General features: G+C 37.4%; 4 protein-coding genes and 1 long non-coding RNA gene across 5 annotated transcripts in view; 3 read left to right on the top strand and 2 right to left on the bottom strand.

Annotated features, from left to right (window-relative positions):
- The window catches only part of LOC145787226 (uncharacterized), a 10,248-nt gene extending 2,787 nt beyond the window's left edge, over positions 1-7,461 (top strand). The window contains exons 3-9 of the mRNA XM_082598947.1: positions 484-822; positions 4,722-5,009; positions 5,236-5,532; positions 5,627-5,688; positions 5,906-6,178; positions 6,740-6,878; positions 7,154-7,461. Coding sequence (XP_082455073.1) covers positions 484-822; positions 4,722-5,009; positions 5,236-5,532; positions 5,627-5,688; positions 5,906-6,178; positions 6,740-6,878; positions 7,154-7,461 — 1,706 coding nt within the window. The remainder of the gene's footprint in view (positions 1-483; positions 823-4,721; positions 5,010-5,235; positions 5,533-5,626; positions 5,689-5,905; positions 6,179-6,739; positions 6,879-7,153) is intronic.
- Positions 7,462-10,382: 2,921 nt separating this feature from the next.
- LOC145787629 (uncharacterized) lies at positions 10,383-18,987 on the bottom strand. The gene is made up of 9 exons (XM_082599407.1): positions 18,878-18,987; positions 17,960-18,084; positions 15,684-15,741; positions 14,991-15,139; positions 14,624-14,708; positions 13,553-13,653; positions 12,544-12,727; positions 11,543-12,032; positions 10,383-11,176 (listed from the first exon to the last, which is right to left on the bottom strand). Exons 1-9 carry the CDS (start codon positions 18,912-18,914, stop codon positions 10,885-10,887), a joined length of 1,521 nt encoding a protein of 506 aa, XP_082455533.1. The 5' UTR covers positions 18,915-18,987; the 3' UTR covers positions 10,383-10,884.
- A 16,427-nt stretch (positions 18,988-35,414) lies between these two features.
- Positions 35,415-57,121, top strand: LOC145787116 (alkaline phosphatase-like). The gene is made up of 11 exons (XM_082598841.1): positions 35,415-35,517; positions 36,545-36,658; positions 36,832-36,953; positions 40,262-40,436; positions 46,578-46,753; positions 47,200-47,407; positions 47,866-48,021; positions 53,093-53,272; positions 54,429-54,578; positions 55,701-55,845; positions 56,107-57,121. Exons 1-11 carry the CDS (start codon positions 35,448-35,450, stop codon positions 56,420-56,422), a joined length of 1,812 nt encoding a protein of 603 aa, XP_082454967.1. The 5' UTR covers positions 35,415-35,447; the 3' UTR covers positions 56,423-57,121.
- Positions 57,122-61,298: 4,177 nt separating this feature from the next.
- On the bottom strand, positions 61,299-62,093 carry LOC145787224 (uncharacterized). The gene has a single exon (XM_082598946.1). It carries the CDS (start codon positions 62,091-62,093, stop codon positions 61,299-61,301), a length of 795 nt encoding a protein of 264 aa, XP_082455072.1.
- Positions 62,094-69,598: 7,505 nt separating this feature from the next.
- LOC145787099 (uncharacterized) lies at positions 69,599-70,650 on the top strand. The gene is made up of 3 exons (XR_014291370.1): positions 69,599-69,911; positions 70,144-70,264; positions 70,544-70,650. It is a non-coding gene; the product is annotated as an uncharacterized LOC145787099 (long non-coding RNA).
- The last annotated feature ends 1,439 nt before the right edge of the window (positions 70,651-72,089 follow it).

The raw sequence follows: 72,089 nt of genomic DNA, 5'->3' as shown, positions 1-72,089 counted from the left end.
AGTACATGAGAGACCAAGGAATACTTTGATATGGTATCCAATTCACTGTGTGAAGGCTACGTTGGAAAAACCGCCCCGTTAGCTCAGTGGTTACGCGGTCGACTCAAGATCAAGCGGCGCTGGTTCGGCTCTCGGAGTGTGCGCTTGAGCTACGCATTTCAAGGACGGCTCCCCGTTCAGTTGCACCTATAGATGATGGAATAATTCCCCAGCAACAACACTTCAACAACTATCGTAAACTTCACTCTGCCAATCTTGGTAACCGGCCTTGCATCAAAAGCTTGCGCAAGTATGCGAAACTGCCAAGAATAACCCATCACAGGCTTTGTCAGTCCGAGGGTAATGATTGCAAAACCAACCAAACCAACTTAAAACCATTCTTTTGTTTTAAATTATAATTCTTGCATGTTTTTTTTTTTCTTTAAAAAAGGATATTTTTTTGATAGAAAAATTACATTGAGCATTTTCAAATATTTATTGCAGCCAGTGTATCAAGTCTTGGGTGCTGGATCACGACTTCAAACATCACAAAATTCTCTGAAATCAAACTGGAAACTCTGAGAGTCCCAAAACAATCTGAAAACATCACCGACGTCATAATCCAAAGATGCGCACTAGCCACTGCCTCTCGAGGCATTAAGGTCTTCACCATTCAAGAAAATAAATGTTTTACATCCAGCAACATCACTGAATTGTATCAACAAGACAGAGGAAACCTCACACAGCGCTACCAAGTGGACGGACAAGCCTACAACTGCTCTTCTGAAGGGGCGGGCGGGAATCAGACCCAACAAGTTTTCATTGTCACTTCTCTCCATCCAAGTAAGTTGGTTAACTCGCTTGTGGTGAAACTAGCAAGAACAACAACAAAATACTAGTAACAAATTAAGTTTTGCTTTTAGCAGCATGATCGTTTCTTAATTGTAGATATTAACCATTTGTTTTAGCCTGGTGCTGCGAGTTTGCTGTGGTAATAGCGAATTGCCCTGGCTTTCGGAACACAGTTTCGTAGTCATGTGCTAAGACAAATGGTGTTGAAGTCTGTGGGTCGTTGTTTTATGCGTTCTTTTGTTTGTCGGCTGCTGTCTGTTGAGTTTCTGTGTTCTTAGGCGTTATTGCTGTGAAATTTCGGTTCGTAAACCCTCCGAAACGCTCTTCAAAAACAACAAAAATCCCAACCTTGCCGGCTACAAGATTGCCCACTACTAAACGACGACACGTGTACCGCCAAGAACTGTGTCTGGAAGATCATATGCAAGAAATGCAGGAAAAACTAGGCTACATAGTCAGCACGATCCGCCCACTCCACTCTCGCCTGAAAAAGCGCCTTAGCGCAGATAAAAGTTCGATGTTTATCATCAACTACAGTGCTTCGCCGACTTTAAATTTACAATCATTGCCAGAGAAAACGACGCCGTACGATTGCGCTTCAAAAATGCCATTTTCATGAGTAGATAGAGTCCAAAGATCAACAACCATGTCGAAAGGGAAGAACTACGTCACCTAATCCATTAGTCAACTGATTTAACAAAATTTCAAAGAAAAAAACGCCTAGCAACACAGAAACTCAACAGACAGGAGACAGCATTCAAGGCAGCAGCTTCAAGCCAAATAAAAAAAAACGCATAAAACAACGACCCACTGACTTCAACACTATTCGTCATAGCACGTGACTAGGGAAGTGTGTTCCAAAAGCTAGTGCAATTCGCTATCATCACAGCAAACTCGCAGCATCAGGCTAAAACAGGTCGTTAATATCTACATTGTAAAGTCAAATACTTGTAGGGTAAAGCCAAAAGAAAACTAATCAACATTGTATGAATTTAAAAACGCGAAATATTAACGAACGGTCAGTTTGGAATAGGGTTGGGACCCGATCCCGGAATCCCAGGATTTTAACCCGTTTTTCTGATCCCGATCCCGGGATTAATTTTATTAAAATCCCGGGATTTCTAGAAAACAACTACAAAAGCTGATGTAGCGCCATATCGCTTGACGCTCATATTATTTTGGTTTCAAAGCAGCTTTACAATATCAGCTGGTTGTCTTCGACATTCCACATTAGTGTGATAATAATAACAACAATGGCATAACAGTGAACTACGCAATCGCTTTAGTCGTAGCATAAGTGCAACTGGAGATTTTAGCGTTAAAAAGACGGTTGTACCATGGTGCTGTTTGGACAGTTTCTGGTAATTCTGCACTAGCTTTTTGCGAAGGAGAAGTTAAAATGTAGTTCAGAATGGCGAATTTTGAAGATGTAAGTTCAAAGAGAAAAGCCGAGGTGTTGCAAAACTTTTTGTATTGAAACTGTACAGAGAAAGCAAAATGTAACTTCTGTCAAGTCGTTTTGAAAGAAATTTCAGCGTCCAGCGCGAAGGGATTAATAACTAAATTTGGAAATTAGAAAGGATTTGAAGAAAAGCTTTAGGTTTCGAATCGACCAGCGTCGGAATGCCGAACTAGTTCACGTTTTTGGGGTAGGCCTACCTCAAAAAACCTTTCTACATTGATCAACCGCAGGATTAGCTTGGTCATAAAATAAAGCGTCAGAAACTCGCTGCCCTGGCCACGAACCTTCTTCAAAGATTGTTCTCAAGCCCAAGTGTTGAATTCGATCGAGGCTCTACTGAACAGCATGGAAATGACATTACAGAAAATAGTAGCCATGACACTGAAATCACTTTAGCCCAAGAGTCGCGTGCTTTCGTAGCAGAAGATGAAAGTGAAGAAGCACAAAACTGTGATGTCGGCGCTCGAGTAATGTAAAAAGAAATGCTGCTATATGAAGCAAGAAAAAAAGGTACCCGGTCAGTTGGTCGACAGGACAATTGGTCGACAGACAATTGGTCGACAAGACAGTTGGTCGACAGGACGTTACGTCGACAGAACGATTCAGTTTAGGGTTAGGGTCAGTTAACTAACCTTAACCCTAACCTAACTCTAACTCTAACCCTAACCCTAACCCTAAAATGAATCGTCGTCGACCTAACGTCCTGTCGACCAACTGTCTTGTCGACCAATTGTCCTGTCGACCAAATGTCTGTCGACCAATCGACCGTGCACCGAAAAAAAGGCCAGAAAACCTGAACAATATATATGAGGCATCTGGCATTGAAAAGTATTAAGCCAACATCTTTTGAGGCTAAACGTGCATTTTCAGCTCTTGGATATTTTGCTAGCAAAATCAGAAGTCGTCTTAACGATGATACACTCGATGCTCTCATGTTTTTGCGTCAATATTGCAATAAATAAATGCGGTTTGTGTAGCTTGCATGTGTATTTTCCTACTTTGCTAATCCCGAGAAATCCCGGGATTAAGGAGTAAAAATCCCGGGAAATCCCGATCCCGGGGTTTCAAATTTGATCCCGAATCCCAACCCTAGTTTGGAATATGATATGTCCGCCCTTCAGTGGTTACGCGCCTGGCTCAAAATCACGTGGCGCTGGTTCGACTCTCGGGGTGTGCGCTTGAGCAACGCATTTCAGGACTGCTCTACATTTAGCGGCACCTAATGTATCGAATAATTCCCCGACAACAACACTTCAACAATCGGAAAACTTCATTCTGCCAATCTCGGTAACCAGCCCTGCGTCAAGAGCCTCTACAAGTATGCGAAACTACCAGGAATAACCAATCAAGGCTTTGTCAGTCTGAGGATAAAGATTCAAAACCAACCACCTAACCATGATATTTTGTAAAATATTTATAGTAGATTGCTTCAAGTGAACCTTAAGATCAATTGCAACAAACCGGAGTGGCCTATGATGCTCAGTATCACCTTTTTTTTTTTAAATAAAATGATTAGGGTATGGATTCGAATATGGATTTCATTTCATTTGAGTTATTTGTTTTACAATATGTAGTGTACTAAAGTCATCAAAAATGAGCGCTTGCCTCTAGGCTAGCCTTCTGCCAATAAATATAGGTCTAAAGCAGAGGTGGACAAACTACCGCCCGAGAGCCGCATGTGGCCCGAGACAGTTTTCTGTGCGACTCGCGAAAACCCGAAGCAATTATATAAATAAATAATAACAATAAAATTGCTTGTAAATTATAATTACTACAACGACTTAACCTTTCTTCGTATATTTCATATTGATAAAGATAAATTATAGCCTTTCTATCGCATTGTAGTGTTTGTTTTTCCAGCAACATTGTGTTCTTTAGTGATGTGCTGTTTTAACAATAACCTTCTTGCATGGCTATTAGTATCAAAGCAGCTGACTGCTAAACAGCCGATGACATCACAATAGAAATTTCTGACTTCAGTCTGTCGTTTTACGAGACTTTTTTTCGGTTTATTCTTAGACTAAGTCCAAGACTCTTGGTAGAGAGAGGAGCGACGATCGCGACAGTTTTTCTGATCGTGTTAATTCGCTCAAAGTGCGTCTGGCAACGTGTGATCTTAATGTGGGTTGTATTTAAATAAATAAGTGAGACAAACGTTTTCTATATCTTTATGTAATTATAAAATCTTCATTTCTTTGGCTACTTTAAAATTAAATAAAAGCTTGTGTTTTGACTATTTTAGATTTTATGTTTTGGCTTATAATCTCAATTATACTATAGTGCGGCCTTCGAACAAATTCCGATTCTGAATACGGCCTTCAAGATAAAAAGTGAGCCCACCCCTGGTCTAATGTAATACCAGTTTGTTTGACCTTTAACCTTGCAGTGCAATGAAATTATATATTCATTTTTTTCATTAAATTTTTAGTCAACTTGACATCTCGTGGATGCTGGCAGGTGCTGAGTGATGAAATACCTTCTCCTAGTCCAGTTAATATATCCCTTTCCGAACCGGCTCCATTACTGAGGTGCGTTGAAATTGCCAGACAAACTGGCAACACTGGGTTCATCGGTGTGGAAGAAGAAGAAAGATGTGTGAAGCTCAAAGAACTTGATGAATTCGCATTCCAAGTTCCTTCGGATCACTGCATTTCAAGTGGACTAGGAGGAGATGGTGCCATGGATGTTTATGAAATTGACTTTCGATTTGAAGGACGTACGTAACTAAGTAACCTATTGGGTAAAATGTAACAGCACTTTGTATTCTGCAATGTTATCAACTTCTTTGTATGATACTTTGCATATCAATTTGTTTATAAACATAATTTAGTTTTTACCAAAACTATGTTTCCAAAGTTAGTTCGGCAACACGTTATGATAGTTGTGATATCTTTAATCGATAGATTGCATGTTATTAACTCTTCAATTTTCTATTTCCACAGTCCCAATCTCAGGTCTTGGATGCTGGGAAGAAGCTGACAATGTCACCTCCCTGGAAGGCACCTCTCCTCTTCTATCCGACAACTATCGCCTCAGAGAAGATGCTCTCAAAAAATGCGCACGAGTTGCTTACATGGCCGGATATGACGTTATTGCATTGGTGGATGGCGGGAAGTGCGTATCTGGGTACACGATGCGCGACTTCTACAGAGAGAACGGCCCATCAAGCATCTGCCCACAATCCGGTAGAGGAGCACTGCAAGCGATGGAGGTCTACGAGTTGAACATCATCGATATTGGTAAGTCGGACTGATCATAAACCGCATGTGATATGTCCTATGGAGGTCACCTCTTTTAACACAAAATACTCTTGAAATGCTTTTATTATCTCAGAAGTGAAAAATATCACTGTCAAGCGATGTGATATTACAAGAGTCCAATTTAGTCTATGTGCAGTAGATTAGCCTACTATGTAACACAGATGTAGAAACTTCTGATTTAAATAACGTATTGGACAATATAATCTAAGTAGGTCAGCAATCTCTTAGCTTCTGTTTATCTAAACTTAATGTATGGACGTAGAAAACATGTTTTTCTGTGTTGTAATGAATGTGAGTTTGCAATCGAGTATCAACTTACACACGTCAAGTAATAAATTTGTTTTCAGAGTAGAAATACAGTAATGGAAAGAGAGAATTCTCTTCTACCATGAGCACTGGGCTTAGTAGTGACTGTACAAACGAAAAAACGCAACTGAATAATGTAAATTTGTTTGCAGTTGAACTCAACAATCTTAGTTGTTGGAAAGATTCCAACGAGCCTGTCATCCCTTCCATTGAAGGCACGACCGGAATCCTTGATGGATGCTTCACCGAAAGAAAATTCCCTGTTGAGAAGTGCCAACGTGCAGCAGCTGATCTTGGGTTCCAAGTCTTTGCTTTACAAGTAAACTAATAGCCAAGAGTGGAATTTAGATTTGATAGAATGAGTTACGTACAATGTCAAAGATCCAGCATGTTAGCAACATAGCCACTGTGTCATAACACGAAGTTTAGGCTACATATAAATTAACCCGACGAATGAACAGAAAAAAGGGGTGTTCAAAAAACTGGAAGCTTGAAACAACTTTTATTTGAATACAAATTCGTCACAAAGAAATTTTATTCGAAACGAAAACCACAATGAAACAACGAGGCGAAGTGGTTTGTGGCGTTTAATTGTTGAAACACTTATCATTCAGAATTATAGACCGGAAAAAAAAAAGTTTTGCCAAACTTTTTCGCAAACAAGTCTAATGGTATTTCCATTAAAAAGTCGCAATTTAACATGTTGCCAGACGTCTTGCTGTCAAAGAACAAACACCTAGTCTCCTTTGAGATTCCAATGCGTATCAAGTCGTAAAATTCCTTGGTTGTCAATCCCAAGCAAGTGTTTTCATCTGGAAAGTACCTAACCAACTATTCACTCTTTATGTTTGATAATAAAATTCCTACGTTTGTTTGACAGGACGGAGGAATGTGTTTGACATCGTCCAATGCAAGACGAACCTACCGCAAGTACGGACCGTCTGACGCCTGCGACCCCATCCGAGGGGCAGGAAACATTCAGGCTAGCGAGGTCTATGAGACCAAGTCAATCAAAAAAGGCAAGCTACTGAGGCTTAAAATGCTGAAATATTTTATTTTTATCATGACTATCAATTACTTGCACTTTTAGTGTAAAGGTGAAATGTGTTTTATTTTCACCTCGTTTCAGTAACACTGGCATCCTTAATGTAAAAAAGAAGCTTGCATTTCTCCTATCCAAAGATGCTAAAAAACTAGGTCTTACTCGCAGGTGAAACCCCATTTTTTGTGGACTTCTAAACTCGTAATTCTTTGGTCATTTACCCCGTTGATGCTCATGCTATTGCATCAACAGTTTCCTTGGAGCGACGAGGATGTTGGAGAGACGTAGCTCAACACGTCATTCCAACTTTGGAAGGCCTGGATCCCATCTTGCTGAGGGAGGTGACAGCAACAAACAGCAAAGTCCAGAACTGCGCCAAAGCCGCCGCATCTCGTGGATATACTCACTTCGCCGTGCAGGAGGGCAAGTGCTACTCATCCCGAGATGCCAAGGACACCTACAAACTCTATGGTAAGAGCACTGCTTGCCCACCATCCGGACTGGGAGCGCAGCTTGCCAGCGAAGTCTACGAAATCGTCGTTGTCAGCGATATGCAGTAAGTGGGAAGCATATTATATAGTTAATCTTTACAAAAAATAACATCTTGCAGATTTGTTTTCTACCGCCGTATACTGCAGTCTATTTGAAAACAAATATATTTTACATGTTATGCCTTATTAAAGCAAATAACTGAAAACGCACAACTAATACTGGAAGTTCTTACAATGAACAATCAAAACGTTTCTTTACATTGCACTGTAGCAATCAAAGGTATGAGTTGCTCCCACCGTTTCACAAAGCCGGGTACATAATTATTAGACTTACTGCAAACAAGCGTAACATTGCTAATTTATTACATTGTATCGCTTCTAGTAGAACACTTAATAAATCATCCTATATTTTGAAAGGACAAAAGTGGAATTTATTGTATTACTTGAAATTTTTGTTGGATTTTGCAACTCTTTGATCTATCATTTAAGACATCACTCATCATTTAAGTACAAAACACATTGAGAGATTGGTCTTGTTGACAACAATTCTTCTTTCATCGGTAGATATTACCTACGTTGAGTTGAGCCGATATGAAATTACTTTGACACTGAAATCTACTTTTGTTCTTTCATCAGGTTCTAATGTGATGAGAAGAATCTGGTATTCATGATCACCTCTATTGATTAGCTTACTTCTTGATATGAAAGCATCATAAAGCACACCATCTTCAACATTTTTTTCAACAAGTCATGTCTGTCATTTCACAAAGAAAGATAAAAAAATACGGTATTGGACAGCTTGAAGCACCCAACTTACAAGAGTGTTCTTTTAAAGCATGAATAAAGAGACAAAGTGTTTTGGATACGTACGCCTACGCTATCATGCCTTTGCTATCCACCTTATGATGAGGCCAAGTTTGTGTAATCCCTTATTGTATCACCCACATCAAAAGTACACTGCACTTAAAAAATCGTTATTTTCTCATGTCTGGCGTTTTGTTTCTATACTATACAGATAAATATACCTCAAGTAAGATTCGCTGTCACAAAGAGAATGTAAAAATATTTAATAAAAAATTGAATACAAAATTTTTAAACGTGAAAATTACCTCATTTTGTTTTGCAAATTGGAACTTTGCTTTAGAAAGATGGAAATGATTGGAAGTCTACTTTTTGCTGTACAGTGACAGATTGTGTTGTTGATTTTTGTAAAATTAATTGTAACTCCTTTTCATGACAAATATGTTTGCTTTGCCGGTAAAACACTTCAACAGTTTTTATTTCTTGAATATTTCAAAAATGCCTCCAAGTAGCATACACTCGTTTCGTAAGCTTCACCATCTGGTCTTTACTGTGTGAAGCTTTGGAAAACATCATACGCCTGTGTTAGTTAGTTCATCATTAGTTATAGGGTTTGCATAACAAATCTATACGTCATCTCTTACGTCATCATGAGAAGCAATATTCCAGAACTTTTTACAGCATTTGGCATAAACTGAGGTGACAATTTAAAAATTTCAAAGTCATGTTCCGTTTTATGCCAAAAATCATTTAAATATATAGGCAATAAAGAACTTACTTAAATACGCGTTATTTGTCATTTTAAACAATAAGCGGAATATTATGCAATCTTACTGATCTTGCTGCTAAAGCTTACACCAGCGTTTTTCCAGTTAAATTGAACTGCTTGTTATTCAATAGCTGCATGCCAAGAATATTTTTCATATTTTCATAAATGATAAATAAAACATCATATCAATGCAGTGGCTATGCTTTTTAAAAGATAAACCCTTTCGACAAATATGAAGTGAAGTTGATTAATTGAGGGAATGTTTATCCTCGGACTGACAAAGCTTCTTAAATAGCTTAATCCTTGCAGTTTCGCATACTTGCATAGTTTGAACCGCTGACGCAGGCCCGATTACCAAGTTTGACAGAGTGAAGTTTGCGATTGTTGAAGTTTTTTTGTTTGGGAGTTATCTCATCCGCTCGGTGCCGCTAAATGAAGATATGCGACACGCGTGCTCAAGCGCACACCCCGAGTCGAACCAGCGTTGCTTGATCCTGAAGTTCCTTTGTTCGTAAAGTCAGGCGCTTAACCAACTGGGCTACCGAGATGTAATGGGAGAAAATAACCATTTGTCCCTGTGAAACCACAAATAAACTGAAGAGATCCGAACCACAGCAGTGATTACCACAGTGGCGTAGCCAGGGGGGGGAGGAGGTTGAGGGTTTCAACTCCCCTTTGGCACGCGTGTGACGTCACGATATCGAAAATGATGCTTTCAGTCTCTTTATGTCTCAACAATGTTTTCTTAATTTTAAACGAAACTGCATTAAAAGAGCGAGTTTTGCCAATACAAAACATTCAAATATCTCAGCCAGGAATTAGCAACAAGAAGACATAAACTTAGCTTTATTTCCAAAAAATGCCGAAAAAAACATAGTCTTATCCTTTTGCTATGCCACAAGACAGCACCATTTTACAGGAATATTCAAACCCACATTGTTGTTGAAAATTCTCTCAGAATGAACCAAATTTAAAGTAATTCTTCAAAATTTTTTTGGGGAGGCCCCCCAGATCCACCGCCGCTGGGTGTCGTCTTAGGCGAACACGCCGTCGGGCTTCACCAACCCGCCGTCAAAACCCTCCCTTTCAAAATTCCTGGCTACGCCACTAGATGACCAAGCACGGTATCGAACGCTAAACGCTTGTTTTCGGAACCTTTTTGCGCCGGGCATGTCATCAACTGGAAAGTACAAACTGTCTCCTACTGCCTAATTAGATCTTCTTCAAGCGAACTTAGCTTCTTGTTGAAAGATATGTGCTGCAACATTGCTGCCATCTTCACTGGTGGCATTGTTGCCATCTTGATTGACACGTCACACAGCCTTGTGAGCCAACTTTCTTCATCTGACCGAGTTTTTAACCTTTTTCGGTCATATAATATTCGTTCATCGTGTACATTTCACAATATTGTTTGTTTAAATTCATAATTTATTATAAACAATACAAAACCGTATGATCAACAGTATCAAAAACACCAGTGGTAGTGCTGAGAGGTGTTTTGGGGTGCCAGAATAACAAGGCACAATAACACTTTCAGAAACATCAGGGGTAGTGCTGAGAAGTGCTTTGGGGTGCCAATGTAACAAAGCACAACAGAGACGTCAACTCACGGCAATTCAGCTTTCACGATGACAAAACATGAATAGTTGTAAACTGTTTGCAAAATTTTTGTATTTTTTCTAATACAAATAACTAGTTCTCATAAGCGTAATCAGATAAGCGTTTTCTATGGGGTTTTCCATGTTACGTAGTTTACCGCGCACTGATTCTCTTCCAGTGTGTATATTTATTTTAATTAGCTATGAATATAAGAAAGCTACAGCAGTGCTAAGTGGCTGAAATACTACAACGACTTCCTCGTGGGCTGTGGAAAACCAACGAACCATTCTCAGGAGAGTAGCCTAAACACCAACTTGCTGAATCTAATAGCTGTTCACGTACATGTGAGCAAGAGAATAATCAGAGAGCTTTGACTTTGACCTTTCAATTTCACTTTTCGAACGGTTCAACTTCTTGCGTACGTGTTCTTTCAAAGTCTTCAGATCAACATTGTAACCATCCGTTGATAGCTCCGCGGGAGATTCGTAATCAGAAGGAAAGCACTTGCACTCCGACCTCTCGAAAGTAAACGACTTTTCGGGACTCATAGAAAGTGTGGACTTAAACGCTGGAGACAATTTGTGACTTGTCAGGTCACAGACGCTTTGGCTAATTCTGCAACAAAAAGTTTTATTGAATAAGTGTTGCTAATCTAACTTTCCATTCAAACTAATGGCATGTAGAAGCACAAAAACAAAATATTGAATGGCCAGCCAATGCTTACGTGTTTTAAATTTTTCACTGAAGATATAGGCTCCAGTAGACTGACCAGTCCCAGCTTTAACAAAATCGATAGACTTAATTCTCAAATAAGAACAAGTCTATTGTGAAATTTACATGGAAGACAGGAACAAGAAAGGGCAGTGGTGATGTCATTTTTTTGATACTAGTCGTTCTTTTTAGAAACCAAACTAACTCCAATGCTGTCCGGCTGTCTAACTCTAATTTAAGGCCTACAAAAATTGAAACTAGTCAAATTACCTTGAAGTTGAAGAGTGTGAGTCTTGAAAAGACAAATTCGCAAGTCTTTCATCAACGTGACATATTGATGTCGTCTTTCTGTATGGCGATGTGGAAAAGTGTGACGAATCTCCTTCATTGTCTATTTTCGTGTCGTCATAAAGACTTCGATTTTCCGGCAAGTCGGTTTTGGTATGAAGCGCCTTTACCGGTTTCTTTTCTCGTCGAGGACTTCTTAATTTTTTCTTTATTTGCTTCTTTGCTTTTGCTATTCTGTTTTTTCGCCCGCATGTTGTTTCGTACTCGTTAAAAGTTCCCAGGTCGTACGTGGACATTGAGCCACCCAGCCCCACAGCTGTAAGATTAGGCGTCGACATTGCTAAAGCTTGTGATCTAGTGCCACGTCGTGGTGATGATGTGAGGTGACAATTGTGGGTTGTGGGGGCAGTGGATACCAAAGTCGATGAAGAGTAGTTGGTATATTGCTGCGAGCGGTTGAAATTGGGTGTATCTAAAATACAAACTATTTTTAGTCTTTGACACCACTTTTGTATTTATTACACCAAAAGTACCAACACATTAAAGATTATCATCATGCTATTGGCATGTTATTTACTCGTGTTAGCATCTCACACGGCAGTCCGGTCTTCGACAACCAAAACAGACTTTTTAGTTTTTTAGTTTTTTCCACAGCAGCATAACTATTGACATTGTAGTATAATAATTATAATAGTGAAGTCAAAATACGTAAAACGTTGTCTCGCCACTAACATACTCGTTTATCTACAAACTTCTCTCTATAATTTATTCAGCCTGTTTTATTATCTACAACTTTTTGAAAACAGTTTGCGGCGCATCAGTGGTTTTCCCAAAATATTTTTAAAATTAAGTTTTCTGGAGACCTCAACTGCGACGAGCATCAACTGCGAAACTTGCTGCGGAGGCCAAACATTTTTGTTGCTATTAAACCCCATAAATTACATCAATTAAAAAACTTTCAATTGTAGAAAGTTTAAACTTACCATAGTTATTGTTGGTCAACTTCTTGGCTGGAATCGGACTGTTGAATTCTAGTTCCCCCATGAGATGTTTTGAAGAAGGAGAAACGCCATGACCTTTGAAGAACTCATCTGTATCTTTGTCCACAGTCAGCAAGTTGACACGGTCTGATGACTTGATTGTGGCGATGACGTAGGCGTGGGTCTCCTTTGATAATCAAAATATTCTTAAGCGAGCTTGTTTTTATTTTCCGTAAGTTACATAAATACTGCACCATACTTGTTATCTTGGCTTCAGTGCAAGCAACTGAAAGATAGAATGTTCTGTTTTTTTTGACTGGAGACAGTTTTCTCACAAAACATTCTAGAAAAATTCCTTTGCGCCGCTCTACATCATGGACGTAGCCAGGGGAGTTTGGTAAGAGGGCAATCCTCTCCCAAAGTTTTTTTGTCCCGCAAAAAATACGTTTTAATACTTACAACGTTTCAATAGCATTCTAATTCATGTTCAATGAGTATTGTCTCCCCTACCCCCCAAACAGTTGATTTTGCCCCCCTAATATTTTCTTTCTAGCTCTGTCACCGCTGTACATTTGAAGTTCCCTAATCATGTGCTATGACGAATGGTGATTGAGACTCTCAAACCAAATAAAAGAACCTCATAAAACAACGACCCACTGACTCCAACACTATTCGTCATAGCACGTGACTAGGAAAGTGCGTTCCCAAAGCTAGTGCAATTCGCTATTATCACAGCAAACTCGCAGCATCAGGCTAAAACAGGTCGTTATATCTACATTGTGAAGTAAGGAACGATCATGATGCTAAAAGTGAAACTCAATCTATTGCACAATGTGAAGCACTTCAGGTGAATCTCATGCTGTCAACCATGTCATGTATTGATTAGGGACAATCTCTGGACTTCTTCTTTTCAGCAAATCAGTCTTGTAGTACATTGTTTGAACTTCTGTATATTTGATTGAATCAATGTTGAACGACACTGATTTGATGTCTGATAACAAGACTTTCTTACCTGTTGAATGTCAACACCGTTGATTTCTATAATCCTGTTGCCTTCTCTCAGTCCCGCTTTATAGGCCATGCCATCAGTACGAACATTAGAGGCATAGTGACCTGCAAATAGAAAAGTCACAAAGTTTTGCATTGATCACAAATGTCATGTTGTACTGCATATTGATGGCGAGCTTGGCAAGCACGAGAGAAGCAAATGTTTTAACTGCTTCGCGACAGCGCAACAATGACCGCATGGTGGCGGTAGAGGTATGTGGTGTGGACCATTTCTATTTTCAACTGATCACTTCCATCAGCTGAAAGTGAAAATGGAAATAAAGGTCGGAAATAAAAGCTGGGTATTATTCTTAACATCTGGTGGTAACTTAGTCTAGTCACCAAATGAACGCGAGTCATTTTATTTATCAAACCTCTGGTGAACAGTTTCCTTCTCTGTATGAACTATGATCGCTTCGTTTACAATTAAACATTTCTCGATCCATGGAATATTTTGAATCTTTTTACTTCCTGACAGGCGAAGTTACTGCTTGCTTAAGTAACCAAAATCATGACGAAAAAATAAAAAGCTGTCTACAGGAGAAAAGTTGTAACAGTTTTTACTGTATTAGAAAAACTGATCCCAGATAAACATACAAGTCATTCGAATGTCAGGCTCGTCAAAATGTCGTTAAAATTTCTTTGGATTTGATGAGCGTCTGATCTCTAACCTGTTTGTGCTACAATGATACAAGTTTCATGTATTACGTATTATTACAGTATTACGTATTACGTATTACGTATTACGTATTACGTAATACGTATTACGTATTATGTACACAGCAGTACACAGCAGTATTACGTACACAGCGAGTACAATTGCAATATGGCCTTCGAAGAATCATTACTTTATCATAATTCACGGGAATTCGAAATAGAATTATCTCATTTCGATAAATTACAGCCGTTTCTATCGCACTTGCAACAAAAGCAATACTTTCTGCTTATTAACCACAGTAAAGATGATGAAGTCATTGACATGAAGCGAATTACTTCAGGGGAGAAAAGATAAACTTTGTCTGAGACGAGATCTTACCTGAAATTCCTTTCAACTGGGGTCTATGTTTTTCTATTCCACTTTTTTGTGCTTTTCCAACTGTTTGGAGAGAAAAGTCAAAGCCCTGCAAATTGTAGAATGCATTCATAAATTTCAACAAATCTTCAATTGGAAAATTGCAATTTCTTGTAAAGAAAAAAAACTAACACTTTTTTCGTTAGTTTCGTGTCAAAGTAAAATTTTACAAATTGTTGAAGAATTAAGAATTATTAGTCAAGTAATCAGCTAATATTATAAAGTATTTTTTTTATTTTTTACTTGATTAATCTTTATTATGTAAAATAGTACAGTAAAGTAGCCCACGGCTTTGCATTAAAAATAGGCCTTGCAAAGAATAGCGTCGTACTTTTTTATTTTTTACGACTGATATCATTTTGGGTCTGAGCGTAATCGAAGCTGCTTCTAACGGCTTCACTGTCATCCCATTGGTTGGCCTCTTGAAATACTCTTCGATTGTTGCGTTATGTACGACAATCAACTTTATGCTTTGTAGACCTGCAAGGCAAGAAATCAGCATCAATACCCTTTGAAAGAAACTTATTGATTTCCAATTTCCAATTTTTTCCTATAGTTTATAGTATACCAACCTATGATGTGGCACAGTATAGGTTACAGTAGGTCAATCATTCCGAGATGATCTTAAAGACGTTAAATCAACGTGAAAAGGACTTATTTTGGTAGGTGGAAGCGCAAAAGGCAAGGCACTTTGTCATTGTAAGCAGTAACTGGTTTCCAGATCAGTTCATACTTTTATTTTACACAACATTTTTCACATTTATACTTCACGATTTGAAAACATAATTTAATTTTTATAAATATTGAACTAATGTAGGCTATGAATTATTATTTTTTTTTGTTGATTCTGTTTTTATCCTCATCTCAATGAGGACACAGTGCTGGGCTGAAAACGTTCAATTTATTTTTGCTATGACTGATTTCCGTTTCTCTAAACAAAACAATTTTAATTGCATTTGTTTTCATGTTTTCATATGTTTGCATGCCCTATAACTTCACAAAAGTCAAAGGTCAATAGACTTACCCCTGAATCGCTCAACGACGCATTTGTGCTCTTCTTTCTCCACATTGATGCCATTTACCTATAAATGCCAACAAATTACTACTTGAATTTACTTTGGTTTTGATTGGATGAGCTAACCAGCCATAAAAGTACAATCAGTTTTACTTTGATATGAAGGAGGTCCGGACAACCTACACGCGCGGGCCACATGTGCCTGTGGCCAGCAAATTCTTTTCATGCGGCCTATACGAGATGATTCAAATATATTTTACATTAACATTATATAATTCCATTTTTTGGCTCATTAATTCGGTCTTAAATAAGTATGTTATCTTGTGATACAACAATGAGACAGTGTGGCGCGCTCCTTCGCCGGTTATCTTTGAGACAATAATTTCATTTTGACTTTTTGATTTTGACATTTTGACTTCATTAAAAGTACAGTATTATTTTATCACTGACATTTTGTATAGCGCCCAGGAGCATAGTGTGCACTGTGGATGTGGAACTACATTAATGGTTTTATTTGTTTTCCTAAATGATATCCGTTGTCCGCTAGTCACTTCATAAAAACGTCACAACAATGTTTGCATGAGACAGACGAAACGTTGTTTTGCGCCCTTATGACATTTTGAGTTGTGCAAGCCTGAATTAAAGTACGTTGAAAATAAATATGACGAAGTTGCACAGCACCATAGCTGAATCAATGTAAATTGGTCAAATCTAGTTAGTTGGGAAGACAATATTGGCTGAAAGTAGTTTGTTTACAAACAGTGCACCAAGCGTTATAGCATTTGTCTAGCTCGCAATGACCATTTGCCTCAAAACAGTTTTTCAGTAGGTAAAAAATCGTGCACTCTACGACCAACGCAAAAAGCCAATTGGTCAATAGGCAGCGAACTACCGAGAGCAAAACGTGCTTTGCCTGCAATGCCACAAGATAGAAAGCAGTCGGCTTGAAGCGGTCAGCTATAAAAACAGCAACAAAAACGTGTATTTTTTCCATGACCATAAATAACCACAAGCTTGACTGTAAAACGAAAAAGCTATAAATACTATGAGGCTATTGGCAACTGTGAACAAAACCTTATCTGTTTGGTTCGTCACTCAATGCGAGATTAATCAGGAAATTGTATTTTTAAACTTGCTGTTTCCACTAAGTAGATTTAGAAATATTTACCACATATTCTCTTGCTCACTGCTCCTATTATAGCTTTTATTTGGCTAAAAAAATTAACATATGACTACTATGCCAGTACAATCTACTGTATAGTGTATAGGCTACATTACCAAGTAGCATGATTACATAAGTCAATCAAATAACTTTTTATTGGGATGACCTCAGTTGAAATATATATTTTTTATGGTGTTCAAGTTGTTCATTTGTCTTTCAAAGTTTGCAATTGAATAAAAACATACTTATATTCAAAGTATTGAGTATGCTGCTTTCCATTACCAATCGCAATGGAAATCTGGTGGTTTTACCGGATTCGTGATGCATTTCACACAAAGGCTACAGCTATTGACCGCCAACTAAAAGGATTTGATCAGCGCATTTTATCCAAAAATTTTCCTTCCAAAACTGATATGTTGTTAAAAAGAGTCAAGTGGTTACACTTGCCAATATTGTTCTATCTTTTTTCAGCGTCGTTTATCCGAGAGCAAAATCGTTAATTGCCCACGCGCACACTTAAAAATGCAAAGTTTCCGTTGGTAATTTGCCGTCGTGTTGGAGTGATCTTAAAAGGACAAACAGACATTTTTACGTCATCAATCATCACAATAAATATTTCATGAAGAACAAAACAATGGGCGAGCAGACCATATTTAGAAAATATTGCTCATCAAAAAAATTTTAGAAAGTGCAATCACGATGCTTTTTGTTCACTTCTTTTTTTACCTTTTTTGACGACAAAAGCCTACGCAGCCACTGCAAACATAAGTTCATGTTCTTTCTTCTAAAATTTGTGCTTAAATTAAGAGCGAAATTTCAACAAGCAAATTTCATTGTCTTTTTTGATTTGTTGTATGTTCCTGTCTTAGATTTGTTTCCAAACTGTAAAATTGAGCAACTTTATAATGCAACTCCCATGGAAAAAACTTGCAAACTATTGGTCCTACAGATGAATTTAAAACGACCTAAATTAAGACAGAGCCACAGATCACACAATATCTTACTTATTAAGCGATGATGGGTCAAAGGAAGGTGACGTAATGCATGTCATTATTTCTGGATTGGAAACCCTTTTTAAAAAATGGTAATTTTGAAATCTTTGACAACGATCAACACAACTCACCTCAACAACTTTATCTCCAGGTCGAAGTCCTGCATTTCCAGCTGGGGAACCATTGAGCACATGAAGAACATAGGTGTCCGTTGTGTCATTCTCGCAACATAAAATGAAACCAAAACCATTTGGCCCTGCAGAAGCGACACGTTGAAGATACACTGTGTTTCCGATTAGAAATGAATCCCAACCGTGTAAGTAGTATCGTATTGGTGCATAATACAGACGACGACGACAATTAAGCTATAGATAGGAGCATGCGACTTAACCTGCTGAGAGGAGTCTGATTGAAATTAGCAGTGAGTTAGCTGTTAATTTTTGTCGCTTTGATCTAATTTCACATAAAGTTACAATCCAACCTTGGTGTCGTTGTTTGTTCATTTTCTTAAAATCAATATTAAACATAGGTAATAATATGGAAATACATAGTTAGGAGTTAGTTAGAACATCGTTTGTGAAGCAACGGAAGTTTGTGACAAGTTAAATGTTGTAATCTTTCCAGTAGAGTTGACAGGGGGTCTAAGGGGCACTTTTGGACCCGGGCCCGAAATGATATCAGGAGCCCGTAACCTTCGGATTAGGGCTGAAAACTTGAAGAAACTACCGGTAATCATTGGGTATAGCGTTATCGTTGGATATAGCGTTATCATTGGATATAGCGCGTTTTTCTACGGTGTGTCTTGATCTGGGACCCGAGAATTGTTGTTGGTATCGGGCCCAAAATATGTTCTCAACGGGCCTGTAATCACCTACTACAGTACTACATTCACATGTTGAAGCGATGATCGTCATGCAAAGATGTGAAATCTAATTTCATTCCACAAGAATTCTCTTCAACGCCACCTGTTACACTGTCGGGATTGACAAGAATATAAACCTTAAAGTTTCTGCAGCAAATCGTGAGTAGGCTAGCATTCATTATCATACCTCTTTCTACTATGCAATTTTTTCGCTCTTCCTCCATGGTCACTACTTTGGGTTTTAATACAATTTACAAATAAGGTAAAGATTGTAAACCACGTAAACTAAAGAGACCTGAAATTTAAATGAGATAACATTTTGTCAAAGTCAAAATAGAACATTGCTTTGTAATTCAGACTTAAATACATTTATCGGAAAAGTTGAAACAAAATTATAAAAGTGCAGACCTATGTAGGCTCTAGCTTATTAGCCTACAATAAAACAATATTGATTCATCTTCCCAGCCCTCAATATAATAAATTAAAAGGGAATCGCAAACCAACAAACTTTCGATAAGTTTCAATGTAAAATAAGTCAAAAATCTACGTACTCAAACACATGGCAATTGGATGAAAATATTGTGTTTCATTTCAGTTATAATACCCCCCTTGTCACACACCTGCACTGATGGCACGGATCACCTCACACAAGTTAAATCTGCACATTGCACAACAGCCGTACACTGCCGACACTGTTTATGCTTTTGCAAATTCCTATCCTAAGAATTCAACACGATTTTCTCTAGCACTCAAGTAACTTGTTCGTTCTCCTGCCAACTGAAAGGTGACTTGGGAAGCCATCAGACTGCGACCTTTACTGCAAACCGACAAACAAATGATTTAAGTTGTACAGCTTGACAGCAAATGTAATCGTTGCATTGATACAACGTCGTAGATAGATGTTATCAATGTAAGCAACATGACGTTTTCTGGTTGAGAGAACTTTGTGTCTGTTTAGGTAAAAAAAATACTGGGTTTAAAAGCTGACTCATTCATCAAAGGTTTTGGAAGGGACTGGGACACGACTCCATTTGACCTACGCGCTGTAGTAACCGTGTAATGTGACGGAAGCGTGAAGATAAAGCAATGACCAAGCTGTAGCAACGATCTGTTTTAAAGACATATACTCACTTCAAGTCACTTGAACATGCTTTTAATTGTATTTATTGAAAATGTTTCAGTAGGCTATAGCAGTGGCGTAGCCAAGTGGGGGGTTTTGGGGGTTACAACCCCCCCTTTGGCACGCGTGTGACGTCACGATATTGAGAATGATGCTTTCAGTCTAAAAAAAAATTGGCTAGTTTTAAACAAAATTGCATTAAAAGGGCGAGTTTTGCCAATACCAAACATCTCAGCCAGGAATTAGCAACAAGAAAACACAGAGACTTAGGTTTATTTCCGAAAAATGCCAAAGAAAACATGATTTTATCCTTTTGCAATGCTACCAGACAGCACCATTTTACAGGAATATTTGTACCCACATTTTTGTTGAAAATACTCTCAGAATGCACCAAATTCAAAGTAATTTTTCAAAATTTTCTGGGGGAGGCCCCTCAGACCCCCCGCCACTGGGTGGTCAAAACCCCCCCTTTCAAAATTCCTGGCTATGCTACTGGGCTATAGCATAAATCATCTACATAGGTATTTAAACACATTAGAAAATTATTTCCACAACATCAAAAAGTAGACTATGCAGTCTGATAAAAACACATAATAAATATAAAGAAAAAGTTTGAAGCTCCAAACTCAATACACTTGTCATCGTCTAATTGCAGAAGAAATTCCACCAATCCCACAAGAGCCAAAATTCCACCGATCCCACAAGAGCCAAAATTCAACCGATCCCACAAGAATGTCAAGCAATCAGACAAACCTCGGACGCTGCACGCTGGGTTCTAGGCTAACAAACTTTCATATCTATCTCCAATGTAAAATATATAACTTCATATCTTTTTCAGTGTTCAACTAAACCTTTACCACCACACATGTCACAAGAAAGCAGCATCACTTGTCTCCTCTTGTTGGCTACGCTGCTACTCATAGAATGCAATTTGATTCTATTCGCCAACGCTCTAATATCTTTTTCACTTCACAAAATTTGATTTTTTCATCATTATTTCAATAATAATTTATTTAAAATTGTCTGCGATCAGTAAACACTTTTAGTCGCTATATATATCTCACAATCAAAATAAATATGGCAAAATTAGACTAAAACTGCTGAATTAATTTGCTAAATTTTCGTCGTGATTTAAACGACGTCATAGTGGCAAATGGAAGAGTATTTGCTGTATTTTGGTAATGTCAATGTAAACTAGAATCAGTGTACTGTTAAGTGGCTTTTCGTATCTTTTAATTCGAAATCTTTAGACTTGTGTAGCAAATACAACAGATTTTTCGCAAATGTTTTACGTTGACAGACTTGATTGACATAGGAATGAAAGAATAAGCTTCTCGTTTGCTTGTAGCGGCCTACACGTACAGCTTCTATGTCGTAGCCTATACTTACTAGGTTGATCTGAACTCTGAGAATTCCACAGATGCTCTCGCTTTGCGACTGTCATCTACAATGCAGCTAATGACAAGCCATCATGCCTCACCGGGCAATGCTTTTCATAACTAGCCTAAGGGCATTGTTATGGTCTGTGCTAAATATAGAAAACTGGCATAATATCTAATACGTATCAACTTTTCTATTTTCGGTGTTGATTTTCACTAAGCTATGGATATGTGAAACTTGAATAAACTGTCCTTTTTTGGGTAATCATTCTACAGAGACAGGCATGGGTGCGCCTCAACCGTCTCCGTACGGGCGTCGGGCTTTTCCGCTCAACCATGCACCAATGGGGAATGGCTTCTTCCTCATCCTGTGAATGTGGTGCCGAGGAACAGACCGCAGACCACATCATCAATGACTGTACCATCTTCAAGCCACCTAGCGGTGTGGAAGGTCTGCGCGTCATGGATGATGAAACTAAAGACTGGCTGCTCTCTAGTAGCCTTCCAGCGTAGTCCGGGAACATCGTGAACCTGGGGTGGTAAAAGTATAGACCCTCGGCCCCAGAAGCTCAGACGACGACGACGACGACGACGACGATTCTGCGTTGCTTTTTGTTAAATTAATGCAAAAACAGTGGCTGTGAGAGAAACAAAAAGAAACAGTATCAAAGAGAAAAAAATATCTGCAAGTGTAAGAAAAATTATGTGCTCGCCTGGTCGTCAATTTTTAAACCTTTAGATACTGTACACTAAACCACAATACTTCGATCTTCAACAAAGTAGCCTACGTTTAGTATTTAACCGATCTTGTCATATGAATATGCGGTCATGTTCTAGTGGGTGAGATGGTGGGATGGCGCAACGAATAAGGCGTTGGCTTTCCAATTATGCAAACCTGGTTCGACTCCCGGCTTCAGCTGGTTGTTGAAAACACCGCTCACCTCTACCCAGGGTGTAATAAATTGGGTGGGCGTAGTTGCTGAAGTAAAGGCGGCCGAGAGAAAGGAACCCGCCACTCTACTCTCTTTAGTGCTGAAGGCTTAGTATAATGGGAACCTTATCTTCTCATACCAGACGCTTGAATCAAGTATGGGATCAAGTATTTTCCGAATATACAAAGATGCGTTAGTTTTGTGACTGAGTTCTTCCGCCACCATTCTAGCACCCGAACGATACTCAGCATCATGATAATTTGTATCTACATCCGTATCATGTTCATATGCATTGAAGCATCTGCATTTAGAATAAGGTCAGAGTGCGTGGATTCTCTTAAGATTCACATGATCCACTGGCAATTCAAGCAAGACAGAATGAAAACCACCACAGCTGAAGTTCAAGTGCTAGCTCATGATGTGCACAATGCACGTCTTGAATTGGCTTCAGCTTCAAACCGCTACCACACAGTCATCTGAAACAACCTCTGATATGAACCCTACTGTAAGTCCTACGTTGTCGCTGTGGTTGTCACATGATGGCTTTGCATCGTATGAATAAATCAATCAAAGTATCCGGTGAAAAGTTCTTACCTTTCAAATTTAGTAAACCATTGTCGGAAGTAAACGTCACAATGAGCACACGATAGATAGCAAAAAGTTTGAAAATTGAAGTTATGCAGAAGCCGAAGTCTACTAAGTAAGGACAAAAAAAACATTAAAAACATAAAAAGCAACGCAAATAAAGTTGTAGCCACTTGATCTTTGTGAAAGCTAAATTGTGACAAAACACAGCTCATGTTGCTGATGCTTCATGTGATCAGGATTATTGAAATGACGCGCCAAAAAAAAAAGAAATACCATTTTCATAATTTTAATTACAATTTTTTCCTCACTAATTATTATCAGGGATTTTTACATATATTTTTAAAAAGTGCTATATTTTATAATTTCTGTTCTGTTTTTGCAGACGAATTTTTACGAAGTTTTTCACTGGAGCGGCGCAGTTCCGTTTCAATAAGACCATAAATTAAACACAGAAAAATATATTTTTATAATGCAAAATTGTGGTTTTGTGAGAAACTACAATTTCCTGTTTAATTACAGCGAATTTGTTTGCGGTATAATTTTGACAAACATAATCAAAGTACATTCATTGAATCTATGATGCAACTCTGAAATTTCTCAACACCAACAGATCCACTTGTGTGCGTCATCGTGATTGGTTCATTGCTACCAGCAAACGAGGAAAGTTGTAAATATTTGCAAGTTCAATTGTTTTTCAATTGTTTTGTCATGCCCTGTTTGCACTGCGCACATTGTGGCAGTGGTGCAACAAGGCAAAACTTAGAAAAAGTTCCTTAAAAGGATTTCTGTTCTTGACAAAGTACGCACGGATGTCAGACACGTTTAAAACTTTCTGAATATGTGCCAGCAGCCCAGCACAACAGAGATGCTGTTAAGTTATCCCACTACTAGACACAAAATGCACTGCACCATCGCACACCATGTACTTCAAAAATCAAAGACAAATACGCGCAAAGCGTCTGAAACGAGGCTATAGGGAGTCGAAAACATTTACTCTATTTCTTTGTTTTTTCAACTTTTTTGAATAGTTTTGTTTTTGTGACTAATGTGTCAAAGTGTTGCCACTTTATTTTGTAGAAAGCGCGTTATGTCATTGGCAGTGTTGGGCGCGATAACTCATTTTTCAGTTAAGCGATAACGATAATCGATAAACAAAAAATGCCTAAAGCGATAACGATAAACGATAAATCAAAAAAAAGTTAAGCGATAACGATAAACGATAAATTATCGCCGATAATGTCCGATAACGATAAATTTTTTTTTCTTGATTAGCGCTGCCCCATCCCATGCAGCACGAACTGTTTTCATCAACATGACGAAAAATCGAACATAATGTACTGTAAAAGGACAAAACTTTTTGTAAGTTATGCATGAATAGAATCGCAACAGCGGCAGTAGGTATCGAATCTTCAACCTCTTGATCCAGAATCAAACCACTGAGGTAACCGCCGTGCTTATAATTATACCTTCAGATACCAGTTGGATGCTTTTATCAATTGAGTTACACTGCCGCTGACGTGCAGTAGGCAAAATAATTAAATCAAATGAAAATAGCCTAACATAAAAAATTCCAAACTTTGTATTTTGCTTTCTACGGGCTGTTTACAGCAAAGTCAGCAATAATTTAAAAAATTCCAAAAAACGCGAAATGCTTGAAAATTTATCAGTAATCTTAAGCGTTATTGGTAGTAAAAATGTGCATACTGTGAAATCCATCAAGCTTGTCAAATTAGTCGTGTTTGTTCAAGAACAATAACATAATAATCGTAATTTACTGATAATTTCAGATAAATTTTTCTGTTTTCTTTGTGAACACCATCATTAAAGCAATGGCAGAAAGCTGAGTTGTTGAGATAAAAATTACAATATAAGGCACTGTATTAGTGGGAATAAAAATATTTGATTGAGCGTTGGCTATGTCGCATAGGTAAATCGTCGTCGTATCCAGGCTTACGCCCGGTGGTTGAAGATTTAGATTAAGTGGACGGGAAGGCAAGGAAGCCAATCTTCATGTCCACCTTTAGGCATGCCTTTAGGTGTCATGCGAAAGACAGTGTTCTGCCCTTTCGATTGCCGTTCCAGCGCTCTCACCACTCGGCTATGCAGCATAGGTAAATGAGAAAGGTTATACTGTATTTAGCATAATTTTACCACGCAACTCGATGCGCCTATTGTCATGCAAAAACTACTACAAGATGCAAAAAGTGTGATGTCGGTCTGCATGTCAAATGCTTCAAGCAATATCATATTCTGCAATGACTTGTTTCAGTGATGGTGGCGCGAAAGGCCATGTTTCCGATGTAAAAGCGGCCTCGTATTGCGACACTTTCATAAACCACTTGCCAATTTCTTTCGCTTTGCTTCAAAGGAATCTGTACCGCATGTGCGCTTACATTTTAATTGTAAAATTCACTCGCGATTGTCGATTGCAGCAAAACAACAAGAGACTTGTTGCATGCATTTCATTGCATTGCAATTTGCAACTCTAAAAATTATTGTGTTGTTAGGGCCGTCGCTGCAGGGGGCATGCCCCTCCCATGACAACGACCTGTGCACACACACTTCAGGCACTGAAGAAGAACTGGTTATAATTTTAGTTTCATGAACTAGGTGGCTAGTAAAAATATTACTTTTCATGTTCTTTCCACTTGTGTGTTGATCCGAAATAAAATTTATCGGCGATTAATTATCGGCGATAATCAAATATTGCCTTTGGCGATAACGATAAACGATAACTGAAAAAATAATTAAGCGATAACGATAAGCGATAAAAATTTATCGCCGATAGTTATCGCCGATAAATTATCGCCGATAATGCCCATCACTGGTCATTGGCCATGGAAACCTGATTGGTCTGAGTGATTACAAATAATGCAGTTCCACGATGTCACCGCACATGTTTTGTTTATGTAATGAAGCTATACTTCGACAATGTTTACAAAATAAAATCGCTGGTAAAAAATAACTACAGCAAGTAATAAACAGCAATGACACAAAATCTTGTAGAAAATACGTCGTCAAAGTAGTAGCAAAGTGTCCTAGACGGCAAATCAACCATTTTCTATATTGCTTCAACGTATGCAGACATTGAATCAATAATCAGTTGCTTACAACGACTCGTACAATATTATTCACAATTTGTCGAAATGCGACAGTGCTAGAGTGTATCAGGTACAGAACGACGTGTTAACATTTGATGCTTTATTAAGAAAAAATTGCTATGCATTTGTAGAACGTTGCAAAAGATCAATTAATCCACTTTTGCGCAATGTTATGTCTTCTGATTACTATTTTAATTCTACATTTTATATTCACTACAACAGTATTTTGTACGTTGTTTGATGTAGCCTGCTTGGTGTTGTGTTAGTCTGATTTTTTGTGTGATGACCGGTAAAAATTTGAATTCTATGGACTTTGTGTCTGATTGCAACTAAATAATAATAATATAAAAAATGACTGATTTGCTGTCCGAGCTATTAATTTGGCTGTGATGACACAAAGATGAACTACCTTAGTTAAACACCATCATACGTGAAACAATGCAACAAGAGCAACAGGTCTTCGCTAATTTGCTGTGAGAACATTTTCTTGATTTTATGAAAATAAAACTTGTATAATATGATGGCGCTTTGTCCATGGCGGCTATGTGTTGCTTTTAGCGCAGTCAAGGGACAAAGTTTTACCGCAGCTTTATAAGGGCACAGCCAAGTAAGCCATACCGTTTTGATAAACCCCCCTTTTCAATGTTAATGGCTAAGAAAGCAGGAAGTTCAACATTATTTTCGCAAGGTCTGTAGTATGACCAATTGACCATACGAGGTCATGCGTAACATTGTAGTAGGTAGTTAAATTTACGTCGTTGCGCCAGGATACACACTAAGGCAATCATAAAAACAACAATTTACAACTGCTGTGAATGCTTGCGGCATTGTTAATAAAGCGCTTCAAAAGCAAAAATTTAGTGCAATTCTGTTTCAAACACTTTATTGTGTAATTTTTTCACTTCAAACGTAGTTTTTGTTGTAAATATGAAAATCTTGGTCAGTATAACAAGTCTGATGGATCCAAGATAGACAAGCTGCGACTTTTTTATGAGAGGCTAATTCACCAATTTACAAATTGCCTGACTATGTTATCGAACCACTGTACAGTGTACACTCCAGTCTTACATGCAAACTCTACAAATTTTTAAAAAAACAATCATTTTGATTTCAAGTTTTGCACAAACTAAAAGGTAAAAGCCTACACCAGCCGACATTGCCATGATATGCGTCACGAAACTGCGCTTCTTTGTCTTTTCGTTAAGTTCCTTTTTTGGTATAGCCTATATTAGAACAAAAATTGGCTTTCCTAACTTGGAGAAAGTATAAATGCGAGACAAAGAAGTCATTGATAGCTCAGTCCCAGCGAAAACTCAATAACAAACAATTGCAATTTTATGTAGAAGTTGCCGTTGTTGAACTTGCATTCCTGTATTTGACGGGTAAAAGGCGGCGTTTCGATGTTATGTGGCGTGAACTAGTGGTGGGATACTGATGAGCCCAGCCTCGTGGGGGAAATGACTAAAAGCGTGTCAATGTCCTGCTACAATCGGCTACTGAAAAACAATTGGGCTACAATGCTGTTGACAGGCTACAAAGCTTGATGGGAAGTGTATTCTCTCTTAGCCATTCAGGCTTGAATTTCCACTGCCTGTGTGAAAATTTAAGTAAACAATTGAACATATTATATATCAACGACTCTTTTTAGACGCCTGCCAATGTTAGAATCTATATAGTGCAGTGCAGTGGAGCGCCAATTTGTGATGTGAAGTAATAGAGAAAATATCTTACGACAATCTAAAAAATTTTCTAACCTCTTGAAAATGTAAACCAAGTGTTCTAGTTTAATAGCTCTCGGATCTTTGGGGCAGCAACTTCGTTTCATCATCCACGATGCGGGGTGATTCCAGAAAATTGGAATATAATTAAGCTATATCAAAATTTCTTCCCTAGAAGCTAGAATCGTCAGGCAGAAGCTTTCATATTTTGGCCACATAATGAGAAGCAAATCAATGGAAAAAGACATCATGCTTGGTTTGGTGAGCGGAGGAAGAGGAAGGGGGCGCCCGAAAACAAGATGGCTTGACACGATTGTAAATGACAGTGGCATGGGAGTGCATGAATTGAAGGAGGCTGCGTGGGATCGAGAGATGTGGAGAAAGATGACGTATAGAGTGACCGAGAGTCGTAAACGACTGAACGGATGATGATGATGATATCAAAATTATACAAGCGTCTTTCCAGCACCTGCTTACTTACTTTTACACACAACCTACTCCCCAATCAAGTCAGTTTCAACTGCAAGTTGAATAATTATTTTGATTTAATGTAAGCAAAGTGATGCTACAACAACCCTCAAGAAAATGCAAGCCAAAGCATTTTAATTACCATACTGACATTCTTTTAGAACATGTAAAAAATATGATTATTTGACTTTATGTCACTAATTATCTGACAGAGTCTATTCTTTCGTAGTTTCAATCGTTTTTACCCAAATTCAACTCCCCCTTTTACTAAACAAACTCTACATAATGACAATCTATAATTTAGATTGTAAAACTACATAGAATATAGCGACCAGTTGTGACACTACTGCAGATGTACCTAAACTATTCAGTACCAGTCTATAGACTTTCATAATGTATAGGTTATCTATGCGTTTTTTCTAGCGTATTTTCCACTTCACTAACAGTAATGAAATACTTTTCCAATTCAATACGTTTAGTTGTGAATTCAACTTTATCTATTCCTGAGGAAACTTATAAAGTAAGAGTTTCTCCTAAATATACGTAAGAGCTTTAGCGAAACCCAGTCGATTTATTACTCATCTAATTGAAAAAATAAGACACAAGGATATGGTTCATGGGTTACACTTTATGACGTCATATTTCAAGGTTCAGCAAATGTAACTACCCCATAAATAGACTAATGTTATGAACGGGGGTTGCTGTCCTGTTACCGAGATTCAACTTTAACAAACATTGTTGCAATGTAAAGTTAGAAGATTGTAGGAGTTACGAAAGATATTTTCAATCGTGAGTCATAACTGTAACCGTTTTTTTTTTGTTTGATTGACTTGAGATTTTATATCTTTTATATATCTTTACTTTCATTAAAATCTTGTTTCTGGTATTTGCATTTCATTTCAGAGTCAAACAGAGCATGAAAATGCAAAAAGAATCCCTATTATTTTTCATTAGAAAGTCACTTTGTCTAACTTACCTTAAAGGCTAACAAGACCTGCTTAATCACACTGAAAATTTTAAACAGTGGGAATTTGAGTTATCATGAAACTCAAGCCAAACTACTGCACTCCTGCGTACCTTTTGAGTCCCTGTACAATGTGCTTATTGCCGAAACTGAGAATGAATTCATTTAAGTATTTTTATTCTCACCATCGTCATTTACAGTAGGTCAGGGGTCACCAACCTTTTTTGCTCTCGGGTCACTTTGGCATTTAGGAGAGCTGTGGCCGGCCGCACTAATAAATTTTAAGGTAGGTTGATTTTTATGCTAGAAAAGAACGCATTTCGTACCCAGCATCCAGTGTTACATGTTGTTAATATTTATCTTAGAATACCGCAGCAACAAAATTAATCGAACAACGCTACTGCCAGGCCAAGCTCCTTTAACAACACTTTTGACTTCTTTAACAATGCCTAATAAACGAGGCCACTTGTTTTGCGCACTTATAGCGGGGCGAGCTGTTTCATCAGAATATTCATCCCAAACAAGAGTATGGTGTTGTTACTTCGCTTCACAAAAGATATCTTGCAAGTTGCTATTAACAGTTTCAGTAAACAAGGAAATGTTTGACACATCGCAATACCGGCAACAACAGTGACCTGCAAACATATCAGCGCAAAATAGACTCCACTAACAGGGAGAAAAAAACAGGTACCATGAAACAAACGCTTGTGGAAATCACGGAAAAAACGTTTCTATCGTGACTCATGAACAGTGGTTCCTCTAAAAAAGCAATGATTGGTTTTTCATCCTTTTTGTGAGAGTCTATAAAACCGTCTTTGATTATTAGACAACTGTCACTTGTGGTGCTTATAAGCATGGCAAGAATTGTTGATTAACAACATTTTGCAGTAGCCTACTAAGCTAAATATTTTCATAATACAACCAGAAAAAGTCTTTAAATTTATATAGCCTATAATATTTTGCCAATTTATTATAAATTGAGTTGACACACCGACCTATTTTGCCAACAAAAACTTGCACAAAGGGAACACTGCTCTTGAAACACAATAAACGTGAAATGCACACCAGTGTTTACATGGCGTTTACACATTTAAAATAAGCAACCCCATGCTCACAGACAATTTTACAAACAGACGTTTTAATCAACCGCTGGGACAGTGTGGTTGGACATCGCATTGGAATAACTTTAAGCGATCCCCACCTAGAACTACAATCTGATTGGTCGGTCGGTGGAATTGTATGCAAAGCAAAAATATGCTTCCCGGAAAGTATTTTTTTCCTTCATGCTCTTTAACTCCTCAAGAAAAGTATTTTTGGTTAGGCTATAGGCTACTTGTGGGCTGATACATTTCGCGGGCCGCACATAACAGCGTGGCGGGCCGCATGCGGCCCGCGGGCCGCCAGTTGGTAACCCCTGCAGTAGGCTATAGCGCCCAGGGATCTAGTTTGCACAACGGCTGCAGTGCTATAGAAATGCTGTTATTATTATTTTTTTCAAATAAAAGCTTGTTTTGTATCAAAAAATAAGCCGTAAAAATTACCACTTTCTAACGACATCTAGCGGCCAAGAAAAAAATTACATCACCTTTATTTGTGTCGTTCAACGGATATTTTGTTGCAACCGAAACTACGATAAGTCATGCTCTTGTGACATGACTAGACATGACATTATTTAAATTATTATAATTATTATTTAAATTATTAAAATTATTATTAATATTAAATAAACTTATATTTATTGAATTTGAATTCATTTACTAAACCAAGCTATCAACAGCATTAAGATGAAATAGTTTGAAATAGCTTTGAAATGTCTAAGCTGCGGTCCACGCCAGATCGTGTCTCATGCAAAAATGGGCCTTTGCCTTTGCTGCTTTTTCAACCAAACTGTGTCCCAGATAGCAAATCAACCGTTTTCTACATTGATTCAAGTCTGCAGAAAATTCATGTAAAGTTCTACATAAATAAATGAGACAAACAGTGAACATCTTATGCTTATCAGCCAACATCGGCTTTCATATGACGTGAGACTCTTTTCTAGACGTAGGTGTAGCTATAACAATGTTAATTTAAAAAAACAGCAACAACAACCTAGGCTATAGCATTTCACAAAACACTTTTCACAGTTTCGATCTTATTGCAAATTACTTTGCTAGACAGAAGAGCATGTAAAGCTATCTCGCTCATAAATTTTGTAGTTAAAATAGTTTAGTTGCGGTTTTTGACACCAAATCAACAAAGATCTATATAAGACACGGTAAAACATCTAGCGGTAAATCAAAATATTCAATGTTGTCCAGTCCGTTATCGGCCCCATTATTTTTCGTATTTGTAATCACCTCATTTACAAAACTTTTCAAATGCTAATCTTTATTTAAAAGCTCAATGAAAGAAAATCGCTTTGCCTCATCCATTCACGTTCAGGATATGATAGAAGCATGATAAAACAAAACTATGTGTGTCTAGTAGCAAATCTAGTCCGGAGCACTTAATTACGTAGCCTACATCCCATAATCGATAAAAAAACACGCAGGCTCATGCTTCTCCATTTTTGCAAAGATTTTTCTCTCGCTCAAGTCTATTTTATTAGCATGAACGCCGAAATTGGGCAAGTAAGGTTTTAACAATGCATTTAAGAGGCAGAAACATTTAAAGTGCCCTTTAAGAACTAAGAAAATATTGCAATGTTCCGAGATAAACCCATTGCTCACTCCACTAGTTTCCGATTAGTCCGCAGCTAGTCTGCCCGACTAGCTCATTGGTTAAGCGCCCGACTTAAGATCAAGCGACCCTGATTCGGATCTCGGGGTGTGTGCTTTAGCAACGCATTTTAAAACTGCTTTCCATTTCGCGGCACCTAATTGATGGAATAGCTCACAGACAACAAATATTTCAAATAACTATAGAAACTTCACTCAGTTAATCTCGATAACCGCTCAGTGTCAGTGATTCTTAGCCTCTACTAGTATGCGAAACTGCCAAGATTAGCCTATCAAAGGCTTAGAAGAAAAAAGTCAGTCTGAAGATAAAGATTCAAAACTAACCAACTTTTTACATCCTCTCATATCACAACAAAATGCAGTTCTTTTTTGTGAAATGCTGAAAAATGTATGCAGGAATATTTCCAATTATGAACAAATTAAACACAAAGTTATTGAGCTTTGATGAAAACTTTAATTTTACTTGCCACACAACTACTGTATAAGATTTGCTTGAGGTGCATTATGGAGAATGTAGGCTCAAATTTTATTACATTAATATATAGTCTTGATAGTTTGGATATATAGAACTTAGATCAATGGTTTCCAACCTTTTTCTGATCGCGTACCATTTGAGGATTCCATTCTTTTACCTAGTACCACTTTCTTCTGCAAAAGCATTTGATGAAATATCGTTTCATTAAGAAAAAATACAAAATGGCAGCAACAATTAACAGTTAATTTTATATTAGTTTATGTCTTAACTGAGTTTGTTTATTTTTCTCTTAGCCAAAGCAGAGCAAAATTGGCAAACCCAAAATATGAAACGTTTGATACATCTGACACAGCCACACATTGATATCACTACAACAAAAATATAAAACATTGTCTTTCTAAGTAATCCATGAAACACCAGCTGTTTAAACCGCGATATTTTATCCCTACTGGCATAGCAATGACCAGGGCCGGTAGGAAGATGATTTGGGCCCTGTACAAATGAGATCCTCGGACCACAAATCAACACATTTCTAAAAAAACGCACCATATCCAAACACTAAGTGGTGGTTTGTATAAGTTCCCAGGTCCTTTGTAAAGATTACGGGCTCCCAATATCATCGGGCGCCGAGGTTTAAAAGTACCTCTTGGACACCCCTATCAACGGTTCTGGAAAAGATGTGGGTTTGGGAAATATTTTCACAACCTAACAACCACACGGCATTTAACATATTACAACAAAGTGAAAATAAATTATTATTTGCCAGAAAAAATAAAAACTGCGTTTTTCGCAATCGACTATTCTTTGACCTGAGGTCATTCTATTGTTTAAGCTTTGAGACGTTGCAAAGGCTTTAACAATAGAAAAACATTCGATATTTTAAGGGCAATTCCTAGATATTTTTCACCTAGTTCTAATACATTGCTTTGTGTGAACAAAAGTTAACCAGTAACCACACTATGACAAAAAGCAAGGTTTTTGGGATTCTGTGTCAAATATGAACTTGTCAGTAGACTATCGTTTCCACTGACGTTGAAACAACTCAGTGGGTAAGCTATTTTTACTAAAAGTTCTTTCAGCAACAGTTCCACGCAATGGCAAGCTTGGCAAAAAGATGATGCACCAATCATCTAACTGAAGCTGGTTCTTTACGTGGAAGTTTATCGTGGGTCTTTGAGTTAGTGAACTATTAATTGCCGAAATTAGTGAGTCAATAGCAGTAAAATTTCATCTAGATTTTCCTGGTTGAAAATATTAATTCCGGTGCTTAACAATTTTAAGCAACAAGATTGCCGCTAGGTAAAAGGTGGCCAACGAGAGAAAAAGCTAGTATGACATGTCACGTTTTTTTCTTCTTGCTTATGAGAGCTCTTACGTGTTATATTATGAGTAGGGCGATTTTTTTGTAACCTAAAAAACTCAAAAAAGTGACTTTCCCAAAAAAGTAACCAAAAAGTAACTTTATTCAACAAAAACAAGAAAGCGAAAGAAATGGCAGCATTTCAAAATAAAGAAGCATTTAAATTAGTATCAATTTGTACTCAAATCATAATTACTCATTCAAATTACGCATAGGCCTATGAAATGTTTTACATTCTCTGACAGGAAGTTTCTGTCAATCAAACACTTTAGCTGTTGCAGGGAAAACAAGTGGTTAAATATAGTTAACACAATTTGTTTCATCGACAAAATTGCTTCACGTTTACTAGTTTTCGGGAATACACGCGATACGAACAAGCATGAGCTCGTGAAAACCTAAAATCCGTACCATAGTAGAAGATATATTAAAAGTCTTGGCATTACATAGAATGTAAATTCATCTCTCCAATAACAATGAAAGATAAATAAATAGTGAAATCAGGCAAAATAGTATGCAAAATAAAATGACTTAACAAATGAAAAGTAACCTTAAAGCGCAAAAAGTGACTTTTGGTAACTTTATAACTTCTTAAATATTGACCCCAAAACCATGAAATTTTGGTTCTACATTACTTTTGTTAATTGGTACAACTAAAAAAAAGCAATTTAGTGACAAAAAATTGCCCTAATTATGAGTGAAAGAAAGTCAAGAACAAATGTTATATTATATGGGCGTCATATAAGCAAAGGAATATGGTGTGACCTGAAATGTACATAACTAATATGTGTCAAACTTTGGCACGCAATGCCACAAGTTGGTCAACAAGCAAATAAATAACTAGAAAATAGCTAATAATTAATAAAAATCTGGTATTTTAAGCAACACTTGCAGAGTGAAACTTAATAGATAGCAATCTGTTCTTTTTTAGATCTAATAAAATTAGGTGAACAACTTGCATTTTATGGACAATCCAGCCGTGAGTTGTTCACCTGGTGCATAATGATATATCTGAATGATTTGTAAGCAACACATGTCCTTCTGTATGTTTTAAAGCCTAGCTACATTTCATAATGATTAACATCTGGATTGCATTTTGTATTTTATCACATCTTATTTTATGACGCTTGATAAAATGTTTACTTTACGAGTCACAATTGTCACAGAAGAAATTGCTTACATTCGAGCTCTGTGTTACGTAGTGTTTTAAACGGAAAAAAAACTTCAACATGTACGAACTTAATTTTGTTTGACGCGCAATCAGAGTTGTTGCTGCGACTGAACCAAGCTATCTATCTACTCGTCAGTGAATAGCCGATTCCAGTCTGTTTATTTTATTGCGACCTTTGTATTAAATTCTTCAAACATCCAACTGACGTGCAGTTAAGTTTACGATTAATAACATTTTCTTTTATTTGTGGCTCAGCCTAGGGTTTGCAACACCAGGTATAACGACTTAGTTTAAAAAAACCGTGTTTTGGAATGCTGTAGTCTAGTGGTGCATCGAAATTGAATAATAAGATATGATTTGGTGTCTAAAAATAGTTAACAGCTTTACAAACGTTTTTTCAGAATATATCACTTGAAAGACGCTGTTTATAAAAGTAAACTTTGACCGTGATAGGGGTGGTTTGATTCTAGAAAGATACGTAGTCAGTAGCCTACTTGTTTAAAGTTAAAAAAAAAAAAACAGAAAAAGTTACAACAGTTGATCCACATTCTTCTAGCAGTCATTGAATATTTACAAACAGCAGTTTTGACTATGTTCTTCTGGAATTAAAGGTTTGTAGGCTACAAGTAAGGTATTCGATATAGATTACTAGCGTAAGACAGGCGTAAGGTATCTAAACACATTTCATGCTGAGAAGGAATGGAGTAAACCTGCAACAGTCTGCTTCTAGTTTTATAGATTAATGTAGGTTTGGTATACCAATCATGTTGTTGGTTGTTTTGTTCTTTCTTTTCCTGTTGTCAGCCCCAACGCAATCAACGAAAGCTTGGAGTGGTGAGATAAAACTTTGTCAAATGTTTACTAAGCATTGAATCTTGTATTTTATCTGCGGATATGTTCGTCACATTGCAAAATTGACTACTCTTTTGACAGTTTTTTTGACAGTTCAATTGACAGTTCTTTTGATGTGCAAGTTATTATTATTAGCCTACTCATCATCATCAACATTCAGTTTCTTCCTCCCATGGAGGGTTAGAGGCAATGAAGCGACAAATTTCTCTGTCGTGAGATTTTTCCATTATTATTATTACAAGGGTTGTTATAGGGGTCAGAATTTTCCTCGATGTCAAGTGACTATGTGGGCAGCCAATTGCTGACCAGACATTCACTGCTTTCATCACAATACGTTGGACTAATTGCTAGGTAACCCGTTGTGGCTGTGCAGCAGGCAGGCAGATAAGCTTCATAAAAGAGGTTTAGTATGGGAAACAACGTATCATTTCAAACAATGTCACACAGACATAAAAGTTATTAATAAAGTTATAATATTGAACATGAGAACGATTGGCCACTGGACCGGTTGATCACTTTGCCAACTTTTCAAAATTTCTTCTTCTCTGCAATGGACTCTTCTACTCTACGTATAGTTCATACAACATGTGCCAGCTGCCATAAACTAATGACACCCATATTTGTTTTGACCGAATAGTTAAATTCGTCATGCGAACCGCTAAAAGTGATTAAACTTTTGAATTTTTTGAAGGGATTTTGTGTTAGAAGCAAAATGGTTGGAACGCCTGGTTACTACATTCAAAAAATAAAGAGCCTAATATGTAGATATTAAACTCATGTTCAGCAGACAAACGTTTCAAAAATTATAGGCTAGCCGCTATTGTCTTCATTTTCAATGCTTTCAATGTTAATGTTACAGTATATGCATATATAGCAGTGAAGATGAAGACAGTATAGTTTTCAAAAGGTTTGTTTGTTGAACATGAGTTTAGTATTTACATTTGGACTCTTTATTATTTTATTAAAGTTTGTGTTATGGGTGTTCAAAATGTATCTTTTATCTTTTCAGACGAAGAAGAAACTCCTGAGTACTGGATCAACTCTGCCAGGGAAGAATTGAAACTAGCCTTAGATTTGGAGCAGTTGAATTCAAACGTGGCAAAGAATGTCATTATTCTACTCGGTACGGTACTGTATTGTAATTGGCCTAGTCTCTAACTTAGGGTCAGTCAGTAAGCTAGTTATGATCGTCGATTCTTTTTTATAAATTGTTCGTTTCAAAGGTAGTGACTAAACATTAATTTTCAAACTTTTTTACTTGCGCAAAACTAATGACATCAAATGTTTGTTTGGCAGGAGACGGTATGGGCCTTCCAACTGTAACTTCTGGAAGAATCCTGAAAGGACAAATGAAAGGAAAAAGCGGAGAAGAGACGGAGCTGGCAATGGATCGCTTCCCTCACGTCGGATTATCAAAGGTCAAATTGACTGCAACACTTCCGTGTTTTTAAAACAAAATGCTTAGGCTACTTTCCATCGTTGAGCGTGAGTGCGGCTTTGTAGATAGATTGATGGCCAGATAGATAGACTTCTCTATTAATTAGATTTGATATTTTCCCTGGATTGTTGCAGTTGATTATTCCATTGGCGGGAAAAGTAGCAAAGGATACATTTTTGAGTTATTCGGCTTTCGCATAACTACCTGAAGCTAAGATAACGGCGCTCAACGTCGTTCATCTTGTGCCACCATATTGAAATTATTTTTCCTTTTTAAGTAGAGATTGAAAGGACAGATAGATTTTTTGTTTTTCTGTTCAGATTCATTCATTTTTTTGGTTGAAAGTATCATAAAAGTAATTTTTTTAACTTTTCTTTGTAACTTACTCAAGCAGAAGTTTATGCATTTCTTGAAAAATATGCCTGCACATCATATTCTCAAAAGAAATTTAAAAAACTTATCCAATTATGATTCTAAAGCTATGACTATTTAAACCAGGGGTGCCCAACGTGCGGCTCGTGGAAACAAGATCTGCGGCTTGAGTCTGGGTTCATAATCTGTTTAAGTTATATCATATGATAAAGAAAACTTATAGTTGCGGATAGATTTACCGGACTTTATTAAATGTTTAAACTTGAAGCGTCATGAATTTCAGAACTTGTAGCCCAATGGGCGACAGTATAAAAGTAGTTTTTAGCCTGCAAAACCTACCTATTAAAACAACGCAGACAAGCCTACGTGCTTGACTTTTTGTTTGTATTCATCATGTACGAAGTATCACTTGCTACTGTTAGGGCAATTGAAGTTGTACATACTGTCAATCCCGCATAATCGGACCATAATCGGATCCAGGCAAATTGGTCCGATTAAGCGGAAAAACAAATAAACTAGAATAAGCAAAACTAAATTTATAATATTGCCACTCCGGAAAATGTTAGCATTCGTGGGTTGTAATTGATATCGTTTGAAGTAACTTCATATCAAATTTTACAAAAATTAACATCATTTCTAGCTAAAAGTTTTGTTTTTGGCTTCTAACTTTTGCAAACTTTCAAATTTTAGGCCACTTTTGAACTTGTTTTAACTTGTAACTTGTTTTTAACATCGTGTTATGTTTTCGCAAAGCTAGGCTATTAGTGACCAGATCAACAGATATTTTTTTTTTTGTAATTCCAATCCAATTGCAACTAAAGAGTAGCCTAGCCCAACCCATTTTCAACTTAAAACAAGTTGAAAAGTCAGGTCTAAAATTTGAAAGTTTGCAAAAGGTAAAAGTCAAAAACGAAGTTGCAATATTGGGTTGGATCTGGCGGCCTTGCCACTAACAGCTTTGCGAAAACATAGCACCATCCTCAACATTAACTCCGAGTAACCTCCCTAAACACATGTACAAAGTGAAAAAACGGCTAATTTCATAAACCTATTCTGGTGGGAGGATGGTTCGTTTAGGCGGGGCAGTAGTCCGATTTAGTGGAAAAAATTATACAAATAAAAATCGATTTTGATTCGGGCCTAGTGAAAAACGGTTCAATTAAACGGGTGGTATAATTAAACGTGAGCCGGCAGTCTGTATAACCAAAAACCTTTCGTGATTGGCTACGATTGACGTTTTGTAATATGCAGTTTTAAAACTGAGGCCGAATTTCATGGACAAAAATGTCTAAGAAATTTAATGCGGCCCGACTAGATTCGCAAATAGCAAAATACGGCCCGGGGATGCAAAACTTTGGGAACCCCTCATTTAAACTTTCAATTATGTCAGAGCCAAGGTAGAGAATTTACTTAATTGTACTAGAAACACATAAATCTTAGGAAATACAACCAGATTTGAAATATTTACTTTAAAAATAAAATAAAATAATGAAAAACATCGAACACTGCACGCTCATAAAGAATCATTGTGCACTGTTACTTGGTTTTATACTCTTCCAGAATGCCTTTTAACGTTGTTACAATTCGTAGTGAATTGTGATGGCAGAAATACTAGGGCTGTTTACTTCAGCAAAACTAAACGAATTGGTTTGCTAGGTGTCTTTATGAAAGGGAGAACAAAGATCAAAGAACCGTGTTTTGAAAGGAAATGAAGTTTCTTATTTTACCGCATCAGATAATTCTTCAAAGGCAAGGCGCAATGCCATTCCATTTAAATTCTAGGACGCTTTCTACAAACTAAAACTTTTAAGCGTTGCAATTTTGTTTCGAAAGCAGAAGAAAATAAAATTGTGTACAGGTGAAAACCACTCCAAACTTAGGCCATAACATAGCCCTCCAAATGCTCGAATATCGCTTTTGGCTTTAACAACTGTTGCGAGCAGTCTGTTAATTATTATTCGTAAATGATTTATTAAAAACTTAATTCACATACTAAAATCCCCAGGTCACTTGCAAAAACATTACGTAAATATTTCTTTATTCTACACAAAAGAAATGATTAACACAACAGGCTACATTCAATGGATTTAGTACAATCGGCAATCGATAAAAATCCTTCGGAAAAATCCACTCAAACCCCCCAAAAATATTCACCTTGGTAAATATTTCTTCGTAAACTTTCTCTTACAAAGGAGATTATTTATAAGAGAAAATTTATCAGGACGATGTTAATCATGGTGAATTTTCCTTGAGATATTTACTAGGGTGGATATTTTCTGGAGAAGCATTTGCTTGGGTGGTTTGTTCCAGGATATTTTTTGGGTTATTAGACGAATATTTACGGAATTGGATAATTATCTACAATTCCAACTCAGTTGTCAACCGATTTAGAAAGCAGCTAAACATTCCTATTTGAATTAAATTAACAAGCACTTCTCTATTTTGTAACTTTATACTGGATTAGTTCTCAACTCCCTTAATACATTCGTGTCGTTTCCCATTAATTTGGCATACCCATTGTTGTGACAATGTCAATTCTTTAACTTTTTTGACTTATTTCGGTTCCAAGGACGTTATAATATTCTGTTTGTTGCTTCTAGCTTTTTCTAGACCTTTGCAATGTTGACATGCATGGTTTTTTGCCGTGATGATCAAGCATAAAAAGAACTGCACTGAAAATTATTGAACATTTTGCATTGCGGTGGGCTGCTCCTTCTAATAAAGTCAGTCGAAATGTAGGGCATTTTAAACTGTTATTGCTTTCAACATTATATTACAGCTTAAAATTTATTGCATATTCCATATAGAATAATGCAGCTTGGCTGCTTATGGTTTGCTTCTTGGTTTGCGGTTTCATTTAACAACAAAATTCTTATTTTATTTTTAAGCAGAGTTGGACTTTTACTTTACTTTCAGACCTACTCAGTTGATAAGCAAACGGCGGACTCAGCATGTACAGCAACTGCATATTTGTGTGGAGTGAAAGCAAACTACAGAACCATCGGTCTCTCAGGAGCTGCAAGGATCAGCAATTGCAGCTCAACCAAAGGAAATGAGGTTGACTCCGTTTTGGTGGACGCCTACAAGGCAGGTTGGTCCGAATTGCTAATTGAAAATCAAATGGGTAAATAACACTTCAAAACATGATTATTAGTAAAGTCTAAATTGAACGATTAACGGTATATTATTACAATATACGTAGAAATATTATAACTTGTAGATATAGGCCAAATAATTCATTCTTCAGTATGGTTCAGTGGACTGTAGGCTGAAGCCTACTATGCCGTCACTAAGGTGTATGACGCAAGAGCTTTGCATAAATGCTAAGCGCACGTAAATAGTTCCCTCACACAAATGTTTCCAAAGTTCAAAACATTTCAACTATTTCAATCAACCGCAGTTTGTTTCAACAATTGTAATACTACTAATTTGTAAGCTACTACTGCGAAGTGCGAACGAGGATTTCGAAAACAGCGTTCTGTAAAGTTTAAACTTTAAAGTTAAACAAACAATCTAGACTTGTTTGTTTATTTTGTTACTTTTCCAAACAAAAAACGACCATAACAGAGTTCAAACAGCTTGCAGGTTTTTAATCTTCAGTCTCGGTATATATTTCAAAAACTGGACATCTGATGTTATGAAACAGATTAAAGTAAACTATTTTTTTTTAAATTAAATCTTTCTAAAATAATCTTTTTGCGTTTCATATCACCTGAAGAGGAAAGTTATTTACAATAACGCCATCCATCATTTAAAAACCAATCTACAAAGTAGCGTTAAAGTAAACGGTTTGTTCTCAAAGCACCGTACAGTCAATTTCATTGTGAAATTTGGGATGTTGAAATATGAACCGATTATTTGACAGAACATATTTTGAACAAAACTGACAAAGTTGCATTTTAAATCTGTTTTGCTGCTGGAATTGGTTTTTATTTTTTTTTAAACATTTTGTTATCATCTTTGCAGTGAAATGCTAGTATTGATGGCTACGCAACATAGTGTATGAGGAAGAATGGAGTCGCCAATTTATCAATTAATTAAACAATTTCATGTACCGGAATTAAAAATTTTTGCCCTAATTATTTGATCATATTGACAGAGAAATAACAGTTCATAAAGACCTTTTGCATTCTTTCAAAAATAATGAATTTTCTACTTCACATACTCTTTTGTTTAAAGACGACTCAATCAGATCTCACAATTTTAAACCAATGATTTGCATTTTAAACCATGTAGCCTAAAAAAATTAAGATTTTGTTTTGCAAAGGCATGTTGTTTAACTAACATTTTTGGGAGTTTCTACGTCAATGTAATACTGTTTTTCTGTATCATACTTCTTTTTTTCTTCTACTTGATATCGGGATATCCTTCGATTAGCCACTGGCGGTGTCACCGTCAATAGAAACTAGGCTCTCCGCACCATGGGGAGATCTGTACAGCGGACAGTCAGTAATTATGGCCTGTTGTATGCAGCTCACCGCACTCATAGGAGGCACTCTCTGCTATGCTTTAACGCAACATAATATAAGATAAAAAAAATTTTTTTCAATAAATTGAAATAGAATATAAGATAAAATCATTTGTTAGCATTAGATGATTAATAGTTTTCCGTAATAGTATGTTGAACGGAATTTACTGAGCAGAGTTATCCTGACATTTCAACTGGCATATTCGCCGTTACGAAATAGAGTGTTTTGGTGGCAAGTCAATATAACTTGTCACTAACATGTCATATCATATATAAGCCATGCACACAACATATTGTCGACATTAGATGTGAACTCGAATGTGAAGCCAATTGCATTGCCCTTGCCTACCTAGACATCCTGTGATGAGCCTTGTTGGACAGTCAACCACCAGCTAGGAGTCATATTGACTCAGCGGCACCCACCACGGATTATCCCACTATAGCCAGTATGCTGCGATGTGGCCATTTTGATTCCTATTGGTTTCGTTCACAGTGCGTGGTCCAACAACGAAACGCAATCTACAAAAAATAAACTCGAAATCTTTCTCTGCTTTATTGGTCTCATTCCATGTAGCCTAACTAAGCGTAATTCTGGAAAGTTGTCAACTTTTCTTGAATTAAATGGTGAAAAATAGGGAACTTCCACCAAAATTGAGCAGATTTAATAGAAACCGTTATTATCCAAATCTGTTCAAGTATGCAAAAACCTCACACGTCATAACTGGGGTGGGATGCACACACGTGTTGTGCCGTGATACGTATTTTCCAAACTGCAAACCAGTCTTTTTTTCATTGATTCAACGTCTGCAGACGTTGACACAATGTAAAAACAATTGCTTTGCTAGTAGGCTCATCTGTCGGTGCGTATTGTAAGTTATGGATTTCAAGGAAATCTTTTTATATACAGTAGATGTGTGAAAATCTCTTTGCATTCCGCATCTGTTGGATGAGGCAGAGCAGCAACAACATGTCATGTAACGACACTGTCTGCTTTGTAACACACCGAGAAGCAACGTATACCTGCAATAGATACAACGTTATATGAAAACACACACTACTATTATTAACATTCTATCGTGTGGTGACTTAACTACATATGAATTTCATAAACTGATCACATCACAAATGCAGAAGTTTCAAACCTTGTTCATCAAAGGCCCTATCGGCTATCATACTGTAGTAGTGGTGGTGGTTGTGTGATATCCAATCCATCAATCAAGAAAACTGAACAATTAAAAACACTTTATTTATTTAAACAATTTTTGTATTTCATTTTTAAGGCACATTTCATGATTTACTTTCAATCAAACAAAAACTTATCAAAAATGTAATTTCGCAATTTTAAACTGAACAATTGCAAAATAAAAAACTAAGTTTGCGGCTTTTCATTTAACTGTTTGTTTTAAAGTTCAAAAAAGCGGAACAATTTCTTTCATGTGTTTGTTTAATCAATAGACAAAAAGGTAAGAAAGCGCAAGCACATTTTTGCTTTGATTGAGTGTAAAATCACATCAGAACAAAGTAATCGAAGCCGCTGCTCAACATCTCAGTTGGACGTCTGGTCTCAGAATACAACTCTGCGTTTGATCTCTAGATGAAGATTATGGAGCAAATTGTTTTCTTACCAAATTTAATCCTTACTAAAGCTTCTTCCTTTGAAGTTTTTCCTTCTTTCTTATTTCCCAAACCAAACAAACTCTTGCAATCGTCTCTATAAAAGGCAAGAAATGATTTTGCAAGACCATTCAGTTGAAGACACAAGTTGATGAAAAGTTATCAGAAAATCTGCTGTCGAAATAACAAAATGGCTCCAAACCCGGTGGAAGCTCAAACTCATAACGAAAACATGGATGTGGCTACATTATTGGCAATGGTATGTATTGGTCAAGCTTGTCAACAATTTTGTTGACAAGTCTTCAGTTTTAGGTTTTGTTTATAGTGCTGTACATTTTTTCTCCTTTTGAGTTTCGTTTGTTTGGTTTGAGGCTGCTGTCGTCTGACAACACATTTTTGCTTTTTGTTATACTTTCTAAGAGCACAAATTCCACGCCGATAAATGTGCTGACAATAAGTCATAAAAATTTTGTTTGTAATATGTGTATCTCCAAGTGTGTATAAATGTGCTTTTGGAACGTAATAAGTGTCTCTCAAAGATCGTATTATGGTTGGCAGGAGTTCTTGTTATTTCGGATTTGATCAAAAAAGACTTACGTCTAATGTTTTGGCAAAACTAACATCACTAGGTGTCTTCTGCTACCAAAATCAGTTGCAGCCTGCCACTGTAGTAGCTGTCACAAATTGTATTGTTAAAAAACTGTTCAGTTTTTATTCTTTTTAGTCTTGGCATAACGATTCTTCTGTTTTATCTCAACACTTTTTGTAATCAAAACATTTTTTTTTTCCTTAAAGTAAAATATTTCAAAACATAAAAAATTGTGCATTGTTTTCCAATATACGAATAACATAACTCAAGGCCAACAACTAAAGGGGAATCTTATCTTGAGCATTAAGCTATAGTTTTGTTTAGAATCTACAATAAGAACTAATTTGTCTTAGTTTGAATCTAAAACAGCGATACTCTTCTCTGAGAAAGCTAATTCAAAATGTAACAAAAAGCAATAAAAAAACGTTATTTTTTTGGGCTTCATGTGTGAATGTAGAAAATGATTTTTGACCTCTTATTTTAGTTGTATTTCCATAAGCTGCAAGCGATGATGTGAAGTTTCACTGTTTGGCGCAAAACCTTGCTTAAGAAACCTTACGTCTTACAACTAAAAATATTGCCCACGTTTTCTTGTTGAAAAATACTTGCCAAGTATTTGTTTTATGGATATTTTTATCAGGAAGATGTTGCTTGGGAGAAGTAGATTAACATGTCTTTGAAGTTTAAGAACTTTTTGACCTAAAGTTGCAGCTGCACAAAGGCTTTAATGATTTTCGCTTTGTATCGTAATTACCAGCGGTTTTGTAAACTGCCCTTCCATGTTTCATTTGTTATTGAATGGAGAATTCTCATTGTTTGTTTGACGAAGCAGCAATGTTCTTAGCTGCAGAAACATTGCATTGCGATGTCGTTCAATCTTTTGTCTTGCTTAGGCGCTCAAAGAAGTCCTTGAAGTGAAAGAGACCTCAGTTCAGAGAACTGTGCGAAGAGCGAACAGAACAATAAGAAGAAGAACAAACCTCCACCAACTTCCCTGTATGTCCGCTAGCAAAAGTGAAAAGCGTAAACGTGAAGATGATGAAGATGAAAATGAAGATTCCATTCACTCGTCAACCAACTCGGGAAAGAGAAGATGTTCTGGTGACGAAATGAATCCCCGCAGCTCTCATTGCATTCCTTCTTCTCCACCAAGACCCATCAGTGTTCCAGCAAGAAGAAAACCTTCATCAAAATCCTCATCATCTTTATGGAAGAAAGTAATTCGAACCCAACATGGAAAATCCTGTCAAGCTGTTCTAAAGTTATGTCCAATTTCTTAAAGTTGCTACTTTTCAGAAGAAATTAATTTTTGAATTTAATTTGCCAACACTGTTTTGAATAATAAACTTTTGAAAAACTAAAATAAGTGTAGATTGTCCTGTCGTGTTTATCTTTTCAATTGTCATTGGGACAATGTTCACCCTTCAGTACTGACCTTTTATTGATCTTTCCTTTCTTTTCATTTATTGATCTTTTCTTTTTTTTCTATGTTATAACTTTTTTGTGTTGCAAGCCACAACGTTTGAAGCTTTGATGAACATGCCGTTTCTACCATGCTGGCCTCCCAGCTTGTTGTACTTGTTACATTGCTTCTATGTTAGAAGATGTTAATGTGACGGAGAAATACAAATTTCGCTTTTGGGAATTTGCAATTTCTTCAATGAACTAAAAACACATCAATTGGAGCTCATTGCTCGTTTTGTATGTTTTTGTTAATTTGATTGTTTGTTGTTTGCATTTCTTCGTTAAATGACGTGAAATAAACCATTGGACCGGTTACCTGCCTGTCGCTACATTTCACACAAGTTATAAGGGACTCTTGAATAATGACTGATAGGTTCAAATCTTTTGCGATTGGGATTAAAATAATTATACTTTGCTACTAGGAGATTTGTTGCAGTTTCATAAAAGTTTTCCAGCAACTGCAGCGATAACGTGAACCTTGTGTTCATCGAAGAAACAAATTATGAAAAAATATAATTATGAAAACATAAAAGTAAATATTCCATAGGAGCTTCCAAACCAACAAACACTCTGGTTTTTTTCTCGACAATAAAATATGTCTACAACAGAATAGTTAAATCAGCAAAAGCATATTTGAAGCATTGCATTATTCTTTATAGTTAAGGGTGTTGACAGACAAATCAAGCGGAACGAATAACATTTTGTGTTGGTCAGCTATAAGATATATTCTGTGTTATCCACGTCCGCAATATCTCACAACGTCACAAATGAGATATATACAACAAGGTTTGATTGGCTTGTGTATCAGTCAGGTTATAGAGATTTAAATCTGAAATATTTCAATTTAGAACTCCGCAATGTGGCGGAGAGCGCTGATGTGACAAAACGTCGGTACAAGACAATTATAGAGCACAGTGTCTCAGCCAGACACATACCGTAATGATATGCTTGAAGGCATACAGGATAATCAACTTCTTCGCCTTTTATTCCACATTTTTAAATCTTCAACTGCAAGACATTAGCCTAAACACTATACAAAAAATACAAATCTTTTCAATTCGTTTACTTTTATAAACAGAAAGGTTATTTAAATTTAGGCAAGTCAACGGGAGTAGTGACTACCACTCGCATCAACCACGCCACCCCATCAGGTACATACGCCCACACTGCCAACAGGCACTGGTATAATGATCAAGATTTACCAGCTGAAGCCGTGGAGAACGGATGTAAGGACATAGCCCAGCAGTTCTATGATAGTTCAGACATGATAACAGTAAGTCAATGGTTCATAGATCAAACATGGAAACGTTATCTTCAACTAAAACATCGATTCCCACAGCTAGTTTTAATGTGGTGATTGAATTGCACACTTGAGGCGTCCTTAAGCGTCACATGTTTAATTGATATTTACATCTCAGTCATTGATATCCTTTTGTTTTACATTGATTCAACGTCGAAAAGCATTCGATTGGAAACTTTAAATAGAGATAGGCCTGCCCTACAATACCTTAAACAGTTTCTATACACTTCGATATGACTTTTGTTGGATTTTCTTGCACGCATTTATAGTTTTCCTCATATAATGATCTGACTTGTTTTATGCTAAGATTGTTGTCTTTTAATCAATCAACAAGTCGCATTGGATACACGACTTGTAAAGTCATAGCAACCATGGTTGACTACTTTTGCTTTTACAACTCCAATTACGTATTGTTCCAGGTAGCTCTAGGAGGTGGAAGGACACACTTTTTGCCTACCCGTGAAAGGGATCCTGAGTACACCAGGCTAAGGGGCTCACGTGGGGACAGGCAAAATCTGATTTCTAAATGGTTGGATAAAGAACAGGCAAAAGGCTTCGACGCAAAATACGTTTGGAATCAAACTGAGTTTGACAAAGTAGATCCGGCTACCACGGATCGATTATTAGGTAACTACACTACTACATAGTCAGTGGTTTCTAGGCTTATTTATTGGTAGAATAATTTCAGAAAAATTTGAATTAATGATAAACAGGGGTGGTTGAGTAAGCCTACAGATGCTTTCAAAATAGGTTTATTCTCTCTTTTGAGTATCCTAAAGCCTAGAAATGTTAAACAGCAGCAAATATCTACTTTCCGTGGAAGGTTCGCCAACATAAATTAAATAAAGTTTTCTCTATTTGATTAATTTACCAAGCAAACAAGGTTTTATTTAAAAAAAACACTCAAACATGTTTCTGACAGGTTTCTGATTTGTTAATGAAATTTCTTAACTGCATAACTATTGTTTAATGGCATTCGAACGTTCGGAGAACAGGTACAAAAGAAACAGTTGAGCAAGATTTTATTCTTGCCTATAAATTTTACTTTTTATGAAACACTATGTTGATAATCCTGATAATTTTAGGTTTATTCCAGCCTCAGGATATGTGGATGGAGGTAGATAGAGTTGGAATCGACAGAGCCGGAGAACCTTCGTTAGCGGAAATGACGGAAAAGGCAATCAGGGTGCTACAAAAAAACTCTAATGGTTATTTTCTTTTGGTGGAAGGAGGAAAAATAGGTAACCCAGCAAATTAACTTGAAGGTTGTTACTATTTACCTGTTTTTGCGATGTAACCTTCGTAGCCTAGAGAAGGGATCAGCAAACTTTGTAACACAGCGTACTGGCAAAGATCTTGCCATTAGGCGTACCGGTCGCAAATTTCAAAAAAAAAAAAAAAACGATAATAAAACAGATAAAAATATAATAACAAGTCTAGAATCCAACCATGGTTTTACATATCTACAGTAAGCAAATTTAAAAACATCCTTTCACTAACATTTTGGCAATGGTGTCGCTTTCGAGCTTTTAGAGACCTTAGGGCTACTTTGTATGATGTAGGCTATACTAAGCTTTTATGTTTATAATGAGAGTTCTGTATATCTGTTTTTGCACAGCTTTTCATTCGTTTTTTTTTCCCTTTCACATTCTTTTGACTTAGTTTTAATTTCGTGTTTTGAATGGAAGTGCTTTGTTTAGATCTGAAGTATCATTGAGTCATTGCTGAGTACAAATCTATAAACAACATATCACGGTTTCGGCACTGTAGCATCACCTGTTGCGATAAACCTAAATTTTAGCCGCGAAAATCTTAACAACCTGAGCATGGTAAAAAAACACGTAGTCCTACTGATCAACACAAAACATAATTCCATTAATTATTTTCAAGCTAATCGTGTACCGGTAGTCAAGTACTTGCGTACAGGCACTGGTCCGCCTACCACAGTTTGAGTAGCACTGGCCTAGAGCAGCAGTTTTCAAAAAAAAAAATTCTTGTGACGCCTTTGAAAAATTTTGCTTGGCTTGCGACGCATCCAGCGATAAGAATTTTAGTAATTTTTATTTCTTTGTTTGCGTCTCAAGCCTTCATCTGTCTTGCGGCGAAATGTGTTAGAATTACGCAATGTGATTGGTAAATCATAATCAATTGCTATAGTTTCGTGATAATAAGTTCGAATGCACATGGCAAGGGAATCTACCTTTTAGGGTAAAACAGGCTGTAGAGTGTAGAGGTTTTAGAAAGTAATAACTAAACTTGATGTCAAGGGATTACAGTAAATATTTTATTACCAGTATTGAGTTTAGATACTAATCGGAGTCATTGTGCGATACTTGAAATATAGGCTAATTGATAAAATTATGCACATAAACCAACACCTTAGCCAATTTTAACACCAGTGGCAAATGCAAGGGATTAATTTGAATTCAAGTCTCATTTACTTCACTCCCTATTGCCCCAAGCAAGTACGCCGAGGGCACTTTAACACTTTGCTCCTCAAAGGGAGGCCAGATTTGGCCCCCCCCTCATATTTCCTTTAATTATTTGAAGCACAGTAACGCCATGCACTTGGTTTTTCTTGACTTTTCCTAAAATTGCCAGGCGGATCTGATGATATTAAATTTGATGCTAAAAGTTGTGTAGTTTTCTTGTAAATTCAAGATTTTGGTGAATTTTTGCTGTTTCTAGCTAACTTCCAGCAAAGCGTGAAATGGATTACATTGCGATGACAAGCCATAAGCTCATAATTGCTTCGTGCATCGATATGCGCGAGCAGAGAGAAGCATCCTCTTGCTTTCTTTTGTTTGGTTTGACCCAGGCCACGGTTTGACCTCAATAATACAAAGCGCGTTATTTCTTATGCTGCAAAGAAAAGCCAGTGATCGCAAAGCTGTTAATTAGAAACAATAATAGCAAGCTTTTTTGCGTTATCAGCTCTACAAAGAAGAATAGCAATCCACGATCAAAACAGTAGGCTATGGAGGCCACAAACTATTCAAAACAGTTGTTTCAAGCAGATAATATTCATTGACGAATAAAAAACGTTACAATAAGAAATCTTCTCTTGGATAAAGACACGAAAACCTGGTTTCGAAATAAACGTTCTATGGAAATGCTCTCATTGACAAAACTTGCAATTGAGGAAATGTATCACTGCAAATGCTTTTGGGAGAAGCCGGAGAAATAGCGTTTTTGCAAACAGTAATTGTGAGATACACTCAAAATTATGAGATAGGCTCCATTTACACGTAGCAGCTAACTCGATGGCGTCCCTTCACTGCTTTATGTCGCCTACTTGTTGTTATGTCCTGTATTTTTGTTTCACAGTGCACTGTGTTTTGTTCCAAAGAGCGCAAAATAAAGATGATAATGATAAGATGATAGATGATAGATAATGATAATAAAATGATGATAATGATAATAAGATGATAATATAAGATGATAATATAATAGATGATAATGATAATGATGATAATAAAATATTACAAAAGATGATAATAAAATATTACAAAATATTTTGTAATGTAGGCCTACAAACAAAATGTACAATGTACACAATGTACATTACAAAATATTTTGTACTGTAGACGAGGCATAAATTTAGGCGTCACATAAGACAAACAACAAATCAGCTTTCTTCATCATTGATTCAACATCTGAATACGTTGCGCCAATGTATAAGAGGCCGGCTATTGTGAAGACCCGCCATTTATAAACGATCCGATTATACCAAAAGTGGGACAAACTAGTGGATCAAAGAATGAATAAATAATGCTGAGAAAACTAAATCTAAGTGACGAACAATACCGATGTCTTCATTTATCTTGGAAAAATGCTGCCTAAACTTATCAACAAAAAATACAGTAAATAACGGCAAGGATCCCGAAAGCAGAATTTGCTCGACTTTGGCATGAATTTAGTCAGACATCTACAGTAATAATTCCACACATACAATAACGGGCTCTCAACTGCTGTAAGATACATAATAATCAACCTGGTTCTGGGCGATTTGTGTAACAGTTTAGGGGAAGACACTACTTGAAATGATGCACCACACAAAAGATTTTCAATGAAGACTGAGTCTAAAAACCGATGTGGATAGTGCTGCACAATAACTTCAAGTTTAGGACAGAAGAGGCACAAAATATCACGATAAAAATAAAGACCTTGTGGGAAATTTTCGAGAATCATAACACGATGCAAATACCACAAACGCTTAGTTTGCATGCTGCTCTAAGCTGGCCGGCAACCACAAAGGTAGACAATAGCCTACAGGCAGTTTATAATTCGATAACAGCGCAATAAACATTATAAATACGTAAACCGACAATTTTCTTTTACAAACGTTTTACGTCTAATAGTAAATTTTCCCCCAACAATTTTTTGTGAAGCACTTGCAAACCACGGTTTTGTAAAATAATTCATCATTATTATTTTTTACTTCTCGGATATTGTAAAACGTCATCAGCAAAATCACAAAAAAAATTTCATTACTTCAATGTAGTAGGCCTAAGAATTTTTTATAGAATTGTAGCCACGTTGTTTCAACAAAGAAGCCATTTTTTAGCAATGTAAAGTTATAGAAAATAATTTGCAATCATGCAAATGGTTGGAAAGAATCTAGGAAGTCTTCTCACAATCTGGCACAGAATGATTATGTTTATTGTATCTCAGTAAAATGTTTTACGACAAACTTTGAAGCTTCGTTATAATCATTTTTATCTTTGAAGTCAAACGTTATTTTTTTTTTGGCCAGAAACATAATCACTGCCTTGCTGACGTTGTCGCTTTTACGCGTATTTTTAGTGCTTCAAACAATAAGGACCCAGTCAGCAATCCAGTCCTTTTACATTGATTCAACATTTGTAAACGTTAAATTTATGTAGATTTGCTGACTGTGGGTTATTTCACATTTCCTTTGTTTACGCATGTTCCTCAATTCGCTGTTGCATTATTTCGACGCTGGCTGACTAAAAATGTATTTTCAAATTGATTGACACAATCTTCAATAAAAAGTGAGCTTCGAACTTAGCTTTGTTGATGTAAATGCTGTATTTTTTGTGGATGTAATTTATGAGTCATGTTTATAAACACCCGTAAGCGAAATGACTTATGATGTGGCCTGCATGATATTTGTGATGCGACTTGACACAAATCCACAATTTCAAAAGCACCTAATTTGAACTTAGAAATTTCAGATTATTTCAACAACTTGTTCAATTGTCTTCTCTCTACTAAAAATATTCATACTACAAACTCAATTGTAGACCTAAAATACACAAACGAAGATGTAAACAGCTATTCAAGCAGGCTAAGGTGTTACTTATGAGAAATTTGGTTCCATAAAACTAGAAGCTAGCCATGAGTTTCGGAATGCATTAGTTTAGGATAAAAATGTAAGACAACAAACGCAGTTTTGTTTTTTTCAAATTCGTGTAACACTATTACTCTGATTGTAACTATTTTAGAATCAGTGAGTAGCTTACAATAAGATTTGCTCGCAAGTCGTAAATTCTAATCAATGCAATGATTCGGCACACCGCACACACACTTCGTGCGTTCGATCGAGCTCTTTGTTATTTAGAAGTTTGCATGAAATCGGATTAGCACGGTTAATTAAAGGCGGCAAGTTAAATCAAAATTGTCGTTTTTGGGTACCTTTGCAAAAATTGAAATATCAAGTTTAACATATAAAATTTTAAAATAATGAGTTTTCAAACTTATAGACAAATGATTTGCTTTTACACCAGTGCAACTTCTGTTGAAATAGCATCAGCGGATAACACGTAACAGCTGATTGAATTTGATCCAAAAACGGCCCCCCCTTGAGCAGTTAATTTCCAAAAAAACGTTGAAAAGCAAAGGGTTAAGGAACATGAGAGGGATTTTTTTTAATTAACAACAACAAAAATTGGTGTGCATAAAAATGATTACCATTTTTTATTAAAATGTCGAAGCAGGTTGATAATAATCATGACTCATTTGCTGCTGAACACTTCTGGAACTTTCAGACCAGTTCGACACATCGTTTTGCTCCAAAGCTTCCGGCATAAAGTCATCAAGTGCCTTATGAAGAAGACAACTCCCTTTTCTCGTTTTGATATTAACTCCTCAGTCCTCTACTAAACCCGTATCAGCTAAGTAACCTAAGTTGTCATCCGCATTTCAATTTTTTCACCCGCACAAGTGCGTACCATCCCACAAATTAAAAAGCTCTGTTTTAGGTGTTGAGGTGGCTTCATAAAACGAAATTAAATCGGTTTTGTTTATTTTGAGTTGAATTAAATACCCCATCGCCACTTGCTGTTTCAGATCATGCCCACCATCTCACAAACGCGTATGGTGCCCTGCACGACATGGTAGCGTTCGATGAGGCCGTGACTAAAGCAGTCGACCTCACATCCGACAGCGACACTTTGATCATTGTGACAGCTGACCACAGCCACACTTTCAGCTTTGGTGGATATTCGGACAGAGGAAACCCAATATTTGGTAATTTCATAACTTTTGTGTTATACATCGAGAATAAACTGTCCCGCAATTTATTTACCACTGAGAGAGGTGAATTATTTTACAAGAATATTAGGATGGTCCTATTTTCCAACTTTCCAAATTGGTTGAAACGGAAAACCTCAATTTTTTTTAAATTATTTGGCATCTAAGGTATGCTCAAAAACCTACAATAGTTGGATTGACAGGCAATGCCATTAGCAGCCTACTATTAAACTAAAGCATAAATCAAACTACTCTATGTACGCGGATCCCCGATTGACTATACGTTGATACGGGTTTAAAGTAATCGCTCCCCCCCCCCCTTTTTTTAATACTCTGTAAAAGTTTGAATATCGAATGCAATTCATTACAGTACTTTAGACTTAGAGTTTAGGCAAAAATTACCGCCTCTGAACATATATAGCAAAAGAAAGGCCTGCCATGAAGAGCCGTGTGAGCACCATCTCGCCCACTCCCAATAAAATCCACTAGTGGGGTCCCCCATTCAATAAAATCCACGGTACCTAAAATGTTTTTTAAACCACAGGTTGTGACGCCACATCCTTGTCTACATAACAGTGCAAAGAGCTATAGAGTTTTACTGAAAAAAAAAACTATCAGGCCTTGTAGGGCCATTTTAAGAGGATTATTTGCGCCTGGTGCCAAAGAAAAAGACCATCTCCAAAACTTGCAATTGCATCACGCTTGAAATGCAGAAACTAAACACAGGAAAAAGAAGAATTATACAGTGTTTGCCTTGAAACAAATAAGACGCTGGATTGACTGCAAAATACTTCAATATAACAAAGTAGATAAAAAATTGAAATGGAGTTTTCTTTCGAAGCCCCTCCCCTTAAATATGAATGGTTCCCCCGCCAATGAGGACCAGCCAAATGAATACACTCTATTCCTTTCTGAAATTTTAAACTGATTGCTAGTCAAATGAATTGTCAACAAACTAAGTGAATATTAAATAATCTTTATTAAACATATACGTATAATTTTAAATTATGCAATTCAATTTTATTAAGTTGTTATCGTTTGTCTGTCTATGGTTTTTAAAAAGTACCTCTCTGCCAAAGCTATATAAAAATTTGATTACAACAATTTAAAAAATATAATGTTGTGTTATGTCAACTTTTTAAATATTTTATAGGCTTGGCTAAAACGGGTGGACAAGTAAATTTGGGGAATGACAACAAGCCATACACCAGCTTGTTATATGGAAATGGATTTGGCTTTCAGGGCTGGGGAACAAAGGTCAATAACCCCCACGTACGGACAAATCTAACTGACGTGAATACCGGTGGGTATAGAACTAAAACAATGTATCAAGGAGTCTTACACATAGTAGCAACAATCTAGTCGGTGTAAATAAATTTTGTAAAACGGAAAAATGACTGTATGTTATTGTTTGTTTTGGGAGACACGTGACCAATTGTCACCTCTTGGATCAACTTCTGTGCTCGTCTACAAAGCTAAAAAATGGGGTGCTTGTATTTGATGGCAAAGAAAAACAATGCCTTTGTGGACAGGCTCGCAGCGACGTGACAGCAATCCAATTGACCAGATCATTCGTTTTAAATGTCATGTTTAATGGAAATGAAACAATGGTGCTACAAAATGTGTTACTTTAATCAGTTGATATGCTCTGAGACATGATGTACGATGATCCAAAGTGCAAAAAACATTACCAAATGGCAGAACACAGTCTAATAATAATCCAATCTAGCGCGACGCCTTCACACGTAGAACATAAATTACTGTGGGCTTCTGGTGGACTAAAAACGGCTTAAGTGGTTGTAGAAGGGTTTATAAAGCAATTGTCAGTAGCAGCATAGCCAGTTGGAAAGTACGAACTTCAAATCCGCGTTTTGAAGTGTATGTGACATCACAATAATTAGACCTCTGACAACAATTATTATTGTTTTTCGATATAAAAATCGTGATATCACAGATTTTGTTGTAAGGCGGCTTAACTTTTGAATTACAAACGAATCTCTGTTAAGAATCACATCAGAAAATATATGTGTCCCCAATTGTCACATACACTTCAAAACGCGGATTTGAAGTTCGTACTTTCCAACTGGCATCGTATTTTCCTAAAATCCAGTTTTCCTAAAATACAGTGAATAGACACAAAGACAAGGCAAAAAAGCTAAAGCCGGTTTATAAACACTGTGATTGACATTCTTTTAGCAAAACGATATTGAGCTAGCGCCAATACAAGGTAAGAAAATACAAGAAATCATTTGCATCAAAACTTGAAGACAGATTAATATCAAATATAAATTAAACTTGCATCTTCACCCACTCAAAAACTTAAATAACGGTACAAGTAGGTATCAAGGTAAAAACTAGGTTATTAATTATTTAAATAATTTATCAGTTTGCTAGAAATGCTCATTGCCTAGTGTAACTTTTGCAGAAGGACGATTGTATTTGCAACAAACATCCGTTCCTCTGGCTTCGGAAACACACGCTGGAGAAGATGTGGCTATATTCGCCAGAGGACCAATGTCGCATCTCATCCATGGCGTTCATCAACAAAGCTACATTGCTTATGTAATGAGGTAATATATTTTATAGTAAATGAACGAGAAAAGGCAGCAAAATCTTGCAGGCAATAAGCGAATGTCAGTGGTTACTTGTTGAAATGGTAAAGTGTAGGTCTGTAGCAAGCACAGTCGCCTAAAAAGTCACAACATTGGATTGAGAATGATATTCGGATGAATGCCCATAGGTTCAAATCATATCGAATATGATATTTCATAACTGCAAGTGTTTTTAAAGATAAATAAACACCAACGTTTGAAAAATATTCTTATCACTAGATACGCAAGCTGCATTGGGTCTGATTTAAGACACTGCGTAGATGAAGGGAGTGGTGAAGTCATTCCTGAAAGCACAACTAGCTCAAGTTCAGCATCGTCAACTACGCATATACCACCTCAACAGTCATCTACAGGGTCCAACTTTCTAGGAATTGGACTAGACTCAACAGAAACAGCCGTCGCTCTAAACGTACTCTTCACTTTACTGGTCTGCATGTTTGTTTTTGCGCTTGTGATAAGCTCCATTGCTGCAAGATCAATTAAAAAGGAAAATAAAGGATCAGTTCACCCTGACCAAGGTTATGGCATGTTATAGTTTGAATTTGAAAACCGCTTCGACTTATGAAACCAGCTACAAAAAACAACAATTCAGAAATTCTGTTGTGAAGATGTGTACTTTTATCGATTCTAGACTGTGTAGCCTACGACATATGACGTATCGCAATTAAAAACGAGTTACTGAAGCTTTCAAATACAAACTTTGTTAAATATTCAATTAGTTTGAACACTATTTGTAGGCTATTGTACAGTGCGGTCAGCTTACGTCAACGAAATTTAGAGAAACTTCGGAGAGGGAAGCAGGATTTCAACGAAGCATAAATTGTGTGACAAATTGAACAACGTAGAAGTTGTACTCTAAAAAATTCAATAACTTACTCAAGGTTCTGAAAATCTCTCATTCTAAGCAATTGTAAAAAAATGTTTAGTTTGGTAGCTTTTTGTGTATTTTAAGATCTAATTTTTTTTTGTTTGAACCAGGGGTGCCTAAAGTGCGGCCCACAAGAGCAATATTTGAGGCTCCGTCTGAGCTCATGATTTACGTCATATCGCTTATGCTGAAAACAATTTATTAGTTGTGGACAGATATATCGGACTTGATACGTAAGCAGAAAGTGGCGATTAAGAAAGACTGTAGCATAACTTCAAGCCGCATTACCAAACAACCATGACTCTGATCATTCACTTAACATTTGATTAGGCTACTAAGTTATTTTAAGTTGTTTGAATGATGTGAAACTGCAAACAAATAAGAGTTCTGTTGTTTTGATATAACGAAAAATGTTTCTTGATTGGTCACCCTTGTGCTGATAATAAAATTGCAAAAAAAAAATTAAGCTAGCTGTTATTACCATTTACCGGTCAATTGACCGGCATGATAGTTCATGATAATATGTAACAAAGATGCCCCTCCAGCAAATAACTGGTAATTGAACTGAGGGTTGCGTTGTTTTAATTGAAGTGCCTCGTGAATTTTGGTTTCAATTTTTGATTGACAATTTCGAGTTATTTCAAACGAATCTAATGTGAAATTGACGTACATGATCAAGAGCCCCGTGGATTCGTTATTACACTTCTCACTGTCATTTAAATCAGTGATTCACAACGTGGTCCAGGTGGACCACTACTGGTCCACCTGGAATATTCAGTGATTTACAGAATGGACATCAATAGCAAAGAAATTATCAGATAAAGATTCTTCTTTCGAATGAGAGGTTGTTTTTTGGACTACATTTCATTGGGGTCAAATGCCTCGGCATTCTTCGAGCAGCCACTTGTCTGTAGAGTCCTCCAGCGTTGACAGGCCAACTGCCCTTGGAGGAGTAAACGTCGGGCAGTGGTATAGGATGTGATCTGCTGTCTGTTCCTCTGCACCACAGTTGCATGCCGCAGATGTTGATAGGCCCCATTTGTGCATCAAGTAAGCGAAGCGCCCAACACCCGTGCGGAGGCGATTCAACCGTACCCAGGCAGGTCATCTGAGCTCCTTTCCTGGTGGCATGAGTCCAGCGTCGGAGACAAAGGTGTGGAGTCTGGAGGTGTTGTCTGTCCACTCCTCTTGCCAGGTATTGGCGATCCAGGATGAGGTACTGGTGTTGTGCTTGAGCGATAAAGGGGGCTTCTCGATTTGAGATGTTTCTTTATTACCGATCTGGTGGTATAGCTGTGTGAAGTAAACTTAATTCACTTGTACAACAACCTTGCAAAGGCTTTAATAAAATAGAAAGCAACTACATCTGCAAATAAAAGGATACATAAATAACTGCTTTCGAACGTACATAATGCTACAACAACAGAACTGAATGAATGAACGAATGAAGAAAACGTAGAACCAAGGCGTGTAGAAAACAAGGCAATAATTAACTGAGTAATAAGCTTGAGGGACAGAGTGCCGTGCTCAGAAACACACGACATTCTCCCCCTCTCAAAATTGCATTATATATAGCACAACCACGCAAAATATAGTTCATAAGCGTAACTTGGACAGCAAGCGTGATTTTACATGAATCAAAGCAGACTGCTAAAAATATGGCACTGCACCATAACGATCAACCGAACGACGAATACGAGTAGATCTGCGTAAGTGTGTTGTATCAGTGGTGGGCGAAGACGATGACATAGAGTGATCAGTAGTTTCACGTTGTACAATGTCGCCATCGTCACTACGCACACTTAAATTTACATCCGGTGATGTTGAAGTCACGTCATTATTTACAAATCCATTGGGTAGAGCAATAGCTTCACCATTCGCTACTGGAGGAGGCAAACGTGTTAAGTTTGCTTCGACTGGAACATCCTGGTCAACCGGTAAAACAGGTTCATCCGCTTGTCCCAATGGTGCAATATCTTTGAGAGAGACCGTTGTTTCTCTGCCAGAAGGAAAACGAACACGAGCATAGTTAGGGGTGGCATGCATGAGCTCTACTTCGTCAACAACAGGATCATACTTTGATAAACGAACATGACGCCGTAGAAACACTTTATTTGGTGTTGATAACCATGTCGGCATAGAAACTCCAAATGACGATCGACGTTTATACACAAATAACCTTTCGTGAGGCGTTTCATTTGTAGCGGTGCAAAGCAAAGAGCGGATAGAATGCAAAGCGTCGGATAGCACGCTTTCCCAGCGCGACATGTCAAGTTTACGAGACTTTAATGCTGATTTCACTGCAGACCAAATTATTCCATTATACCTTTCACATTGTCCGTTTCCAGGAGCATTATAGACAGACGTCCTACTGCATGCAACACCATGACTATTAAGATACGATGATAGTTCTTTGGACATGAAAGCCGAGCCCCTATCGGAGTGTACATACGCAGGCATACCAAACAACGCAAACAATTGGTTTAAACAAGAAATAACAGTTCGCGCATCAGTACTTGCACAAGGAAACGCGAAAGGAAAACGAGAAAATTCGTCCACAACTGTTAACATGTATTTGTTCTTGGACACAGACGGCATAGGGCCTTTGAAATCTAAACTCAGTCGCTCAAACGGCTGGGTAGCTTTAACAAGATGCGCATTAGGTGGTTTATAAAAGTTAGGTTTGATTTCTGCACATACGCTGCAGTTTTGCACCGTTTTCCGAACGTCGTCGACAGAATAAGGTAGATTTTTAGTTCGAACAAAATGAAGCAAACGAGTTATACCAGGATGGCATAAAGATACATGAATATCGTGCAGCACATTATTATGCATCGTAGCAATGTATGCTCTGGACAGTGCATCGGGAGCGGAGTTATATTTCCCAGAGCGGTAAACAATGTCAAAATTGAACTCATTTAGTTCCATGCGCCATCGTTGCACTTTATTGTTTTTAATTTTGTTATGATTTGTGCTTGAGTACATAAATGAAACTGACTTTTGATCCGTCACAACCGTGAAATGACGACCACTTAGGAAATGCTTCCATTTTCGTACTGCTTCGACGATCGCTAAAGCTTCCTTTTCTACGCTGGAATATCGAATTTCACTCTTGTTTAGCATCCTCGAAAACAAAGCTACAGGGCGTCCTTGCTGATTCAGCGTTGCTGATACTGCGTTGTCGGATGCGTCGGTTTCAAGCACAAACGGGAGTTGTTCATTTACTGTCCCAAGAGTAGCAATGCTCAAATCCTTTTTCAACGTGGAGAGAGCTTGTTTTGCTTGCTTGTCAAGTGGGAAAGTTTTTGACAAAACCAGAGGTTTAATTTTTTCCGAGTAATGAGGGATCCACTGCGCATAGTAAGCAAACATGCCTACCACGCGCTGAAGTTCTTTAGCAGTGTTAGGAACAGGCATTTCAATAACTGGTTTTACTCTTTCAGGATCTGGTTCAACCACACCTTTCGAGATGCGATATCCTAACAATGTTATTGTTTCTACGCAAAAACTACATTTGTCTTCATTAAACGTTAGATTACAGTCTTTTGCAGCACCCAGGAAAACTTGAAGATTTTTATCGTGCTCCTCGCGCGTCTCACCACACACCGTAACGTCATCAAGATAGGCAAATGTTCCTTTGCAAGCATATGTCGAAATGATTCCATTGATAACTCGTTGAAAACAAGGCACTGCATTCTTAAGGCCAAACGGAATCCTTTTAAAGTGATACAGCTGTCCGTTGGCTTCAAAGGCGGTGTACTCTTGTCCTTCAGGCAGCAAGGGAACTTGGTGATAAGCGCTGCGTAGATCCAGAGTAGAAAACCATTTGTACTGAGAAACATTATCTATAATGCTTTGCATGTTCGGAATCGGGTAGGCATCGAGCAAAGTAAATTTATTTACTGTTTGACTGTAGTCCACGCACATGCGTTTTTTATGGTTTTCATTTTTTACAATTACCAATTGAGCACGCCATGGTGACGTGCTTGGTTCAATAACATCATCACGCAAGAGTTGAGCGACTTGATTCTTAATAAAACTTTGATCAGCTTTAGAGTATCGACGTGATTTGGAAGCAATTGGGCATTAGGCAACAGTCTCCTGTCATATGCTCAAATAAACGTACTGGCATTGGGCTCCTCAAAGGTTTTAAGGCCCCAAGGTTCAAAGGTTGTTCAGATCCTCCAAAGTTAAAATTTACGCATTTATGCTGTTGTAAAAACTCACGTCCAAGAATTACGTCCCAGAGTAGTCCGTCCATGACACTGAATTTCACATCAGCATAATCGCGATCCAGGAGTTGTAGAGTTGCAAAGCAGGAGCCTCGAGTTTTCACTGATGAGCCTTTTACAGCTAAATCCACATGCTGCTCGTCACTATAGCTTACTTTCAAGTTAGCGCGATGACTGAATTCATGGCTTAAGTGGTTGTTTTGGGCGCCCGTGTCAATAAGGCATTTAGCTAGTTTTCCATTGATCTCAATGGATACGTTTACGTTTTGATCTGATTTAGACATCGATGTGAGAGCTGCCAAGCTTGTTGATTAACATGCAGCGGTTGCGTTACTGCTCGTCGAACGGCACACGTTAGCGAAGTGGCCTTTTTTGTTACATTTGTAGCAAATCTGTTCTTTGGCAGGACATTTGTCTCTGGGATGAAGTCTTCTGCCACAAAAGAAGCATTTTTTCTGCTCTATTGCAAGGCAGTCGCTTTTGCGAGGTGGCGTTTTGTTGCTGGATTGGGAATCCCAAGAACGTGACTCGCACACAGCTAGAGGATCATTCAAAGCTTCTCCGCCAGGGGGCATAACGTACGCTTCGGCATTACGTTGGGCATCATAAACCGACCGAGCTTTTTCAAAGACTCTTTGTAGTTCCAAGACATTGTCTTCAAGAAGTCTTTGTCGGATGTAACTTGAAGTAATTCCCGCAATAAAGGCGTCCCAAATGGCTGCTTCTTTGTTTTGAGCTGCAGAAACTGCACTAAAGTTGCAGTCAGCACTGAGTTGTTTTAGTCTTTGAAGAAAACTTTCCAGAGGTTCGTCCACTTTTTGCCTGCATGTGTTAAGCCGGTGTCGCGCAAAAATTTCGTTGATTGGTTTATTGTAGAGGGTGTCCAACTGAGCAATGGCGTTATCGTAAGTGTCACATTCACTGATGTCCGCATACACATGTGACTCTAGTAAATTTACTAGGATGTCGAGCTTCGCTTGCGCATCAGCACCCTCAATCCTTGCGATGAAGTTTCGAAACGTCCGCTTCCAATGTTGCCACTTTCTTGAGGCTTCCGGGGAGTTTGAGTCGACCCCAAACACTTGGGGTTGCATGAACTTATGCATAGCTACTATTTTATTAAATTGAAGTACCGTAAACCGGGGCTACTTTGAACGCCAGGGTAACTTTGAACATTTTTTTTTATTTTGTTTGTTCATTGTATGTTTACCTAAAAACGTATCTTCGCTTATTTTATTTTTCTGTTTAGCAGTCAATTTGTAAATAGTGTATGGTAAACTATTTATGGAAACCCTTTCTGTTCGAAAAAAAAGAAGATTGCTGCTTTGAGACTAGTTTGCTTTCAACCTCGATTTTGAGGGAAATAATCAGTTTTGGCAAGGTAAGAATACTTCACTGTGTGTCTGAGTGGTTTTAACGCTTTTGGCCAAGACCTTTTTATCAATTGAAGGGTAAGTCATAAGCAAGTTATATCAATATGCCCATCGAGTTTTTTTGTAGTAGTTTTGAAAAGCTTGAGTCATATGCTAGATGGGGTTACTTTGAACAGTATTCTGGGGTTACTTTGAACGTCAAAAGTGGATTTCGAAAATGCGGTATTCATCCTTTCGATCCGCAAAAAGTGTTGGAACGGCTTCCAGACTATGATTTGAATGAAAATGGCGATGCCAGTACCGGTACCGACACAGCTCGCAGAGTGTCAGATGCAGTTCTTGGAGTGCTCAGAATGATGTGGATGAGGACAGACCAAAGAAGAGAAGAAAGAAGATCAATGCCATTCCAGGGAAAAGCATCACATGTGATGAGATAGCAGAAGCAGGTGAGCACCAGAGCACATACCGGTAACCATTCTTTTATTTCTAGAATCCTCTGTTTTGTTAGTTTTATTGCAAAGGTTAAATAACTTAATTTTATGTACCAGTACTGGTATTGGTGTCTAATATATTTCTGCTATGAAAGCACATCATTAACTTCATTCGATTTCATTGCACTGCTGTTCTGGATAAATATTTTTGCAGGCACATCTAAAAGTGCAACTGCAGTTACCGGTACGGACGGTGAAGATGAATCGGAAGGCGATGAGTCGTATGAGGACGAAAGCATAGAAGATGGTGCTTCAGAGGATGATACGGTTTCTGATGGTGATATTGAAGAAAATAAAGCAGAAGAATCTAACAAAAAATATATTGCAATTGGAGAGTACATAATTGTTGAATACGAAGAGCAACAGTTTCCCGGTAAAGTGACAAGTGTTGAGAGCGAAGGAGCGGTGGTATCGACATTGACAAAGTGCAATCGAAATGGATGGAGATGGCCCCAAACCGAAGATGAGATGCTCTATGAGTGGGATGATATTGTCAAAGTACAGCCCAAAGCCATTCCTCTGAATAACAGAAATATTCTTCGATTTCCTGACTTCGAATACATGTGGGGAAAGTAGTTGCAAAACCTACGTTAATATGAACTGTTTTGAGCCATATTCCTTGTCTTCCTGTAGCATAATAATTGCTATTGCCAATTCGTGTACCAGTTTGTGTAAATATGTTCTCTTCAGTGAAATATGTTGTTTATTGTCAATATACTACGGTACCGATATCAAAAAGGCTTTTTAAAAACTTTCAATGTGTTTAAAGTAACCTCATATACAGCCAAATTTGAACAAACGTAAACAATTCACGTCTGTTCAAAGTAACCCCGATCACGGGGTTACTTTGAACACCGACAATTTTCTAAAAAAAGCGGTTAAGATAGAGATTAAAACTGAATGTTGTTTGTGCTATTTAGAGACCTAGTTGGTCCCCCTAACATATTGCAATTTAGTGCGGATAGGTTAAGAAACCGCTGATGCACTTCATTTTGAAGTCAAAAAGCGTTCAATGTAGCCCCGGTTTACGGTAAACTTAATTCACTTGTACAACAACCTTGCAAAGGCTTTAATAAAATAGAAAGCACCTACATCTGCAAATAAAAGGATACATAAATAACTGCTTCCGAACGTATACAATGCTGCAACAACAGAACTGAATGAATGAACGAATGAAGAAAACGTAGAACCAAGGCGTGTAGAAAACAAGGCAATAATTAACTGAGTAATAAGCTTGAGGGACAGAGCGCCGTGCTCAGAAACACACGACACTGTGGAGCGCGTGGTGTGGCTCCAGTGACCGGCGAGCCAGGGAGAGTGTGGCAGCTTTGCGGCGAAGCTCAGCAGGGGCGATGCCTGAAAGAACTGGTAAAAACTCAGTAGGTGTAGGTTTCAGGCATCCTGATACAATACGCAAGGCGTCGTTGAAAGATTAAGATTGAACAAGTTTGTCAAAAATTGGCTTTGAATTTTTGTGTCAGAAACATCAAACTAAGGCATCATTAGATTTGCAAGTTGCATTGATTCTACAAGGCATGCGCATGATCTTTTGTTACAAAATGTTTAAACTATATGTCCCCACCTATAGCAGCATAATATAGAAAGGCACGTAGACACGTGGCTGTAGCCTAAATTTTCTGCGTTTTTGCAGGAAATTTTCCACTCGCTCAATCCTATCTTATTAACCCGACAGGTGGCGTTGAAAACGCATAGTTTCGACAGTGGAAAACCATCAATAAATAATTTTCTGAAATCCTTTTGTGGCCTTAAAAGAAAAAACATTCAAAACGTCACTCAGCCTCAAGAGAAATCCGATATTCATTTGATGAATTCGGTCAACTACAAGGTGTGCGTTTTGACAAAGAAGCACATTAATTATTATTGGGCTTGAAAATACACAAAAAGCGAACAAAACAAAGTTTATTTTGTCAAAATTATCTAGGGTCAAACTCCTAAACATTTTGATACAATTGTTTCTTTTCTACACCTAAACTTTTCATTGATTATTTAATCTTGTTGTGAGCTTTGATTCTTTCAAATATCTGTTGCCTTTCCCTGATTTTTTTCTACATCCGCCACTGGTCCCATTCAGCTTGTGGTTGTTTAAATTGGGCAACTAGTTTGGTTGAGTGTAGTCTACAAATTACAAGATTGAGTTATTTACAAATTAGAAAACTGACGCTAGAGGTCACTGACCTATGCGCAATACACAGTTACAACAAATGGCCTTCTTGGGATGTCAGCAAAACAAAGTGGTCCATGGAATTTTTTTCTTAAAAAAAATGGTTCATGGGACAAAAAAAAGGTTGAGAACTGCACAAATGCCTGCAGTTAGCATGCTTCCTTGATTACTTTTGCACTCCTTTTGTCACGTGTACTCCGCGAGGCAGTACTCTGTTTTATTCGTATCATTTCATTCTGGCACCCAGCAAACATTGATTGCTGGGCCAGCATTGGCTATATGCTGGGTATGTTGGCACAAGGTCGGCAATTTCGTCCAACATTTTGCCAACATTGCCAACAATACGCCAACAATTTCAATACTTCTTATTGTGCGTTGAAAAAGGTCTCAAAGATTTTATTTTAGGTTTATTTGTTTTAAACTTGAAAAATACTAACACAAACCTCTTTTCATGTGGTATTGCTTCAAAACACAGTTGTGTGATTGGTTAACATCGGTCAGAAGCATTGCCAACGTTGTGCCAATTTATAACAATTTTGGCGTTTTTTTTCAAATTAAGCAAATGTATGCCATCATTTTGCTACAATTTTAAATTTTAATAATAGGCGATCAATGCTGTTATTATTTTCTGATACCGTACAAGTATATTATGAATATTTAAGACCAGCGTTGGTCAGAAGAGTAGCCAATGCTTTGCCAACAAAGTAGTTTCATTTCAGTTTGTTTATGCCAAACTGAGCAGAGATCTAGAAAAAGGTAGGAGCAACAAAACGCGAACGAGATAACGTGCTTGACCGAAACAGTTTAAAGTTTCCATTAGCCTACACGTTTCCACAAAATAAACAATTGCAACGTTGGCTATATGCTGGATGTGAGGGCACAAGGTCGGCAATTTTGTCCAACATTGCCAACAATATGCCAACAATTTCAATACTTCTTATTAAGCGTTCAAAAAGGTCTCGAAGATTTTATTTCAGGTTTATTTGTTTCAAACTTGAAAAATACTAACACAAACCTCTTTTCACGTGGTATTGCTTCAAAACACTGTTGTGTGATTGGCTAACATCGGTCAGAAGCATTGCCAACGTTGTGCCAATTCATAACAATTTCAGTGTTTTCTTTCAAATTATGCAAATGTATGCCATCATTTTGCTACAATTTTAAATTTTAATAATAGGCGATCAATGCTGTTATTATTTTCTGATACCGTACAAGTATATTATGAATATTTAAGACCAGCGTTGGTCAGAAGACTAGCCAATGCTTTGCCAACAAAGTATAGTTTCATTTCAGTTTGTTTATGCCAAACTGAGCAGAGGTCAAGAAAAAGGTAGGAGCAACAAAACGCGAACGAGATAACGTGCTTGACCGAAACAGTTTTACAGTTTCCATTAGCCTACACGTTTCCACAAAATAAACAATTGCAACGTTGGCTATATGCTGGATGTGAGGGCACAAGGTCGGCAATTTTGTCCAACATTGCCAACAATATGCCAACAATTTCAATACTTCTTATTAAGCGTTCAAAAAGGTCTCGAAGATTTTATTTCAGGTTTATTTGTTTCAAACTTGAAAAATACTAACACAAACCTCTTTTCACGTGGTATTGCTTCAAAACACTGTTGTGTGATTGGCTAACATCGGTCAGAAGCATTGCCAACGTTGTGCCAATTCATAACAATTTCAGTGTTTTCTTTCAAATTATGCAAATGTATGCCATCATTTTGCTACAATTTTAAATTTTAATAATAGGCGATCAATGCTGTTATTATTTTCTGATACCGTACAAGTATATTATGAATATTTAAGACCAGCGTTGGTCAGAAGACTAGCCAATGCTTTGCCAACAAAGTATAGTTTCATTTCAGTTTGTTTATGCCAAACTGAGCAGAGGTCAAGAAAAAGGTAGGAGCAACAAAACGCGAACGAGATAACGTGCTTGACCGAAACAGTTTTACAGTTTCCATTAGCCTACACGTTTCCACAAAATAAACAATTGCAACGTTGGCTATATGCTGGATGTGAGGGCACAAGGTCGGCAATTTCGTCCAACATTGCCAACAATTTCAATACTTCTTATTAAGCGTTCAAAAAGGTCTCAAAGATTTTATTTCAGGTTTATTTGTTTTAAACTTGAAAAATACTAACACAAACCTCTTTTCACGTGGTATTGCTGCAAACCACAGTTGTGTGATTGGCTAACATCGGTCAGAAGCATTGCCAACGTTGTGCCAATTCATAACAATTTCAGTGTTTTCTTTCAAATTAAGCAAATGTATGCCATCATTTTGCTACAATTTTAAATTTTAATAATAGGCGATCAATGCTGTTATTATTTTCTGATACCGTACAAGTATATTATGAATATTTAAGACCAGCGTTGGTCAGAAGAGTAGCCAATGCTTTGCCAACAAAGTAGTTTCATTTCAGTTTGTTTATGCCAAACTGAGCAGAGGTCTAGAAAAAGGTAGGAGCAACAAAACGCGAACGCGATAACGTGCTTGATACCGAAACAGTTTAAAGTTTCCATTAGCCTACACGTTTCTACAAAACAAACAATTGCAACGTTGGCTGTATGCTGGATGTGAGGGCACAAGGTCGGCAATTTCGTCCAACATTGCCAACAATATGCCAACAATTTCAATACTTCTTATTAAGCGTTCAAAATGGTCTCAAAGATTTTATTTCAGGTTTATTTGTTTTAAACTTGAAAAATACTAACACAAACCTTTTTCATGTGGTATTGCTGCAAAACACTGTTGTGTGATTGGCCAACCTCGGTCAGAAGCATTGCCAACGTTGTGCCAATTCATAACAATTTTGGTGTTTTCTTTCAAATTAAGCAAATGTATACCATCATTTTGCTATGATTGTAATAATAGGCTATCAATGCTGTTATTCTTTTTATGATACCGTACAAATATAACTTACCGGTACTATGAATATTTAGGACCAGGGTTTAATTAGTTGGTTTATGTCAAACGAAGCAGAGATCTTGAAAATGGTAGGAGCAACAAAACGCGAGCGTGATAACGTGCTTGATGCCGAAACAGTTTAAAGTTTCCATTAGCCTACACGTTTCCACAAAATAAACAATTGTAAGGTTGGTTATTATATGCTTGATGTGTTAGCACTTCATTTCAGCACTTGTTTTATAATTTAAAAATACCAATAGCCTAAATGACTCTTTCATGTGGTTTAGTAGAAAAACATAGTTTCTCCAGCATATTCTGGCACCAACAACATTATGATATAAATCGTTTGTTCATATTCAATTGCTTCAGATAATTTAGTGCAAGAGATGTCTTGTGATTCAGAGGGCACTTCCAGGAAGTTTACGCTTTGGCGCCACCAATATATTGTTAGCAACAGCTAACAAATAATAAAAATAAAGACGTGGTTGCAAATTCAAGTTGCCAGGTCTTCATTTTTTTTCCTGGAGTCAACAACAGCTTTATTAACTTTCACGTTTAACAATACTATAATGTGTTTTAATATTTTGTCAGGAGCAGTCATGTTGCGTCGAAATCTCTCCTCAATTTCTTGAAGCGAGATTTCACAAAACGATCGCTACTTTTACTTTCAACGATCCGGCAAATCGTTTTTTCTTCTCCCGCGTTGCACAGAACAATACTGCAGGCACAATAATTGTTGTGAAAACTCCATTATGACGTCACTACTTAAACTTTGACTGGGCAATATGACGCGTTGAAGTGAAATAGGCAACAAAGCTTTAGAATGCGGCGATGTGTTATATCAACGTGAGGAGACGCAATTTAGAAGAAGAACTTGTTTTCTTTTTATGAAGGAAGACAAAGGCCATGACTTAATTCTTTGCTAAAGGGATTATGACGTCACTCGATTCACTTCGACTGTTCAAGCATGGCGGTTGTGCCAGGGTTGTGAGCAATACACAATTACGTGGAGAGCCGAAAGCACAATGTTTATGTGAACAGCGCTAAGAGGAATTTTCGCTTCTTGCATCGAAAATATAAAAAAACCGAATTCCATTGAGATATTACGGCCGAAAGGAGTTTTAGAAATAATCAAAATGAAACTATAGGAATGACTTACTACAATGTTTATGAAAACCTGGTAAGTGAACGTCTTTTATGCATTGAACCTGAAATAATTGTGTAAAGTCGTTTTTGTCACTAGGCTACGTTTACTCAATTTAAAGAAAGTTATAAAACTCAATGACCAATGGAAAACTTTCATATGAAATATTCTCGTGACAAATTTAGTGCCAGTGCTCTTAGATGAGTGCTAAGAACATATCAGCAAAGTAGCAGAGCTTGTGATGCCCCACAACATGTGTAGGGTTTTACTCAATCTTTGATTTTGCTGCTCCGGCGGTGTTTGCCTGACTGCTTGAATGTGTTCGTATTTTTATGTCGTGTGGATAGGTTTGTGATGGTTGTAGAGTATTTGCAAATGTAGCTTTCATTGCCGTCAACTGAATAATAATAATAATAATATGTTTTATTTTGCGCCCATTGCGACAACATATAGACTACAGTAGCCTTCACTGCGACCTATATACGCAACACAACAGACGACTGGAATCCCAAAATAAACTTTAAACGTTGGTTGTCATTTGTAACAGTCGAAAATGTCTGTAACAAGTGCTGAAGCTTTTTAATATGATGGATGAAACCCCTGTCATTACATTCGATTTACATTTTGCAGGTCGCAAATTTAAGTCAAGTTGTTGGCAAAAATGCAAGCGATTGTATCAGTGAACTTATGTCAACTATTATTATCTAACACAACACAGTTCAAGTCATGTCGAGAACAAAGAAAGAAAAGAAAAAAACATCGTGAAGTCTAAGCACTCGTTTGATTGTTTAAAAAAGAATCTGAAAAAAGTTGTTCTTGGTGAGTACGGATAAATGTTTCTACTACGACTAAATGATTATGTCATAACTATGCCATTTTGCTTTTTTGATTAATGTATGATGTAATTGTGAAGAGTATTGAGTAATGTATGAAAATGTTTTAGTGGTGTACTCGCATTGATGTGAACAACGAACATGGTGGTTAGTAGGCTATGTCGGGCGTCGGCATTTATATACTGATTTAACACTTCTTTTTTTACTTTCATGATTAGACATGGTGATGGCGCACGACAAAGCTGCTGCCGTGCAGCAAATTGATGAAGAGTTTCAGAGTGATTTCGAAATTGGAAGGACAGGCAATTGGTGGCCGAAAAGGGCAAAAACTAACTTTTGGTGAGCTTGTTATATGTTTGAAAGACAACAGCGAATGTGTTGCTTTAGTTGTTGAATAACTACTGTACACGCAATTAGAATGTATTGGAACTTGAATATTGCTCTGCGTGGCGCAGAATCGAATGATAAGTTTTTTGTCACGCACGTTGGAGAGAGGGATATTACATTGATATTGCAGATTGTCAATTAACTTCGTATTATCCTGGACGACAACTGATCAAAATCCTACACTGTTGTCAAACAGCCCTCTTGAATTAAATATTTTTGTTTCATTTGCAGGAATTCAGAATGATAAAGATACACAAGAAAAAGCTGCTGATGTGCAATGAATCTCCATCTATCAATACGATTTGATGTGGCTTGTTTCTAATAAATGTGAAAATATACGAAGCTCGGCTGTTACTTTGCTTTGTCACAAAGGGAGTAGTGTTGCTTATAAATCCGTGTTGCTGCTGTTCTTTTGCCCAAGGATTAGCTAGGTTCAACAATAAACTTTTGGTGATGAGCGAGGTTTAGGTACAGAGACGTTTGGCAAATGTAGATGCCAATGCTGTTCAGATGTTTTATGCACCAGCTTGCTTCGCATGTCCAACCTTGGTCAAAGCGCGGGCATCACAATAGTCAATAGGTCAGAAGCAGCATCATGATGCATAAAAGTCAACCAGAATTTAGGCGCCAGATGAAGCAAAATGGTGTACAAGCCATCTTGCCAACGTTTCCCAGACACAGATGCCAACGTTGGCAAGATGAAGCAAAATGGTGCATAAAACGTTTTGCCAACTTTGGCAAGATACAGAAGCCAACGTTGGCTAGATGCAGAAGTCGACGTTGGCTAAATGCAGACGCCAACGGTGGCAAGATGCAGACGCCAACGCTGGTCAGATGCATCCAAATGGTGCATAAAACATTTTGCCAACGTTGGCAAGATGCAGAAGCCAATGTTGGCAAGATGCAGAAGCCAACGTTGGCAAGATGCAGAAGCCAGCGTTGGCAAGATGCAGACGCCAACGCTGGCCAGATGCATCCAAATGGTGCATAAAACATTTTGCCAATGTTGGCAAGATACAGAAGCCAACGTTGGCAAGATGCAGAAGCCAGCGTTGGCAAGATGCATAATCCAATGTTGGCAAGATGCAGAAGCCAATGGCGGCAAGATGCAGACGCCAACGCTGGCCAGATGCATCCAAATGGTGCATAAAACATCTTGCCAATGTTGGCGTCTGCATCTTGCCAATGTTGCGGCCAACTTCTTGCCAATGTTGCCCCAACAATCAATGTTTACTGGGCAGGCTAGCGAACAACAGCTTCTTTTGTTCTAGTTCTAGTGTTGAGTTTAACAGTCTTACGTTGTGCATTTTGTTGCAGAAATTGCGATTCGATCATTTTTCTTTTGTTAATACATTTAAGAAAAATAACCGTCTTTGTTCATGATCGAATCGCAATTTCTTGATTACAATAGAATTGTATACATGTCGTTATACCTGTCGCCACAGGGGTGTTACGAACAGAGTTTATGGCTATGCACCAAATGCGCGATGAAAAATTTCGCGCTTTTGCAGCTCGTGCTCGAGGAAAAGCGGATATATGTGCATTCACTACTAAATGTTCTTGCGGCCTGAAAGTCAGTTATACAGATCACATGATCCGAGACACGCTACTCAGTGGAATTTCTGACAATGAGATTCGTCGCGACATGATGGGAATGGACAAAGTATTGTCGATTCCCATTAACGATATCATCGCCTTTGTCGAGAATAAAGAAATGGCTCGCAATGCGGTACCATCTCATGACGTTTCGGCAGTGTCGACTTTCAAGCGCAAGAAA

This window comes from Aplidium turbinatum, chromosome 18 (assembly GCF_918807975.1).
Source record: "Aplidium turbinatum chromosome 18, kaAplTurb1.1, whole genome shotgun sequence".
Classification (NCBI taxonomy): Eukaryota; Metazoa; Chordata; class Ascidiacea; order Aplousobranchia; family Polyclinidae; genus Aplidium; species Aplidium turbinatum.
This window is presented reverse-complemented; position numbering and strand designations above follow the sequence as displayed.

Bases quoted from the DNA above. Each gene is read 5' to 3' on its own strand.
- LOC145787629 (XM_082599407.1), bottom strand. From the start codon at position 18,914: ATGGAGGAAGAGCGAAAAAATTGCATAGTAGAAAGAG. The intron at 15,742-17,959 runs GTGAGTTGTGTT...TGGCATTTATAG, and splicing joins CTGGAGATAAAGTTGTTGAG to GTAAATGGCATCAATGTGGA. The intron at 13,654-14,623 runs GTAAGATCTCGT...TTCTATTTGCAG, and splicing joins CCAGTTGAAAGGAATTTCAG to GTCACTATGCCTCTAATGTT.
- LOC145787116 (XM_082598841.1), top strand. From the start codon at position 35,448: ATGTTGTTGGTTGTTTTGTTCTTTCTTTTCCTGTTGTCAGCCCCAACG. The intron at 35,518-36,544 runs GTGAGATAAAAC...TTATCTTTTCAG, and splicing joins ATCAACGAAAGCTTGGAGTG to ACGAAGAAGAAACTCCTGAG. The intron at 46,754-47,199 runs GTAAGTCAATGG...GTATTGTTCCAG, and splicing joins ATAGTTCAGACATGATAACA to GTAGCTCTAGGAGGTGGAAG.
- LOC145787224 (XM_082598946.1), bottom strand. From the start codon at position 62,093: ATGCATAAGTTCATGCAACCCCAAGTGTTTGGGGTCGACTCAAACTCC.